Source organism: Sinocyclocheilus grahami, unplaced genomic scaffold (assembly GCF_001515645.1).
Source record: "Sinocyclocheilus grahami isolate Dianchi unplaced genomic scaffold, SAMN03320097.WGS_v1.1 scaffold490.1, whole genome shotgun sequence".
NCBI lineage: Eukaryota > Metazoa > Chordata > Actinopteri > Cypriniformes > Cyprinidae > Sinocyclocheilus > Sinocyclocheilus grahami.
The window spans coordinates 947,462-1,010,061 of record NW_015505669.1 but is presented as its reverse complement, the minus strand read 5'-3'; the positions used below and the strand labels follow the sequence as shown (position 1 = coordinate 1,010,061).

General features: G+C 38.3%; 5 protein-coding genes and 1 long non-coding RNA gene across 9 annotated transcripts; 1 reads left to right on the top strand and 5 right to left on the bottom strand.

Annotated features, from left to right (window-relative positions):
• Positions 1 to 3,672: 3,672 nt before the first annotated feature.
• On the bottom strand, positions 3,673 to 4,624 carry LOC107554030 (uncharacterized). Its single transcript, XR_001605027.1, has 3 exons — positions 4,269 to 4,624; positions 3,914 to 4,100; positions 3,673 to 3,831 (listed from the first exon to the last, which is right to left on the bottom strand). It is a non-coding gene; the product is annotated as an uncharacterized lncRNA (long non-coding RNA).
• Positions 4,625 to 4,980: 356 nt separating this feature from the next.
• LOC107554071 (matrix-remodeling-associated protein 7-like) lies at positions 4,981 to 29,249 on the bottom strand. The gene is made up of 4 exons (XM_016236458.1): positions 28,739 to 29,249; positions 28,493 to 28,622; positions 20,961 to 21,057; positions 4,981 to 5,277 (listed from the first exon to the last, which is right to left on the bottom strand). Exons 1-4 carry the CDS (start codon positions 29,018 to 29,020, stop codon positions 5,163 to 5,165), a joined length of 624 nt encoding a protein of 207 aa, XP_016091944.1. The 5' UTR covers positions 29,021 to 29,249; the 3' UTR covers positions 4,981 to 5,162.
• Positions 29,250 to 35,036: 5,787 nt separating this feature from the next.
• Positions 35,037 to 37,713, top strand: LOC107554070 (vacuolar-sorting protein SNF8). Its single transcript, XM_016236456.1, has 8 exons — positions 35,037 to 35,365; positions 35,450 to 35,500; positions 35,607 to 35,745; positions 36,317 to 36,421; positions 36,797 to 36,869; positions 36,951 to 37,092; positions 37,169 to 37,243; positions 37,321 to 37,713. Exons 1-8 carry the CDS (start codon positions 35,312 to 35,314, stop codon positions 37,456 to 37,458), a joined length of 777 nt encoding a protein of 258 aa, XP_016091942.1. The 5' UTR covers positions 35,037 to 35,311; the 3' UTR covers positions 37,459 to 37,713.
• A 64-nt stretch (positions 37,714 to 37,777) lies between these two features.
• LOC107554069 (calcium-binding and coiled-coil domain-containing protein 2-like) lies at positions 37,778 to 44,965 on the bottom strand. 2 transcript variants are annotated; one of them, XM_016236455.1, is made up of 14 exons: positions 44,811 to 44,965; positions 44,267 to 44,470; positions 44,074 to 44,176; positions 42,532 to 42,692; positions 42,287 to 42,412; positions 41,088 to 41,168; positions 40,827 to 40,942; positions 40,665 to 40,734; positions 39,473 to 39,631; positions 39,178 to 39,363; positions 38,974 to 39,060; positions 38,314 to 38,482; positions 38,178 to 38,203; positions 37,778 to 38,092 (listed from the first exon to the last, which is right to left on the bottom strand). In XM_016236455.1, exons 2-14 carry the CDS (start codon positions 44,441 to 44,443, stop codon positions 37,937 to 37,939), a joined length of 1,617 nt encoding a protein of 538 aa, XP_016091941.1. In that variant the 5' UTR covers positions 44,444 to 44,470; positions 44,811 to 44,965; the 3' UTR covers positions 37,778 to 37,936. The 2 variants fall into 2 exon arrangements, with proteins under 2 accessions (XP_016091941.1, XP_016091940.1); XM_016236454.1 differs by having other exon boundaries at positions 44,823 to 44,965.
• A 4,395-nt stretch (positions 44,966 to 49,360) lies between these two features.
• LOC107554065 (syntaxin-4-like) lies at positions 49,361 to 55,192 on the bottom strand. Of its 2 annotated transcripts, XM_016236450.1 has the most exons (11): positions 55,112 to 55,192; positions 54,660 to 54,767; positions 54,268 to 54,367; positions 54,037 to 54,111; positions 53,872 to 53,942; positions 53,645 to 53,753; positions 53,345 to 53,418; positions 52,347 to 52,484; positions 51,098 to 51,212; positions 50,934 to 51,012; positions 49,361 to 50,174 (listed from the first exon to the last, which is right to left on the bottom strand). In XM_016236450.1, the coding sequence occupies exons 1-11, from the start codon at positions 55,139 to 55,141 to the stop codon at positions 50,159 to 50,161; spliced, it is 915 nt and encodes a 304-aa protein (XP_016091936.1). In that variant the 5' UTR covers positions 55,142 to 55,192; the 3' UTR covers positions 49,361 to 50,158. The 2 variants fall into 2 exon arrangements, with proteins under 2 accessions (XP_016091936.1, XP_016091937.1); XM_016236451.1 differs by lacking the exon at positions 49,361 to 50,174 and having other exon boundaries at positions 51,102 to 51,212.
• LOC107554063 (tubby protein homolog) lies at positions 54,946 to 60,037 on the bottom strand. 2 transcript variants are annotated; one of them, XM_016236446.1, is made up of 13 exons: positions 59,935 to 60,037; positions 59,813 to 59,856; positions 59,455 to 59,611; positions 59,068 to 59,307; positions 58,859 to 58,978; positions 58,576 to 58,713; positions 58,276 to 58,460; positions 57,364 to 57,522; positions 57,153 to 57,265; positions 56,960 to 57,074; positions 56,745 to 56,843; positions 56,167 to 56,338; positions 54,946 to 56,039 (listed from the first exon to the last, which is right to left on the bottom strand). In XM_016236446.1, the coding sequence occupies exons 1-13, from the start codon at positions 60,005 to 60,007 to the stop codon at positions 55,906 to 55,908; spliced, it is 1,749 nt and encodes a 582-aa protein (XP_016091932.1). In that variant the 5' UTR covers positions 60,008 to 60,037; the 3' UTR covers positions 54,946 to 55,905. The 2 variants fall into 2 exon arrangements, with proteins under 2 accessions (XP_016091932.1, XP_016091933.1); XM_016236447.1 differs by lacking the exons at positions 59,813 to 59,856; positions 59,935 to 60,037 and having other exon boundaries at positions 59,068 to 59,344; positions 59,455 to 59,528.
• Between the last annotated feature and the right edge of the window lie 2,563 nt (positions 60,038 to 62,600).

Here is a 62,600-nt window from a genome sequence, read left to right as displayed (position 1 = left end):
GGGCGTTACATTTCCGACGCATGCTTGTGGTGTTCGGCCAATCACAATGCACTGGGTCAGCTGGCCAATCAGAGCAGACTGTGCTTGTCAAAGGAGGGGGCTTTGTTGAAAACGATGTGTTTGAGAGAGGCGGGGCATAGAGGACCTACAATAATGTACAGTATTTGAAAAATAATGTGTTTTTTGAACATTAAAGCATGTCAACTGTGGCGAGGGGGGCCGTGGTTCAGCGAGGTCTGCATCGAGAGAGAGAGGCAGGAGACGAGCGATGCGTAAGTAGGTCAAGCGCAAATAATAAACACCTGTGTCTTGTTTCAGTAATTGGTGTGGATAAAAGGGGCCACCTGGAACATGATGAAAGAGAGAGACTGACTGGGAACGCGAGCGACCCGGGGAGACGGGTGTAGATACACGGAAGCAAGTTGTGTTATGTTTGTTATGAGTTATTGACTGCGAGTCTGACAGCACTGAATGAGCGCCGCATTGTGGGTGGTGCAAGAGAAATTTAAATAAAGCTCGCGTCCCAGCAAGCCGACCCTGCCTTCTTCCTTCCACACTCTTGAACCTTTACTACAATAGCAAAGTCTCCTCTTGGCTTATATCGAAATCCTCCAACATTTTTCTTTACAAATCCTCACTTTGTACTTCTAATTCATGGCCAGTCTTTTGTTTTGCTCTCTCCTCTGCGCTTCCGCATTCTTCACTTCTCACCGGAGCTTAAGCTACACCTACGTCTTCCGCTGGACGCCACTCTCTCGTGAAACCAAATACGACAGTTAGTAGAAGCTAGAGATTACGGTTTATAAAGTTTTAAATCTGGATATATTTCTTTCAAAAATGCATCGCTTTATTAACCCCCTGGAGCAGTGTGGAGTACTTATTTATGATGGATGGATGCACTATTTTTGGGCTTCAAAATCTCGACAACCATTCACTGCCATTATAAAGCGTGGAAGAGCCAGGACATTTATCAACTCCAATTGTATTTATCTGAAAGAAGGAAGGCTTAAGGGTGAATAAATCATGGGGTAATTTTCATTTTTGGGTGAACTATTGAACTATCCCTTTAAGAGGTTAAAGCTTTGACAAGGTTTTTTGAACATTAAAGCATGTCAACTGTGGCGAGGGGGGCCGTGGTTCAGCGAGGTCTGCATCGAGAGAGAGAGGCAGGAGACGAGCGATGCGTAAGTAGGTCAAGCGCAAATAATAAACACCTGTGTCTTGTTTCAGTAATTGGTGTGGATAAAAGGGGCCACCTGGAACATGATGAAAGAGAGAGACTGACTGGGAACGCGAGCCACCCGGGGAGACGGGTGTAGATACACGGAAGCAAGTTGTGTTATGTTTGTTATGAGTTATTGACTGCGAGTCTGACAGCACTGAATGAGCGCCGTATTGTGGGTGGTGCAAGAGAAATTTAAATAAAGCTCGCGTCCCAGCAAGCCGACCCTGCCTTCTTCCTTCCACACTCTTGAACCTTTACTACAATAGCAAAGTCTCCTCTTGGCTTATATCGAAATCCTCCGACATTTTTCTTTACAAATCCTCACTTTGTACTTCTAATTCATGACCAGTCTTTTGTTTTGCTCCAGGACATTTATCAACTCCAATTGTATTTATCTGAAAGAAGGAAGGCTTAAGGGTGAATAAATCATGGGGTAATTTTCATTTTTGGGTGAACTATTGAACTATCCCTTTAAGAGGTTAAAGCTTTGACAAGATATTCTGATTTACACATAATAACTGTGACTGATCTAATATGCTAAACAAACTTTTCAATTTACCTGAATACATAATCAGAAGAGTCAATCTCCTTTCCTAGCCTGGAGCCATTGAGAATGCCACAAGTCCCAACAACAGCACAGGGAATACAGCCATCCTTCGCTCTTGTGGGTACTTGTAGTAACTGGGTAGATGCAAGTTTAGGGATGGTGTCAACAGCTGCTTTTATGGCTATAAAAATTAGAAAATAGTGCATTATTCTAGAACCATGTCTTAATAAACCATCTACATTATCACATTTATGCTTTCTGATTAAACAAACCTGTGTAATTGAATCCCATATAGCCAAAGGGGTTGTTTAAGTGATAAAGCCGGTTCCACTCACTCATGTTGACATGATCACTTTGTAAAAACAGCTGAATGTTTGGAATAAATTTCTCCTTATACACAGGATTAGAGGAATTTCACAAGGACACCATGCATTCCTGAAAAACATATTGGAAATGCCTTAAACTCTGTAAAGCCTGACAAATTAAAAATGGTCTGAAATGTTTCATATGTTTTACGCTTTGTATCATATTATCAGGCTTTACGCTGTGTTTCGTTGTGAAAGCGAAACTACTTTGTTTGGCCTTCTAAAAGAGGACGATATCCACTTCGTCATGCCTAGAGCTGATCCGTGCTGGTCGCTGAGGAAATACTTCAACTTCGCGCTGTGGATCGCCGGATCTGTTTTCACTGTGGACGAAGCGGAGTCCAGCCTGGGCTCGTCACATGTGGTTGCTGCACACCCACCGGCCGCTCCTTCGTCGAATCCGCTGGCCACGCCTTTCTCAGGGCCGCCGGCCTCCGCTCACTCAAGCCCGCCGTGTGTGACACTGTGTGACGCATTTTATGGAAGACTGTTTCCTGAACCTGCAGAGTAGCATACAATGGGTCTGTGCTCAAAGGCTGTTATATAAAGTGGGGAAATCAGAATATTAGAATGATTTCTGGAAAATCATGTGACAGTGAAGACTGGAGTAACGGCTGCTGAAAATGCAGTTTTGCCATCACAGGAATAAAGTACATTTGAGCATATATTCAAATAGAGAACAGCTGTTTTGAATTGTAATATTACACAATATTAGTGATTTTACTGTGTGTATTATTTGTTTTGATCAAATAAATGAAACCTTGGTGAGCGTAAGAGACTTCTTTTAAAAACATAAAAAAATCTTAACCTCTTTTGAATGATAGTGTACAGTTGTGTAGTATATTTATATTAATAATTCTCAATGATGAACACAGCAGCACAGTGTATTTGAAGTGAGTTACCTGCATGCAAAATTGTAAAATATACTGACCTCATCTTGTGGAATATTGTGAAAGCCATACTGTTTTAATGTCAGAATGGATGCATATAAGGAAAAAGCTGTATGTACATAGACTGATGTTCTATTTCCAACATCCTCCTCGTAACCTCGAGTAACAGCTCCATTTACTCTGTTTAAGAATAATACACACAATTTCAGAATACACACAGTCATGACCTCAGAATAACTGTTATTGTAGAATCTGTTATTGGCATGCATTATCATTAACATAACTAATTCATTCAGTTGTCAACTCTACCTTAGCCATTTTTTACAAATCTAATTTTATTTTAAAACATTTACTCTTACCGAAAAACGTAATCATGGGAGTCTATCTCTTTGCCCATCTTTGAGTTATTGAGAATGCCACCAGAGCCCACAACAGCACAGCGGATACAGCCATCCTTTGAACTTTCAGGCACAGGCAGTAATATTGAATACTTAGGCTTTGCCCGTTTCCATTGTTTAGGTACAGTGCGCCAATGACATAAAGCTAATAATGACCTACTGCACCCCTTTCTCAAACATATTCAGGATTCTATACACCCATATTTCACCAGGAATGATCTTTAATTTGCCTTAGGTTATCACCATTGTACTTGTATTCCATGAAGCCGAAGGGATTGTTGAAGTGTGCTAATCGATTCCATTCTGTTATGTTGAGTAGACCTTTGTACAGCCACAGCTGAATGTCAGGAAGTGTCGCCTCCTTGAACTTGGGATCCTCTTTGTTTTGAAGGGACTTTGGACAGGTCTACAGAAAAGGTGATTTTTCAAAGGATCAAAATGACTGCACAACTTCACAATGAGAATGGTATTGGAAAAGTAGCACTTACAGGTCTTCTTGCTTCATTGTTTCGCAAATAAACATCTTCGAAATCCCACACTGGAAGTTTTGTAAAATTGTTCCTATAGAGGACCGGAATAGGTGTTATGTTGACTTCTTGCTCAGTGGGGTAAATGGGTTTTTCTGTTTTGTACAAACTAGTAGTTCCAAGTGGTGATAAAATGATGACAGTTTTGCTAATTAGGAGGCAAGTGTTTAGCAAAAACAGGAATAAACGTCTTGTGGTAATCCAGACCAACAAATATTTCACAAAACAGTATTAAAACCCATATACAAGTTATTAGAATATCATAATTACACCATAATTACACATTTTTAAAATATTTAGCTAGTCGTTTTCTTACCCGTGAAACTGTTCTGAGAGAGTAATCCAAAACACTAGATAGAGCAGCACGCAGCAAGTCAGAATGAGACTAATAGCAGTCCAATTTTTCTGCATATTTCAAGACCAATTTCCACTCATATTATCAGTCTGGCCCTATTCATGTGCGTTGTGCACTGAGTGAAAGAATTTACTGTTTGTAACAGTGTTTTATAATCTACCTATTCAAATTCATTACATCATCAAACCAGGTGTTTATATCTGCATTACAGTCCGCCCATCGCTATGAATAATATTATTTGCCTTTGGCCAGCACATATCTATGAGCAGTGTTTAAACATAACACATTTGATAAATAATAAAAATATAAAATAAAGCAAAAAGTGTTTTTTATTAATAAAAATAAAACTAATATGCATCATTTGTCCATACAAGTAACTTAAAGAAGCACAGTGTCACTACGTAAGATAGACCGCTGACAGCTAGAGTGAGTAATACTAGCTGATTTTGAATTTTATTTCAGTTTAGTTCATACTGTATTTAACATGGTTTGAACTGACATGCACCATAACCATTAATTGAAGCTAAAGCACAAATAAAAAGAAGACAAAAAGACTAGTACTTAATTTTCTACTGAACGTTTCCAGATTTTTTGGTTCCTCATTACTTATAACAAAGAGTGAAAAATTTAGGGGGGTCTGAATACTTTCCGTACCCACTGTATAATAATGACCAATAAATGCATATAATATACATATAAGTCATAAACAAACCCTTTTTTCACACAATCAGATATTTCAGGGAATAGGTTCACTGAGGTCACTGATTTCAACTTGAAAACTCCTTTAAAATGGTATTTGAATCTATCATTTGAATCTAGACAGTGTTTGCCAGTACAGTCTTATCTGCTGATCTGTTAAACAGAGTAGAGTTTAAGCTGTTCTTGTAAATCGCTCTCTGTCACCTCACCAAATGTGTCTTGTTTGTCTTTGAGCAGCTGGAAGATGGCAGCTAACTGCTCTCGCTGAACCCTGAAACAAAACATGTACACTTTATTAAACACAAATCTCAGATGTTCAGTTTGTAAATTAATATCTACGGTTGTGGCAGTAAGCTTAGAGTAAAAAGACAGTCAGTCACTGCTGGAAAGGGTTCAAATATGCCCGAATATGCTTACGATTCTGGAAAACCAAAGAAAGTGCAGGACCTGGAGGATTTTTCTGAACAACAGTGTGCAGTTTCACATAGGACTTATGAACAACTATCGCATAACATCAGAAAACAGTCATTGATCAACCAGGTAGCAATACACAGTATTAAGAATTAAGTGTACTGTGTGTACATTTTTGAATGGGGTCATTTTTAAAAAATTCAGCTATTATTTTGTCTTGTGGAACATGCAATTTTTATGATCCTCTTATTTTGATATTATTATTAACATTTTGCAGATTCATTTTGCAAGGTCTATGTAAACTGCAACTGTATAATGATGTTAGACACTTGAACTGACGTTGCAGAGATTTTAATTTATTAGTAGCCTATTTATATATATTAATGCAAAGTGATGTACAAATGAAGAATAAAACATGAGCAGTTTAATTTAGCTGAGATAGAATAATAAAATTATTTTATATCCTATCCAAATAATAAATGATGTGAATTCACATTCGTACAGGTATGACGTTCTTATCCGGGATTAAAGGAACAATAGGCAAACAGAAAACTCGAATAGCCTGAAACCTTCAGTCTGTAATGATGAGTTTATCTAACATAAAGATAAACTGTAAACTGTAACTGTTAACACACTGAGGTGTGTTAAAGCGTATGCTGTTCAAACAGAAAATGCATTTTGTTTACTTAGTTGAATAATCAACAAATGCCAAATGTTAATGCAAGCAGGAGCACATTTTATACTATGGAAGAAGAATATTAAAGTGAACATGCTTGACAGAACTGTTTGCAGACTATTTAAGAAAATTTATTTCAAAATGTTTGTTATGGGTGGAGGGAGTGAATACAAACTGATTGTTTGTATGGGTCATAAATCATCAAGATATGAAAACACATCCTGTGAGTCTCTGAGAACAAACTAGAAAAGCAAAATACAAAGTAAACAAGGGTAAGACTTGATGAATTACTCAAGGTGAACCTTACACTTTACACATGGTGCATTAAACTGATCAAACGTGACAGTAAAGACATTTATAATCAGTGTTGCGGGTAACGCATTACAAGTAACATGGGTTATGTATTCAGATTACTTTTATAAAGTAACTAGTAATGTAACCCATTACTTTTTAATTTAGAAGAAAATATCGGAGTTAATTTTTTTAATATGTAAAGCCAGTTACTTTGTTTTACCATTTATTGACTGACAGCTCTCCTGTCCCCATGTTGAGAGAAACCGGGAGTAACTAAGTGCAGCGGCATTGTGATTAAATGTCAACATACATTTACTCATCTCATGTGCACAAAAACAGATTCAGTATTCGTCGAAATGAATAAAATCAGTGAAGTGCATACCTGCAACAATTAAATATGTTAACACAAAAATAATTTTTGTATTTAATCCCATTTTATTAACCAATGGCTTTACTGCACACCTTCGATGATCCAATTCGAGAATACTATTAAGCAAAAATGACTTTAGATAAACATAACATTTGTGTTTCTTTGTGATTGAGAAGAAAAGAGTTATAGAATCCTAGAAAGCATACTATTTTTTTTCCATGCAATCCTGAATGGCAGCACAACTGAAAGGAATGTTTCAACATTTTTGAATTTACATTTCCTTCAACCTGAGGGAATGAAAGGGCTTTTACATTTGCCAAAAATATAACTTTTTATATTAAAAACAAGCAAGCAAGCCCAGTCCAGATGACAAAAAGTAACGCAAAAGTAATGTAATGCATTACTTTCCATAAAAAGTAGCGCAATTAGTTATTTTTTTAAGGAGTAGGTCTAACGCAATATTATAATTCATTACTTTTAAAGGCAGGGTAGGTGATTTGGTTTAAAAAAAAAATTTGTTATGCTGGTTGAAAGTCCCTTCACATCCCGATCACTAAGTTAAGTGGTCTAAATTAATTTTTTTTTATTTATATCACCTGTGGAAGGTTTAGGACCACAAAATGTACGTCCAATCAAAATCTTTGGTCCAAAGATTACGATAGGCTGTCCTACCTGCCTGTCAATGTATGTATTTGCATACCTCTGCATGGGGCGGACTTACCCATTAGGCAAAGGTAGGCGACCGCCTTGTGCCCCCAAAAGCCAAGGGCCCCCTAAAATGCTTTTCATATAGGATATGCGCATTAAGCGCGGACATGCGAATGTTTGCTGTTTACGGTGTTTATTATCACGACAACCGTTCGAGTCTGTGGCTTCTGCAGGTGTACGGCTGTACGCACTGTGAGTACCATGAGCGCTCAGACTGATCTGAGATTTGCCCTGCAAATATTTCAGCAGTTATTATAGGCCTGTGTGTCCCGTATTTCTATCGACTGAACCCATGCCGTTAATTATGAATTTATCAGTCTTTTGCATGCCAAAGTCAATTTCTGTATAGAAATATTACGCCAAATAGAAGCAGAAAATCGTGCTATACGCACTTTCATGAGATCGGGTTAGCCTACAACAATGAATTTGTTGGCTAGTTTACAAATAGGAATACAACAAATTCATGACAATGTTTAAATTCAAGCTACCCGTAAAATTTATAGTGAAAAGTGCTGTTTTGTTCTCATCTGTGAGCATGCTCTTGATATATGTATTTTAGGTGTGTAAATGTATAATTGCCTTTTCATTATTTTTTCAGATTTATTTAAATTTGTAGTTAAAACAACTAAAAAATAAATGTATTTTAAAGTTTAGAATTAGACAGCCTTTGCTTGATATATGTATTTTATGTGTGTAAATGTATAATTGCCTTTTCATTATTTTTTTCAGATTTATTTAAATTTGTAGTTAAAACAACTAAAAATAAATGTATTTTAAAGTTTAGAATTAGACAGCCTTTGCACACAGGCTTACGCTGAAAACAGGAAAATGTGTGCAAATGTATAGGGCCCCATTCCTATATGGACTCGGCTCGGTACGGCTCAGTACGGCACGGCACGGTTCGGCTCACCACGGTTTGCGTTTCCACTGCAGTTCAGTACCGCTTTAGAGTGGGTGGGATTATTCACATGTCGTTATAATGGTTGCGCCGCCTCTACTACCACGACTCCTAAAAAAACGTTTTCATTCCGCGTCACCCCATCAAGCTCTCGCTGGATCCGCTCCTCAGCTATCAACGAGAGGAACGTCTGTTCTTCCGCAACAGACAACAAAACTTTTTGGTTGTTAAAAAAAAGGTGTGCTTGTTCAAAACAGTTGCATTCGATTCTTCGCTGGCTGTGCTGATTTAAATCTAGCGGTTCTGTTGTGTTTGTGTCGCAAATTCAGTGATGCAGGTAGTGACGAATCTCTCCAGCCAATCCGTGAGTTTACACGTCACGTTTTGGTAACGGTACGGTTCACTTGAGTATATTCACAATTGATTGTCTCTGTGTGCTGCTCACAATTCGAAGTCACTGAATGTTTGATCCCTTGCTACATGCTAAGTTAATGCTAGTACTGTATGCAGGAAAGTTATTCTTTCTTGGCCAGGAAAATAATCTTTCCTTGAATTGATAAATGATTATATTGTCTGCTTGGTGGACGGACAGATCAAATAATTGTAATATTGATTCTGCTACAGTTAATTCTAAGATCTAATCTACATATTTATTATTAATCATAACCAGTTATAATTAGTAATAAATATTTCCCTTTTGAGCTGATTTACTACATTATAATATTGTGCACTTTATTCTGTAATGATTTCTCATCGGTGTATGGAAGGATATTGCGGACTATTTTCAAAAGGAATTGCAAATTGTATTTTCAATTGCATTTTCCATATGTGGGCACATAAATTGTGACATAATCCAAACGCAATTGCCAATCTTGCATTACCATTTGCGTTTTTGCTTTTGCAAATGCACAGTGACTGTCGAATTTCAAATGGAAAAGCAAAGTCCTTTTGCAACTGTATTTCCCATGTCTTATGAGTATGACATATTTAAATAGCAACATTAATTACCACGTCTGCTTTTTCACTCTCTCTGTGTTGCGCAAGTAACCTGCCAAAACTCACTTGGAATCGCAATTCCTTCAGCATTTGAATTTTCGATGCCTTGCACAGAAACCTGTCAATCAGTGTCAGGGGTGCGACTATTCTATGGGGCGTGCATGTATTGGGAAGTCACTCATAATAGGTCAAAATTCACCATTAACCAAACTTTTCACCTTCCTCAACATCTCTCACTGTTTGCCCTCCAATTGATGCACGTGAGCAAACAGACAGTGCAATTGTACACTTATTGTATTATATTGAATTCCTCTCTTTTAATCTGTAATGGAGCACGCGTTGCCTCAAGATCTCTCACTGCTTACAGCCACTGTATATTAAGTTACACACCTTGGCTGTGGCATGTTCTGTGACAGCTGCGCCTAGATCTGACTGGAGAAATGTCATCTGGGGCAGACAGATAGGAGTAGTAGCATTTTCTGTATGGTCATGTGCATTGACGTACGGGACACCCCTGCAGCCACCGTGGTGCGGGGGGGCCCCATCGCAGGATATACTAAAAGGCATTCGCAAATCACACAGAACACGTTTTTGCTTTGAAATATGAAAGACACGGCAGTGGGATTTGGAAAACATTTTTTAATTATTTTGACTTGAGCGTCGCAAAAAGAAAAGACACTAGACGTGAGAGCAAAGGTAGTGCAGTGGAGTGGAAAAGTGTGTGGAAAAACTCTTAACGTGGCTTAATAATTTTCTAAAACATCAACTAGGAAAATCTATTTTCTCTCACATTTCACTTGTCATAAACTCTATACTTTTAAGACAACCGCACCATAATCGAAGTAGATATTTTTATGCTTAACATGGCTTATACATTAAGACAGTGATATTAAATGTTCAAACGCTGCTGAAGTGCCCAGAACACGAACGCAACACACAAAGTTTTGCGTTAAGCATTTATCTCCCACTGTAAAAAAAAAAGAAGTGGTAACATGCAATTATGTGAAAGCGCTATTTCTACCTGTTTTTACCCTTAAAGGGGTCATGGACTGCCTTTTTTATTATTTTGTACTGTTCTCTGAGACCCACTTATAATTTTATCAAACATTTGACATAAAAAAAACATTTTAAAAGTAATAGTGGTTCCGAAACCTGTCCTGGAGGCCCCCTGCCCTGCCCCTTTTGTATGTCTCCCTTATCTAACACACCTGATCCCACTCATCAGCTCGTTAGTAGAGACTGCAAGAACTAAATTGGGTGTCTGATTAGGGAGACATACAAAATGTGCAGGGCAGGGGGTCCTCCAGGACAGGTTTGGGAACCACTGTAATGGGCTATTTTCTGTCCTGTTTTGACCCCCTCATCGGAACGCTCTGTTTGAATATGCGCGGCGGATTGTAGACTCGAAAGCAACACCCACTGCTATGATTGGCTAACAGTTGTATATGTTTGACAGCCTACACCCTTCATAGATGTGCACTGCTGTGATTTACGTTAAAAACGCTGTCCGAATAATCAATTCTGATTGGCTGGCAGGTATGCATTAAAACCGTTTAATGCACAGGTACTTCCAAGTCAGTTTAATCACTGTTCTAAATTAATGTGCTACCTATAAACATTGGTAACCATAGTAACATACAGTTACAGTTATACAGAGACAGCATATAAACACTTCCGATTTACTTAGCTTAATGGATTATTTCCGCGTGTCATTTAACTTATTTGGTGAACATGGCAATTTTGATAAATGGGCAGAGGCACAAGATGAACTAGACGAACTGGAGATGGAGAACATAACGGTAAGTGAGAAATGTAACAAAAAACAGCGCAAGGAATTAACACCAGCAGATAGAAGACGACAAGGATGAGGTTAACACAAAAAAGTTTGCAATTAACACATTCAAAGACTTTTTGTATCAGAGACAAAAAAGTGCTGATGTTGAGACCTTCTCTGCTTCTCTTCTTAATGAGACCTTGCGAGAGTTTTATGCCTCTGTTCAAACTAGTCTACACCAGACGCGAATACAGCGTCACAATTCTGATGTGTCTAAGAGCAGGTATTAACCATCGCATCACAAAACACAACATCATAAATGCTAAAGAATTCAAATCAAGCAATGCCATCTTTAAATCAATTATAAAGTGCTACAGGAGAAATGTAAAAAAACACCAGCATTCATCAAAATTAGAAATGTACCCGCACTCTCCCCTTTAACACCCCCGCACTCTCCTCTTTAACACCCAACGGTCTTGTACGAAAAGTTTGGTTTGAGATACAGTTGTATTTTGCACGGAGGGGGAGAGAAGGAAACCGAAACTTATCAAAAGAGTGTTTTGTTCTCCGGCAAGATGAGAATGGTCTGGAGTACCTGACCCTGGCGCATAACCCAGAAACAAAAAAAATCACAAGGATCCCAGTGCATCGGATAGAGAAAATGTACGAGGATTTATGTTTGCGTGTCCTGGTGACCCACTTTGTCCTGTGGACAGTTTAAAAAAATGCCTATCAAAGTGTCCATCTAATGCCAGAGTCTTTTATCTGCATCGTAGGCACATCCCTTTATGCAAACTCGAGAACACTTAAGTGTCTTTCACGGTGAATGTGATTTCACAACAACATGTTCCTGGACCAACATCCTTGTTGATCCTGGAACAACATTCCAGTTTTCAAGAAATTTCAGTTTTAGGCTTACAATCAGGGTTAGATGCTTCTACACCCTTGTTATTCACCTATCATTTCCCTCTGATTTTAGGAATAAATTATGGGTAGGGTTAGGGGTAGGTTTAGGGGTAGGGTGTCACGAATCCGGTCCATGAACTTTCCAATTCATTGACTCTCGCACTACACACTGTTGCACATCACCCCGGACTACATTTCCCATCATGCATTGCACTGATTGCACTCAGCACGAATTGCACACACCTGTTTACACTGATTGCACCCAGCTGTTTCATATCACTCCCTCACTATTTAACACTCCCTCTGATCTCTTCCCTCTGCCGAGTATTGTTTCAGCGTTTATCACTCTCCTAGAGATAGCTACCTTACGGCGCCCTTGTCATTGCCTTAGCCCTAGTCATTTGCCTTTGCCTTAGCCTTAGCCCTAGTCATTTGCCTTAGTCATTAGCCTTAGCCTTAGCCCTAGTCTTAGCCTTAGCCCTAGCCCTAGCCCTAGCTGTTTTCCCGGTTTCTGATCTTCGCCTGGTTTCCTGGATTTCTCCCTTAGTCTTGCCCCTTCTGACTCTGTCTGCCCATCGTCGACCCACGCTAGCCCTAGGACTGTTCTTGTGTCTTGCCCACCATATACCTGTCTGCCTCTGTTTGACCCTGCCTGCTTCATGACCACGTCTCTGTCTTCTCCACAATAAAGCCTTGCAGATGGATCCGCACGTCTCACGTCTCGTCAGCTCTGTAACATAGGGATTGGGTTAGGTCTATATTTTTGGACCGCAATGTTGATCCAGGATCAACAAAATATGTTGATCCAGGAACATGTCTTACTTGGCAAAATCACGGCGACTGTGGTTTACCAGGGAGCCGATGGGGTTCAACTACCTCGGCAATATGCTAAAAAATATTTGTGAAGAGGTAGGCTACCTAAGACATTTAATTCCATTTTTAATTCTATGAGTTCAAAATGTTTGTAGTTATAATATTTTCTAAATCTAAATTGCATACTTGAAACTCTTGTCTTTCAGGTGAAAGGTATCACACAAAATTACACAATCCATAGTTTGTGGAGCACTACCGTTGGTCGCCTATCTGATGCCTTTTGTTGATCCTGGATCAAAATTACTGTCCAAAAATATACACTTAGCCCAATACCTACCTCTACAAACCTCTACAAATGTATCTGTGGCCTAATAAAATGTAAGATAGTCTGTTGGCGTAGCCTGTGTCTGTCACGATTATGGACTTTTAGTTTGTTTTCTTTCCTCATGTTTCCCTTGACCTAGTTTTCCCTCGTGTCTGATTAGTTCATTCTGTTCACCTGTGTTAGTATAAGTACTCCCAGTTCTGTTTTTTATGTTGTCCGGTATTGTTTGATGTTACCCTGTGTGTGAGAACTTCTTCATCTTGTGGATTATCTATTAAAAGGATTTATTTCTATTATCTTCATCGTGTCTTCATCATCCTTGAAGTAGTCGGTGTTACAGAATACTGGACCTCATAAACGAAAAGTTTAGCTGCGTTTTTTTACCCCCGTTTATTTTCCGTTTTTGAAAGTTTTTCTTTTATTAGTATGACCCACTGTCCCAAATTCCTCCTGCTCCGAGCTTCCTCTTCAGGTCCACACGGCGGTCTTTGTGGAGATCGCCAACGTGTCTGATTAGTTCATTCTGTTCACCTGTGTTAATATAAGTACTCCCCGTTCTGTTCCTTATGTTGTCCGGTATTGTTTGATGTTACCTTGTGTGTGAGAACTTCTTCATCTTGTGGATTATCTATGACTCATTCTTCTGTAGAAATGTGTCAGTGTTTTTGGTTTTGAACGAGTGAGTAAATAATGACAGAGTTGTCATTTTTGGGTGTACGTATACCTTTAATCTATTATAGTCTATTAGTACTTGGAGAATGGTGAGTCCCAAATAGGTGAATGTGGAAAGATTTTGATGTTTTAAAAAATAATAATAATAAAGAAAATATGTGACACATTTTCACATTTAATGCACATTTTACTTGTGTGACTTTAATTATAATTCTACATGATATCCAATATAATATGAAAAAAATAACACAGGATACTCACACCAGGCTTGCTTATATACATTTTATTAGGCCACAGATACATTTGTAGAGGTTTATTTCAAGCATTGTTGTAAACACACTGCAGTACTAGTCACCAATGACAACTTGGTAGGCTATTAAACTACTCAAACAAAAATATTTTTTGAGTCTCACAAATGAAATGTATAATACGCTAAACACATCAAAGAGTCAAGCCAAGTCAAGTCACCTTTATTTATATAGCGCTTTATACAATACAGATTGTCAAAGCAGCTTTACAGTGTCAAACAGGAAAAACGTGTGCTGATAATGCAAGAGGACAATAGAAAACATTCAGTTTGTCAGTTAAAGTCAGTTCATTGTTGATTCAGTGCTTCAGTAAAAATCTATATTAGCCAGGGTTAGCACAGGTTATTAGCTTGTTTTCTCTGCTGTGTGCCTGTAATCAACTAGGCATTACAGCACAGACACTTTATATTACACAAACTATGCATTGTTTTGACACTGTTGCAGTTAATGCTTTAATGCTTAACACTGAAACTTTGTTACCTTTTCGAAATAATCCATTAAACAAGTTGCTATTTGAGGAGCCTGTACTATTATTTTCAGTTCAATTCATTTGCACGTTGTCTCAAGGACACGCCCACAATATGGGGAACTAATAAATATTCATGTAAACTCCACCTGCTGGCACAGTATTTCATGGGAACTGAATATTACACAACACTGGTCTGTCGTCTGCGGTCTCTATCAATCCCATTCAAAAATCTGATGGCGACAGAAGGGTAGACTGCTCCTTCTTCTCCTGGTAAGCCTTAGAGTTGGCACATTTTGCACTTCATAATATTGGGCCCCTTCTTTGTCGGCGAGGAGGGTGTGAAATGATATTCTTACATCTCGAGTCTCAACAAGCAAAAAACAGATTGTGCTCAAACATCCATCCTCCTCCAAGCCTAAACCTGAAATAACCCTACCCTTTTCCATGTCTAATGGAACCCGTGGGCGGCACTAAGCAGGCAGTGCTGTCAAAGCAGGCGTTGATCTTCTTCTGCAGAGGCATAGTGTCATAAAGAGGCACATTCCACAACCTGTTGTTTTGGCAGATTGGCTTCAATATAAGCGGTTTTTAGACTAACGAGAAAGTTTTGGGTTCTGAAACTTATAGTACAATGACCTCTTATATGTCAAAGGTTCAAGGGAATTTTGATTTCTCAGTTTATGACCCCTTTAAATTTAGTTTTGTTGGTGTAACCTAATATATTTATAATATTAGGCTTAAAGGGTTAGTTCACCCAAAAATAAAAAAAAATCTGTCATTAATTACTCACCCTCATGTCATTTCAAACCCGTAAGACCTTCATTCATCTTTGGAACACAAATTAAGATATTTTTGATGGAATCTGAGAGCTGTCTGACCCTCCATAGACCGCAACGCAACTGAAATGTTCCCAAGTCCAGAAACGTAGCAAGGAGATCTGTAAAATAATCCATGTGACATCAGGGGTTCATCCGAAATTATACGAAGCTACGAGAATACTTTTTGTGCGCAAAAGAAAAATAAAATAACAACTTTATTCAACAATTCGTCTCCTCCGCATCACCCTGGTGCCATTTTGGAGAATATCCGCTGGACGTAAACAACGTATGCTTTTCTGTGTCAGCTGCGTCACACGGATACGCTGTTTCCGTTCAGATCAAATCACAACAACGTAGGAAACAGATTCGGCGTGACTATAGTATTTTGTCGCCGCGCCGCTCGCGTCCAGTGTAGACACGGTGTAAGGCATTAGTCACTTGCATTATAACCGGTAATGCTTCGTGACGCTTTGTTGGTCTCTGTAATGCTGGTTGCAGCTCCTGTGCTAACTGTAATATCATGTTGCGCGGCAGTCTGTAATTACTTATAAGTGTTTGGTCATCAAAATGTAACACATCTTCAGGGTTCTCCAAGATTCTTTCAACCATTAAACATCTCCGTTCTTCATTTTCAATTATATTTAATACCATTGTTGGACAGTGCAATTGTAAGCGTTTTTTCCGTTAGCTTTCAAATAATTTTGAAGTTAGGACAGCTGTGGGGTTGTCCTAAAGTTAAGACAGTTTTTAGGATTTTTTGTCAAGTTAGGAGGTTTCTGTAATACCCCCTTCCTATCTGTAGTTAAGATAAGATAACACACTTAGGAAACGCTTTTCTGTAATAGTTTTTGTCCTAAATGAAATTACCATGGTTACCAAACAGATAAGATAAGATTTTAAAGTTAGGATCTTTCTGTAATGCGCCCCCAGGGGCCTATAACAGATGTTTGTGTATTATTATTGATGAAGGATCCTCCTATTGGTACAATAACAATCAAATCAGAGTAGCGGCACTTTTTCCTCCACGTTCATAGATTAAATATTTATTCCTGCAGGGATTTCAGTCTGACTAAAAACAAAAGCAATATCAAATTCCCACACTGCATAGCCTATATAATGTTATTCAGTAATAGCATCAAATGAATCAATGCAATGATAATTCACCACATTAATTACTGTTAAATCAGTTATGTAAATGGGAAGGCAGACTCAGTAGTATGTTACAGCAGGTGCACAATATATTTTCATAGGTTACATGACATCACTACTGATTGGAGAGGCCCCATCTCGTTCTTTGCAGGGGGCCTCACAGATGTGCGATACGCCACTGGTCACATGCATCAATCGGAGTGTAAACAGTGAGTAAAATATAAGGTAAGGTGGCAAATAGGTAAATAAGTGTAGATCTGTTACATGCATCAATCGTAGTGTAAACAGCGAGAGATCATGAGGCAGGTGAAAAGCATTTGGTTAATGGTGAATATTGACCTATTATGCATACCGTTGTAACTCCTGCTGGTAGCAGGGGACAGCCACTGCATTTGGGGTAAAAATTACAGAATTATTTATTGTGTAAAGTGCCAAAGAGTAGACCCAGGTTGTCTGATCGTTCATGCGTATCTACCGGATAGCTGCCTTTAGTGGTGCCTTTATCAAATACCTCCATTGTTCAAAGCATTCGGCACAATCGTATGTGAGTGACGTCACTTCCTATACACGCCCCATAGTATAGTCCCACCCCTGACACTGATTGACAGGTTTCCTTGTAAGGCATCGGAAATTCAAATGCTAATGGAATTGCGATTCCATTTGAGTTTTGGCAGGTTACATGCGGCAGAGAGTGAAAAAACAGACGTGGAAATTAATATTGCTATTTAAATATGACAAGGTCATAAATCGTAAGACATGGGAAATACAGTTGCAAAAGGACTTTGCTTTTTCATTTGAAATGTGACAGTCACTGTGCGTTCACGAAAGCAAAAATGCAAATGGTAATGCAAGATTTGTAATTGCGTTTGGATTATGTCACAATTTATGCGTCCACATATGGAAAGCTCTATTGAAAATACAATTTGCAATTCCTTTTGAAAATAGTCCGGAATATCCTTCCATTAGTGATGTGCGCTTTCAAAGCACTGCTTCATGAAGCTTCGAAAACTTTGCGAATCATTTGTTTCGAAACAGTGGCTTGGAGCACTCATCAGACAAACTACCAAAGGGTTTGTTGCGTCATAGCTTTCAAAACGTTTTGAAATTTCAATGGTTTGCCAATGGGGGGCGATGATCTCTGTGACCCCGTGAATCTTGGGAGTTCATTGAGATTGTCCCCCGGTGGCGAACCATTGAACCAGCATCTATCTGATCTCGGATCAGTTTTATCAATTTATATGCATTCTTAATGAGACATTTGTGTAATTAAAAGCATGAGTAGTAGTTAATAGTCTCTTATTGGCCTGTATAGACAAGCTCTCCATAAAACAAACAAAACAATTGAACAAACAATTAAAACATATTATTCAGATACTTCATATTGAATGGTATTTTATTATTTTAATTGCATTTAATGTATTATACTTTCAATAAAACATTTGCAATGGGTTTGTAAAATGTTTTTATGCTTGTTTTGGCATGAGTTTTTGTTGCATTTACACAGATTTGACCAGCAGGTGTCACCAGCGTGTGGTGTTTCGAGCGCTTCGAAACGGTGAATCATTTTGTGAAGCAATTGGTTCAATAGAGTGGTGGAACTATGATGTCACTTTGTAGGCAAAAACCCAGAAGCGAGTTAGCATTTTAGCACTTCCGGTTCCATCGTCCCAGAGTCAGTGGGTTTTTTGAATGGGAGTTTGGTTAAATCCCCTAAAATAAGGTCCGTGGTTCACACAAACTCAAGATACTTTCACGTTTTATTCTGTAACATAAAACACACCAGTTACACCCCACTCATGATTTTTTAAAACTGTTACGTTTCTTAAAAAAGACTGTTGCTAACAAGTTGCTAAATGGCACTACAGGCACTGTCAGAGACATTAATGCGATTTAAATTTTTCCTTTCTCTTTGGAGTGTTACAAGCTCTTAGTGCATAAAGAAGATCTGTAAAGTTTCAAAGACTAAAGTCTCAAATCCAAAGAGATATTCTTTATAAAAGTTAAGAGTCAGCCACTCCTACCTAAAACGGCTCATTCTAACACTCTAATCACGGAAGATTTGCATAACGTCGCCCAAATGTTCACGCAAAGAAAGAAGGCAGAACTTTTATTCTCGCTGTAGTATTGTTGTTGCCGTTGCCATGTGGTGAAGACACTGTGTGATTTGTTGTGAGAGCGAAACTACTTTGTTTGGCCTTCCAAAAGAGAACGATATCTGCATCGTCATGCCTAACACATTTCATTACACCAAATATACAAAATAATGTTATTTTTAGCAGCATTTAGGTTTAGCAACCCCTTCATCACGCCGAAAAGTTTATAAATTTACAGTATTTTCCAATTGTAGTATAATTTATAGTACAATTAATTGTAGAATAACCAATTAATAGTTTCCCGCATTTTATATTGTTGTTCTCTCCGATCACAAATGCAGACATGGTTTTATGTTTACGCGGCGCGATGCAACGCAACGCAACACATAAAAAGACAGTATAAATCATTATAATCCATAATTATGTCCCCACTGGATGCAACGAATGCCCGGGTTTTCATGTTTTTGAATCATCGCTCCAGCCTGACAGGGCATCACAGTATGGTAAGGGGCGTAACATTTCCGTCACACGCTTGAGGTATTCAGCCAATCACAACGCACTGGATAGCTGGCCAATCACAGCACACCTCGTTTTTTTAGAACGATGAGCTTTGTAAAAATCGACGCGTTTCAGAAAGGCGGGGCATAGAGGAGAAACAATACTGTACAGTATGTGGAAAATAATGTGTTTTTTTAACCTTAAACCGCATAAACACATTTCATTACACCAAATATACAAAATAATGTTATTTTTAGCAGCATTTAGGTTTAGCAACCCCTTCATCACGCCGAAAAGTTTATAAATTTACAGTATTTTCCAATTGTAGTATAATTTATAGTACAATTAATTGTAGAATAACCAATTAATAGTTTCCCGCATTTTATATTGTTGTTTGACAATGTTTTTTTTTTGCTTTGCTCTGAAATGCAACACAAGTGTTCAGAAGGAAGATGCTTGTTTTATCACTTTCCTACTAATGCTGAGACTCTGGGTTCGCACCATAAGGTAAACTCATATGATTATTCCATGTAAACACCACATTTACCTGCTTAGTCACGGTGAAAGTGAAACTTTAACGATGCATAGTGCTTAAAGCCACGTTAAAATTCAATGTTTACAGCCACATGAAGCTGTTAGAAAGCAGAAAGACTGAGGATTTTCTAGAAGCAAGGATAAAATAACATTTTGTGTAACGTTACCCACCTAACAAAATGATAGCTGAAATGTGGTACTTTATTCACTAAAATAAGTTTAATCTTACCATATCCAAAAACTTGCTCACTCTGCTGTTATTTAATAGAATAAATGCACTAGAATTGTATTGAATAGTTACGAGGAGATACGTTTTTAATTAAAAATATTAATATTAATCAAGGATTTATTTACTTTTAATGCACCTCGTTTCGAAATGTACAGAAATACATGCTTTCATGTCCTTTAGTTATGATTATTTCATTTATTCACTATGCGATTTATTATAAGGTCTCATTTCAGTTTTAGTTTGACTCTAGTTTTGTATTTATTCCAGTTTATATGAAAAGGATCATGTAGTGTGGGTTAAAATTCATCCACAGGAGTAAATCCTTTTCACTGTTTTCATCCTTTTTCTTTTCAATGTTAAAAATAAGTTGTCGGGAGCATGGTGGTGGTGACGTTGAAGGCGAGCAACCGTAATGCTGTAGTTTTTTTATATCCTAAGTTTAGCTTTTAAGTTCTGGCGCATTTATTTAGGCTTCAAAATTCATAAAATATATTTTGTGAAGATTATCTTGATGGACAAAACGTGTATGTTTCATGAACTATGATTGAACACAGAGCTTATTTTTTGCAATAATACAAAAGCCTATGGAAAAATCCTATTGGCTTTTTGTCGAGGGAACCAGTGTGATGCTAACAGCCGATCCGCCTACAAAGTGACTTCAGAGTTCACCCCTCTATTGATTTGAAGCTTCAAAAAGGTTAATTTCTCCCATTACTACCTTCCATACCGGTGAATGAGACATGAGGTAATCTGACAGCGTTGCATTCAACCCTCCACCAACGCCATCTCTCATCGTATCGCTGGTTAGCGTAAGGTCTACCTGTGCTGTTCATGTGTTTTGGAGGAGGTGTGGCTTTGCAGAGTGATTATGCAGGGGAATCATGCTTTCAAAACTAGCTTGCTATTGCTAGCCTTTCCGAAATCGCCTACACTACCTTAAATGTTCTCACTATCCAACAGGACTTTAGCAAGGATTGCTGAAATTACAAGACATTTAGTTAAGAAGAAATCACCTCTGCTCTTCCTCCAGTTCTTCTTTGGTCATCATCTTTTCAAGCTGGCAGGTCTTCAGCATGCCAGCCATGTACCTCAAGGGTTTCTTCTCAGCATCTATTGCAGAGTGGAAGATATACAGTGTCAAACTGCTGCAGTATGTTCACAAATTTCTAATCCTACAAAGCATGAGTGAATTCATGTGCAGTTTCTTCTAGGGTGATAGGGCGATGCACCACAAAAAGTGCAAAAGGGAGGGATTTTTTTCTATCACATTCATTCAGTTTGTTCCCTTTTTGAGCTTTCACGAGACATCACAGAGGTTTCTCCGCTATGGGAACTCCTTCCCTTCCAACCATTCCTGAAGTCCTATTGGCTCACGCTAGTCCAATTGACTGGCCAATTGTCGCGAAGTATGCAAATCGCATGCAAATACTAACGAGCTTGAGAAGCAGTATAAAATGCGGTGCACGCAACAATTACATCTGAATCTTCTCCTTCACTTATTTGTTAGCTTCAACACAACCTGAAGAATGGCTTTATTCTGTAAGACCTGCGTGGGACCAATGGAACTGCCAGAACTTGGCCCACACTGAGGCTGCGCTGGAGGAGTCCGACTGCAGGCATTGCCTTCAGACTCGCCGCAACATGGATAGTGGCTTGTTTAGGGTGAGGCCCACTGCTGCCAGCATGCCGCTGGTGGGCCCCCCCAGCCCCATCCTCCTCCCGGATGTGGAAGCATCGACTTACCGCGCCGCCACCATCCTCGAGGACTGCTTCCACCCTCCTCCGAGCATCGCAGACTTCATGTCGTTCGGCCAGGAGGAAGAGGATGAGGACTCAATGTCCATCTCGGCCTCAGAGAAAGAGGATTGGGCGGGATCGGAGCGTGACTGCCCTGACAGCAAGGGGGCCCCAGACCTCCAGGAGGAGCTCGTGAGGGTCACGACGAAAGCTGTCCAGGAGCTCGAGCTTACCTGAAGCCCTCTGGAGGAGCCTGCCAAGAGTAAGCTCGACTCCTGGTATTTTAGATCCTCTCGCGGCAAGCTGATTCGAGGGCGTCGGCCCCTTTCTTCACCGATATCCACAAACAGCTCGTGAAGACGTGGTCTGCGCCCCAATCGGCGCGCGTCCACTCAAACATGCAGGCCATATTCTCACACGTGGACGGGGCGGAGGTCTGCAGTTACGTGCCCACTCTCCCCGTCAAGGAATCTGTCGCCACGTACCTATGCCCTGCAGCGGCCAAGACCCTGGGCTCGGACATCAGCCTCCCGTCTAAGCCGTGTAGGACCACCGCCTACCTCGCTAACCAGGTCTACGCAACAGACAGTGAGGCCTGCACCAATTATTGCCACGTAGCACTCGCCGGCACATACAACAACCAAGCCGCTATGTCAGTTCCTGAGCGCATGGGAAGTTGTTCCGGGAATCTCGTGCTGGCTACTCAGTGTGATTGAGCGTGGGTATACCCTTCAATTCAGAAGCAAACCACACCGTTTCAATGGCGTGGTGCAGTCTCTAAATGCCCCGTTTCTGAGACAAGAGGTGTGCAGCCTGCTTGAAAAGGAGCGATAGAGCGAGTCCCTCCGAGCGAGCTGGAGAGTGGGTTTTACAGCCGCTATTTCGTAGTACCCAAGAAAGATGGGGGACTCTGCCCGATCCTAGATCTCAGGCCTTTCAACAGACCACTTTGCAAGTGTCCGTTTAGGATGATAACACTGAAACAGATCCTGGCACAAATTCGCCCCGGGGACTGGTTTGTGTCTGTGGATTTAAAGGACACGTACTTTCACATTCAGCATCACAGATGCTTTCTGAGGTTTGCTTTCGAGGGTACGGCATACCAGCACTCTGTTCTTCCGTTTGGGCTGGTTTTAGCCCCACGCACTTTCTCGAAGTGCATGGATGCAGCACTTTCCCCGCTCAAAGCGAGCGGGATGTGCATTCTCGACTATCTAGCCAATTGGATGATTTTAGCTCATTCACAGGACATGCTAGTCAGTCATACAGACACGCTGCTTTGTCACTTGGAGTCCCTAGGGCTATGTGTCTACATGCAGAAGAGCATTCTCGCCCCAAGTCAGTCTATAACATATCTGGGGGTGTGTTTGAACTCAGTGGAGATGTGCGCCCGCCTCTCTCGGGAGCGCTCGGCGGCCATTTTGTCTTCCCTGCACCATTTGAAGGAATTTCAGAGGCTGCTGAGACTCATGGCAGCAGCAGCAGCGGTATGCCATCTGGGTTTAGACACTGCAGTTATGGCTGAAATCTCAAGTCCCTTGGACGGCGTGGACTTCTGGCCGTTTGAGCATCGTGGTCTCCCGCGGCTGCATTGAAGCTCTGAGGCCGTGGCGCAACCCAGATCTCTTCAGACGGGGTGTTCCCCTAGGCTTGGTGATGTCGAGTGTTGTGGTCTTGACGGATGCATCGACTCGCGGCTGGGGAACAGTGTGCGAGGGCATGCCGGCCTCAGGGCTGTGCCGGTGGCACATAAACCGATTGGAGCTGGAAGCAGTGTTCTTAGCTCTAAAGGTTTTTCGACCGCAGCTGGAATAGCAGCATGTACTGATTCGCACCGACAACATGTCTGTGGTCTCGTACATAAATCACCAAGGAGGTGTTCGCTCTAGGGCGCTGTACAAGCAGGCAGCAAATCTCCTGTGGTGGGCCATCACTTTCTCTCCATCAGAGCAGCGCAGATCCCTGGTCTCCTGAACTGCGGGGCGGACATGCTTTTGAGGACAGGGATTCCTCAAGGAAAGTGGAGGTTGCACTCCGAGTCAGTTTGGATGATTTGGACCCGCTACGGAAGAACAGAGGTGGATTTGTTCACGACGAGCGAGAATATGCATTGCCCGCTGTTCTTCTCTCTGTCTCACTCCCCGCTGGAGTAGCAGCCAGACTGTACATGTTTCTCCCGATCAAGAAATTGCCGCTGGTGTTAGGCAAGATAAGAGAGGAGGGGGCTTTGGTGATACTCATGTCCCCGAACTGGCCGAACCAGCCTTGGTTCCCGGACCTGACAGAGCTGCTGGTGGCGCCACCCTGGCCAATCGCCATCAGGAAGGTGCCTGGCCGATCGCCATCTTCTGTCTCAAGCGAGCGGCTCGGTGTGGCCCCGAACCCAGAGTTATGGAGCCTTCATGTGTGGCTGCTTCGGGGATATCAGACGAGATGAATGCCCTGCATTCTCGTGTGCTTGACATGCTTTCGGAGGTGCGGGCGCCCTCCACGAGACGCTTGCATGCCTTAAAATGGATGGCTTACGGTTGTTCTGTGGTTTCTACAGTACAGGCTGGATAGTGGATCTCTACCGTCAACTCTGAAAGTCCATGTGGCCGCTATTGCCTCATTTCATTCCCCACTGGGCGGGAAATCGATCGGTAGGCATGCGCTGGTGGTGAGATTTCTTAAGGGGGCGAAGAGATTGCATCCCCTGCGTCCGCCTTCAGTCCCACCCTGGGACCTAGAAGTGGTGTTAAGAGCTCTTTCACAGCCACCATTCGAGCCTTTAGCATCTGTTGCTATGAAGGAGCTATCTCTCAAAACTGCACTTCTTCTTGCCCTCGCTTTGGCTAAGCGCATAGGGGATTTACATGCGTTTTCTGTGGACAGCGATTGTATTCACTTTGGACCCAGTGACTGCAGAGTCATTCTCCGGCCGAGACCGGGCTACGTGCCTAAATCCCTATCTAGTCCCTTCAGAGTGCAAACTGTTTAGCTCTCTGCCCTGTCATCTGAGTCATTGACCTCGCATGATGCGGATGCTCAGATTTCAGTGTGCCCCGTCAGGGCTTTGAGGACTTACATAGACCGTTCGGCCAGCTTTCGGCAGTCTGACCAGCTTTTCTTGTGCTACAGTGGTCGTACGAAGGGCTGGGCCGTGTCAAAACTTTCCCACTGGATTGTGGACGCTATCACGGCTGCTTATACGAGCCATGGTTTGGAATGCCCTTTTCACATTAGGGCCCACTCAATAAGAGCTATCGCTTCCTCCTGGGCGTGGTCAAGAGGTATGTCTATTCAGGACATATGCCTTGCTGCCAGCTGGTCTTCTCAGAATACCTTTGCCAGGTTTACAAGCTGGACGTTCAGTCCTTAGCTTCCCAAGTGCTGTCGGTGAGTGCTTGATTCATGTTATGCTACCTCTATTCATGTGTGTTATCTGCCTCACACAGTTACTACTTTGCGCAGCCCTCTATGCTATTGTTGTTGTTGTCTGCCCTGTATTCGTTGCAGCTCCTGTTATTAAATGTCTAATTTGATTTGTGTTCCATCATCATGTTATGTGTTATGCTGCTTAATACAGTTATCTCTGATCAGCCCCCCTCTTAATATTGTTGTTGCTTCTGCCCTGTTCTCAGTGCAGCCTATGTTATTACCGGCCAGATATGCAAATTTAGTATACCTGGGTTTTAGATGCTCATTGGCTTATCTCCACCTATCAGCTGAGAGCTCGATCAGCTAAGCGGTGTTCAGTATCAGATTCTGACATAATTGTCGCGTGCACCACATTTTTTACTGCCTCTCGAGCTCGTTAGTATTAGCATGCGATTTGCATACTTCGCGACAATTGGCCAGTCAATTGGACTGGCATGAGCCAATAGGACTTCAGTTAATATTGTTGTTGCTTCTGCCCTGTTCTCAGTGCAGCCTATGTTATTACCGGCCAGATATGCAAATTTAGTATACCTGGGTTTTAGATGCTCATTGGCTTATCTCCACCTATCAGCTGAGAGCCCGCCTACAAGCGTCGCTATTGGTCATGGGAATTATGTGTGTGTTCTGTCTCGCTGAGTGTGTAGCTTGTTCAGGCTGCTCGTAGCCGCTCTCACCTCTCACGGCAGGATTGAATATCATTCCCATAGCGGAGAAACCTCCGCGATGTCTCGTGAAAGCTTGAAAGGGAACATCTCCGGTTACTATCGTAACCTCGGTTCCCTGAGAGTGGGAACGAGACATTGCGGAGATCACTGTGTTCGCTACTCGATCAGCTAAGCGGTGTTCAGTATCAGATTCTGACATAATTGTCGCGTGCACCACATTTTTTACTGCCTCTCGAGCTCGTTAGTATTAGCATGCGATTTGCATACTTCGCGACAATTGGCCAGTCAATTGGACTGGCATGAGCCAATAGGACTTCAGGAAAGGTTTGAAGGGAAGGAGTTCCCATGGCGGAGAAACCTCCACGATGTCTCATTCCCGCTTTCAGGGAACCGAGGTTACGATAGTAACCGGAGACGTTCTGCCTCTGAATATATAGTCCAATCAGCATCAAGTCGTGTTCTGTGGAGTACCACCCCTTTTTGGGCGATTTCACTATGGCCCTGTCCCAAATTGCACCCTAAACCCTCACGTTTATCCTCTGAGTCCACACTTTATTGATGTAATTCCGCTTTGGCTGTCGGGTAGAAGTCTGCTGCGGAGCTCGCCCCAGTGCAGGCTCGGCAGAAGTGCGCATCGAGGGCGCACAGCGGCCGCAAAAGGGGGCACTCGCGAACACCCTTCTGAAAGCTAAAACGACGAATAGGACACCCTACGGTCTCGTTGACTTAATGGACACGCACACGCGGTGGCCATTGTAAGTGTGCAAGACTGCAAGTGCACTTTTTTACAGTCTATAGTCAGGACTACTCTTTATGGGCTGAATAAAGCAAACCAGTATCTCACCAGTAAAGTTTAGATGGATGACGATTGTAACGGAGGTAAAGACATACAGTGACATACAGCAATCGATCACTATTAGTGGTCTGTTGGCAACTCCGTGTGGTCCTGTTTGGTATTGCAGCTTGACTTGTAGTTATTTGTATGCACAGAAAATGCTCTAAACAAATGTAACATTTAGTTTTTCATCGGTTTTTGCTGTTGCATTTTATACATAAATTGTGAATTATGAAAAATAAAATAAAAATTCATTTATCTTGAAAAAGGCTTGCAGAAAATATAATTTTGTGGGAATCATCCTCAATCTTGATCTTGGTAAAACCATTATCTTTATTTAAATGTTTAATGTTTCAAGTCTTAATACTTTTCCTTCTGTGATACTGGGAGAAATCATACTGGGATGTATGCTAAAATTGTTGGATGTGGCGCCCTAACTAGAAAATGTTTCAACAGCCGCCACTGAGTAAATTAACTGTACGTATTAAGGAATACAGCCTCCAAATAACCAAACAGTAATACTCGAGAAGCCGGCAACATTCAGATTTTGTCAAAACCTCCTCAAACTGTGAATTTGTTGATTAATTTATTGTGTTTAACAAAAGTCATATTAAATTACCCTTGTCAACAAAATTTGCCTTGAACATCATTTGCATTAGTATAGTTCTTGGACATTTTTATTATCATCATTTTTAACACTGACTCACTTCTGACACACACGCGGGGGCATCAGACAGGGGTTAATGGTGGAACATAGTTTGTATGGCCTGGAATGTGATTTCAACCAAGTGTTAATTAGTACATTTCAAATATATTCGCCGCCACTGAGTAAATTAACTGTACGTATTAAGGAATACAGCCTCCAAATAACCAAACAGTAATACTCGAGAAGCCGGCAACATTCAGATTTTGTCAAAACCTCCTCAAACTGTGAATTTGTTGATTAATTTATTGTGTTTAACAAAAGTCATATTAAATTACCCTTGTCAACAAAATTTGCCTTGAACATCATTTGCATTAGTATAGTTCTTGGACATTTTTATTATCATCATTTTTTAACACTGACTCACTTCTTACACACACGCGGGGGCATCAGACAGGGGTTAATGGTGGAACATAGTTTGTATGGCCTGGAATGTGATTTCAACCACGTGTTAATTAGTACATTTCAAATATATTCAATTTAAATGTAATATTAGATAACACTACAGTTAAAATTGTAATCATGTACTTTCCATGTGCTCCAGTATGTTAGTCACCACATCAAAATAAGTGTACAGTACTTCTTTAAAGTGTGACAAAAAAATCATTAAAACAATTATTTAAAATGTACTTTAAAGTAAAAGTTTTAATTTGACAATTACAAAGTGCACATTTTAAATGTAGATGTTAAAAAAACGTAGTCATGAAAGTGTAAGTGTCTCTTACACTTAAGTGGCTTTTTATATGTTAGTAAAAAAACAAAAGTGCACATTTAATTCAATTAAGTTCACCTCTTTTTCACAATATCAAATTAAAATCATTATTAAACAATAATAAAATCAATAATTAAAATTCTATTTAACAATAATAAATATAATGTGGGTGGCACAGGGGGAAAAAACATGGATCCTAATGTTATGGAGACTTGGAAAATAATACATTTTCCAATACAACATAGTTCTTGTTATTAAAATAATTATTCGGTTAAAAGTAGAATAAATGTTCTTTGAAGTAACTTCTGTGAATACATTTATATTATTCACAGATCTGTGGTTCAAAAATACTTTAAAACCAGTCTAATATAATTCTTATGAAATAGTAACCCAAAAAGTATTTTCTACAATTTGTAATAATAAACAATATTAAGACTGACACACAGGAAGTTACTACAAAAATATTATTATACCAGGTGATTGAGCATAATCCCTCAGGGCATTCCTTATCCCAGACTCTGAGGAATCCTCCTCCCATCCAATGGAGGAGTGAACTGGAGAATCTGACTTGCAAACTTTTTCCACATGATCTGAGTTTGAATCCTAAGGGGAAGATAGAATTAACATTTAACATTTCCTTTATGTTTTCATTGGTTTGTAATTATCATTTGACTTATAAACAATTACAAAAGCATTCATAAAGCAGAATAAATCGTTACCTTTACATGTTTTATAGTTTCATCTTTGGCTTCGAGGCTCTTTGCATTAGATTGCAGCTGGATGTCCTGTTGACTGGTTTCATTGTGATGTTTCTCGTGATACTGTGAGGAAGCCCCGGGGTCTGGACCAGCTCTCTCCTCCACAGCAGCAGCGCTAGTTTGATGGGAGCACTTTGACAGCGCAGGAGCTTTATTTCTTCCCATAAAAACTGCTGCTATTATAATTGCAAGAAGCGTAAACAGCATCGCCGGCCAAAATAAATCTGAGGTTCCATCCATCATATCTATGAAATAACTTTCTTAGTTCGCAATATCCGATTAACTATGCGTTTATTATTAACTAACGCTGACGTAGGCATTTTCTTATCTGCCGAGGCGCGTATTTTGATAAATGCATATTTGAACAGCATGCAACTGCGAAGAATGTATCTCTTTTTGAAATCACTAACGTTACACTTGACACTATAGATAAGTTCATGCAGAAATACATTGATTTTTTTGGAGCTACTCCCAGCGGAAGTTCTGCTTTCAAAATAAAAGCTTTGGACACAAGCAGTCAAAAAAAAAAAAAAAAAAGCACCGAGCAATTACGAAGAAATTAATTTCTAATTGTGTAAATCTTGCATACACACATAAATTAAACACCTTTAACAATCTGTGTCACGAACACGCTTGCATTTTTAATGCAGATTACGTATATGAATGAATATGAAACAATATTTACAGAATATATTTAAATGTATGTTTAGTCAAAATCTTGACATTATTTTTAGTAAGGCAATCTTCTTTAACATATTAATGAGGTAGAAATATGAATGTTTTATTTATTTTTTTCTAAAATTCTTTAAAAAAACATTCACCTGCCATATCCATCATCACCACTGTTATTATTGCCACAAGGACATAGGAACCTTTGAAATATAATCTGTTGACTTTTCTTAAAATGCCTGAAAATGTACACCTCGAGTCATTAGCTTGGAACATTTCCTTACATCAGCCAATATTTGTCTAATTTGCATAATACAAAAATATGTTTGCCTTTAAAAACTAATGGTTTAATGGGGTAATTTATCTATTTTCAGTTCTTCGAACATGTTATTTGTCTAGTACAAACCACAAAGAGTGCAAATAGATGTGACACCTAAGATTGTAAGAAAAAGCTGCCTTATCAGCTTTTATGTCTATGTATCACCCTCATTATTAATTGTTTTAATGATGTGGAAATAAGTTGTTATTCTGGTGTTAATGTCAATCTCGCACTGTATAAAAGACCAGTGTAGTTTGCTTTAGAGTTGTGCACCAGTTTCAGCCAATAGAGGGGCCAGAAGCAGAACCATCACAGGACCAGAACGAGAAAAGGTTGGTCTAAATACATTCAGCTGTTTTGTTATCAGTGGTGCTGGATGCTTGATATCTATTTTTCTCTAATCTGATTTGAAGCATTAAAGGAGAAATGAAGGTTGCGGTATTTGTGCTGGTTTTGATATGCCTGGGCAGTGCAGGATCCCAGCCTCTAGATAGCAGGTAAGATAATTATTAAGCATCATCAAATCATTTTCAAATAATACATTTACGTTCTGTATGTAAACATAAATGTGGTAGCATTTTACAACAAGGTTCCATTTGTTAACAGGAATAAAGGAACAGTTCACTCAAAAATAAAAATTGGCTGAAAATTTTCTCAGCCTCAAGCTATCCAAGATGTAGATTAGTTTGTTTCTTCATCGCAACAGATTTGGACAAATTTAGCATTCCATCTTGGATCCAATGGATCCTCTGCAGTGAATGTGTGCAGTCAGAATGAGAGTCCAAACAGCTGATAAATGCATTACAATAATCCACAATAATGTAAGTAATCCGAAAGCTGTGTGTATTTGAAATAAACAAATATATCATTAAGACGTTTTAACTTTAAACTGCCCCTTCTGGCCAAATGGTCCTTAACACTTCTTCCATGGGTGAGCAAGTGATGTAACGTTACATTTCTCCATATCTGTTCTGATGAAGTAACAAACTAATCAACATCTTGGATGGTCTGAGGGTGAGTAAATTTACATTTTTGGGTGAACTATTCTTTTAATGTTGGTAAATGAATTAACTTTAAATAGGCCCTTTCATTTGTAAAGTGTTACCAAAAATGTGTATGTATAGACAACAGATGTCACAAAACAATTAAAAGATAAGCTTTTTTATGCTTTATTTGCTTTTCAAATGTAATAGCTCACCAAATGACATCCAGAAGTTTAGCCGTCGCTATGCTGAATCAACCATTGCGAGTGACATCAGCAAAATTGTGGACTCGATGGTTCAGAAAAACTTTGTAAACTTTCTGCTCAATCAGAGAGAGAAGAAAAGCGAGTGAGTTTGGGGAAATGGGCAGCATGTATGGTATAATATTCAGGTTATATAAAGTAACAGAGAGGGTCCGATGCTCATTTTTACAGACCAACTATAAATGATCCAGACACCCGCATCTTCAATGACCGGCTGAAAAAAGAGTTTGTGATGTGGATTCAGAGAAAAGGCGATGCATTTAAGTAAGTTGCCTTCTGCAAGTGAGACTGATTGTGACTTACCATCATGTAAACATCATTTACCATGTTTTTCTTCCTTGACTAACAGGAATCAATAAAAGTAGAATGTGCCTCTAAAGTGCCTTGGAGAACAGATGAACTCAACTCTGATTTGAAGAGCAAGATGTACCGGAAGTGTTTAGATAATCAATGTGCTGAATATCCTGTCATCTATCTCTAACTGAAAATCTTTTAATTATAATTAAATTGTTTTTCAGAATCATAATTTGTGGTTTGTACTTTATTATCATAAGAAACAATGCTGTAGAGCTCAAGGGATAGTTCACCCCAAAATGAAAATTCTGTCATCATTTACTCACCCTCAAGTTGTTCCAAACCTGTATGAATTTCTTTCTTCTGCTGAACACAAAAGAAGATATTTTAAGGAAAGTGGGTAACCAAACAGTTGCTAAGAAAGTCATTCAGGTTTGGAACTTGAAGGTGAGCAAATGATGACAGAATTTTCATTTTGGGGTGAACACGTGCACCATCCAGAACATCATGGGCTTTGTCACGAATCCGGTCCATGAACTTCCATCTGCTAGCCATCGGAGGTCACCCTTTCCAGTTTCATTGACTCGCACTACACACTGTTGCACATCGCCCCGGACTACATATCCCATCATTCATTGCACTGATTGCACTCAGCACGGATTGCACACAGCTGTATTCACTGATTACACACAGCTGTTTCACATCACTCACTCACTATATATCACTCACTCAAACTACCATTCACTGCCGAGTATTACGTCACCTGTTAGTTTTCCTAGTTCCTGTTATCCTTCCCTAGTTCCTGTTATCCTTCCCGTGTTTCCTTGTCATACAGGTTTGGAACAACTTGAGGGTGAGTAAATGATGACAGAATTTTCATTTTGGGGTGAACACGTGCACCATCCAGAACATCATGGGCTTTGTCACGAATCCGGTCCATGAACTTCCATCTGCTAGCCATCGGAGGTCACCCTTTCCAGTTTCATTGACTCGCACTACACACTGTTGCACATCGCCCCGGACTACATATCCCATCATTCATTGCACTGATTGCACTCAGCACGGATTGCACACAGCTGTTTTCACTGATTACACACAGCTGTTTCACATCACTCACTCACTATATATCACTCACTCAAACTACCATTCACTGCCGATTTCCTAGTTCCTGTTATCCTTCCCTAGTTCCTGTTATCCTTCCCTAGTTCCTGTTATCCTTCCCGTGTTTCCTTGTTTTGCCTTGCCTTGTCAGTTTTCTCGGTTCTGATCTTTGCCTGTCTCCCTGGATTTATCCCTCTAGTCTCGCCCTTGTGATTCTGTCTGCCAATTGTCGACCTACGCTAGCCCTAGGACTATTCTTGTGTTTTGCCCGCCATATACCTGTCTGCCATTATCTGATCCATGCCTGTTTTATGACCACATCTGTCTTCTCCTAATAAAGAGCTTGCGTATGGATCCGCACGTCTCACATCTTGTCAGCCCTGTTACAGGCTTGATTTGTAAACCTTGCCATGCACATATCTGGATTTTAAAAAAAGTAGCTGTGTAAATATGCACACACTCTGTGGACCGTGCGTATACACATTATTTCATTGATGTGGTCGAACTAATGTAGTTAACAGAACGATTTCCATTTACACTTGTTTAAACACATCAAATCATTAGTAGGACATCTAGTTGTGAACATATTAAGCTACAGGAGAAAAAGTCATTCATAAAAATTAACGTCACTTTCAAGACAGACAGACAGCTTCAGTGATCTAAATGTTGTTGTTTTTTCAATGTAAGACAGCAGCAGGGCATTTTAACATGTGTTAATAAATTTCATTGGCCTCAGATTTATGGAATTTTTACTGAAGGAACTGATCCGTCTTGTCTCTCTCACCTTTGTATTTTCTCAAGGCTCAAACTTTTTCTTTTCTTGTCTTCCAACACCTGTATATTTTCTTGATGCTCACATTTTTAGAGGGAGGCCATCCTGTAGGTTCTATATGACTTATTGAACCTGTTGTGTTTGTTGATGACTACAAGCACAAGTTCTTCATCTTCTCATCACCCTTTTTTTCTGCCAGTTTATAAATGAGAATAAATCCTTTCTGCTGCTTATTTTGCTGCTACATTCAGGCTCCTGTACATCCATCTTTTTGTATTTTCTGTTTTGCTTGTTTGTTTTGGATTTCGTCTTAACATCCCCCCCCCCTCCTTTTTTTCTTTTTCTTTTTTTTTCTACAGATGTGTGACTTTTGCGCTGTCCGTCTCCATCCAAGCAAGCTTTGCTTTTGCAGGTGGTGGAGTTGCATATTCAATCATCTTCTCCTTTTCTTGTCTCAGATCCACCTCCACAAGCATTTCACTCTCACTCTCATGCTTTTCAGGAGTTTCATCTTCAATCTCTCTTTCCTTCTTTATCGTCTCTTCCTCAGCCTTGGTATTGTGTGCAGTGCTGATGTCCATCCAAGCAAGTTTTGCCTTTGCTGGTGGTGGAGTTGCATCTGGACATTTTATAGTGGAAGGGCCTGTCTTTTTCTCCTCCTTTGTCCTTCTACTCCTTCGACACTCTTGCTCCACCTTCACAGGTGCCCCCTGAATTGTCACTGGTTTGTCCACAGTGGAGAGAGATGGCAGTATTTCATCCTCAGCAGGCAGAGTGAGATGTTGAGGTGCTTTCTACTGTGGGGGAGGAACGTGGCAATTTCTTCACCTCATCAGGTGGAGTTTGGTGATCAGTTTCCTCAAACTGAACCATCATTGGTTCTTCCACAGCAGAGAAAGATGGCCACGTTTCCAACTCATGAGGTAGATGGGTGTTGAGCAGCCACCTGACTCAATAATGGCTTTTCTGTGGTTGAGGAACTTGTAAATATTTTCACTCCAGCAAGTGGAGTTTGATATTCAGGCTCCTCCACGTGAATCATCAGTGGCTCCGCCGCAGTGAAGAAATCTGCAAGGATTTCCAGCTCAACAAAAGAGTCCTCAGAGCCTCTCTTTTCCTCCACCTCTGTATCTTCTCTGTACTGTCTTTCCATCTCTGCTCTTTTAAATGAATCGTTTGCTTCTGTTTATAAAACTTCTCTGACCGATTAGTTTGATTCTCGAGTCACTGAACCAAAATTAAATTTTGAGCTTGTGAGCAGATACTGACAGCTTTTAATGGCAGTAGAGTCACCAACACAGACATGATCAAATCTTTTTTTGACAGTAGACCGTCAGTATTCATCATTTTCATCCAACAATACACACGGTCAAGACAATTGTGCTGGGAAAGAGAATGAAGCAAAGTAAATCTACTATGTTTCTGGCAACACCTGTCTGAAAAAATGTTATTTTGTTAAATCCTGAAGTTGCTAAATTAGATAAAACATTACATTAAGAGCAAGTTTTATGTAGATTTGTGTATTTAAATGGAGTTTTGCTCAAAACAATGAAATGAATAATATGAATTTACAGTAAGCTGTTAATAAAAATATCATTAGGATGCATTACTTTTGGATAATATTTCGCATAACGTGCTACGTTTTAACAGCAACGATTGCTTGTGATAATTGTACTTTGTGCGCTACACTGCAGAAATCAAACTCTGAGAGATACATAATGATCAATGGATAAGGAAGATTAAGATCTTTATAAATTACGTGACCATATAATATTGTTTTGTCAGTTATTCTCCAGTCCGACGGGTGGCGTTATCGGACACATTCACCCAGACATTACTATCGAGACCTTAGGCGTGTACAGAAGAAATAATTCACTTCTGTTGATGTGTTCTTCCTGGACTGTTTGCAACTTTATAGATAAAGAGCATACTTAAAGGGAAACAACCATATTCGTTTGTTTTATTGTTCTAGATCTAATTTAGTCATATTCTGCTTCGATGTGTGACCATGTAACTCGTGAGCTATTCAGCTGACTAGGAAGTCAATTACTAACTTACAGTTGTCAGAACAGGGAAATAATACAGTTTCATTTTGTAGTATTATAGTATTTTAGACGTTTTTATTTAGGCATCATGCACAGAAGAGGAGTCGGAGCTGGAGCGATCGCCAAAAAGAAACTTGCAGAGGTACGAGGATATCACTTCTGCGAGATTTATTAACTAGGCACATCTTTTTCCATCTTCATCCAGCTCATTTGTTTACTGTCACAGGCAAAGTATAAAGAGAGAGGTACTGTCCTTGCTGAGGATCAGATTGCGCAGGTGCGTATACCCTGATGAGCAATGCATTTTGAATGCAAGCAAACCCTCACAGCTGTACAACTGCATTGACCCCATTCTAATCAGGCCGTGTGTGATGTCCTTGTAGATGTCAAAACAACTGGAGACCTTTAAGACCCATTTGGAAGAGTTTGCCAGCAAGCACAAACAAGAAATCCGTAAGAACTCTCAGTTCAGGGTGCAGTTCCAAGAGATGTGTGCCACCATAGGGGTTGATCCACTTGCGTGTACGTTTTTCTCATAAAGATTTCTCTTGACGCAGAAACACGATTTAACATGAGGGTGTACCGTGTGTTCAAATGAAAACTGTGTGGATTCGATATAAATATTATAAATGATTATATAAATTGTCAATATAATTATTATATAAAATATTGTAAATTAAAATGATAAATAATGAGTCGTGATTAAAATATTATGATTATAATGAATTGTGCAGATGTTATAATAGTAATAATTAACTAGTATACATTAAAAAATATATTTTTATAAATTATTACAAACTGTAATTCTAATTACAGAACTGTAATTATAAAGAGAAATATATTTATTTAATATTAGAGTGTACAGTATGCTCATGAAACATGTGGTTACATTGATTAATAATTAGTATACATTATTAGAAGTATAATTGTTGTTAATTATAATTTCAGAGAAAATATTATAGTGTACAGTGTGCTCATAAGAAAACTGGATACATTATAATTATTAATTAATTTGTTAAAATTATTATATCAATTACAAGTACAATAATTACATAATTATGGTATTCTTTTCTCGTTTGCTGTATGTGTGCAGCTGGAAAAGGATTTTGGTCTGAGATGCTTGGTGTTGGAGATTTCTACTATGAGCTTGGTGTACAGATCATTGAAGTCTGTTTAGCTCTAAAACACAGAAATGGCGGTAAGTTTTGGTCTATTTTTTACCTTGAAGATATTACCTATGTGTTGCAAAACAAATTGCACGCTCTATTAAGCCAAATCTTTACTTATTACACGCCTCTGTGGGGATACTTGATTCTGATCGGCCAATCGTGGCTTACAGCGGCCAGATATTTCTAAACGATGAAGACGTGTTCCCAGACAATCTCTCTCTCTGCACATAAAAAAACCACCATAAAAGAGCTGATCAATTTGTTTTGCAATTAATGACTGTCAAACTGTTCAAAATGACTACCTAACAATAAAATATAAATACTAACCAATAAATTACTTATTTAGTATTTATTTCTACTTACTTAAGAATATTATTTTACTTACTTATTATTTATATTTGCAGGTCTCATCACATTGGATGAACTTCACCACCGTGTGTTGAAAGGAAGAGGGAAATTTGCACAAGATGTGAGCCAGTGAGTGTCTGATTAATATACTGTTCTCTAGCTATTCTGAACACCTGAATTCTCTTACCATCCATTAATGTCGTCTCTCAGGGATGACTTGGTGCGGGCCATCAAGAAGCTCAAGGCTATGGGAAATGGCTTCGGGATGATTCCCGTTGGAGGCTCTTATCTAGTCCAGTCGGTCCCAGCCGAGCTCAACATGGATCACACGGTTGTCCTTCAGCTAGCAGAGGTAATCAATACCACATTAAGTCTGAGACCTTTACACTTCCATAACGTCAGTCCTGATTACTGGCCATGTTTCATAGAAAAAGGGCTACGTGACAGTGAGCGAGATCAGAGATGGCCTCAAGTGGGAGAGAGAGCGGGCCTGTCATGTCCTTGTAAGTGTGCAGAAAAAACGAAACACCACTGAACGCTTTTTATATGGTGTAGTAATACCTGTTGCGCTGTTTTTCAGGATCACCTGCTGAAAGAAGGCTTAGCATGGCTGGACTCCCAAGCTGAGGGGGAGCCACAGTACTGGCTGCCTGCTCTGTTCTCGGAGCTGTTATCACGAGACATTACGCCTGAGGAGGCCAACCAAATGACACCTTGAGAATAAGACTTTATTTTGGAAATACATTGTCATGGTGAAACGGATAGAGGGGCGAAGGTCAAAGAATGTCACAATGTTGTGAGTCAAGTTTGTTTGAGAGGAAAACAGTGTAAATGGAGAATAAAAGCATCTACGTAGTCACATTTCTCACAATATGTTTATTATTTCAATACCTGATTAACCACTTGAAAAAGGTTTGGGTAAATAAGACAATGCCAATAGTTGTTATTGTGAAAGTGTAATTTATCCTTCATATGTATTATATCTACAATTAATGAATGTATTTTTTTATTATTTAATTGGATATTTTGCTCCAGTTTCTTCAGTGATATTACTATCATTACATAATAAAAAAAGCAATTTTATTTCAGATAGATAACAGCTAATAATGAAAGAGAACTGATGTATATCTCGAAAATCCTACTTTAAAAAGCGCCACCATACTTTATAGCATATCAGATATAGAAAACCGAATTGACTAATCCTCATGAGCATAGACGTGATCTTCAAACTCCTGCTGTTCCATATCATCACAGATCAGAGTGCAGAGTGGACACACTTTGTGAGACTGCTCGTGTTCTGCCAGTTCATCCTCGCTGATGGCAGGAAAGCCCTCCCAACAGTGCTGGCACACCTTAATTTACACACAAGGAAATGTATACAATTTTAATCATTTTGACCTCTGAAAAACTCATTCTTTCAAATATTGTATTCATTACCTGTATCTCTGTTCCTGCAGGATTTGCTATAATGTAGAAATGAAATACGTTTTCAAGACGATTTAGAGAAATACTTGCATTTTTGTCATTTAAGTAAATGTTAGTTTCCTTTTTCGATCACTGTTATTGTACCGACCTGTCAAGTTATCAATGCTCTCATAGAAATGAGAGTCAGGTGAGTATGTTTGCTCCAGGGAGGCCGGTGGGTTTTGAGGGTTGGATAGTTGATCAGACATTGCGGCAACAGATGCAACCTGGTAGTCGAACACTGTCCTACGAAGCTTATTTACTTCTGCCTTCAGTTCCTGAAGATAAAAAGAAAAAACCTACATGAAATAATAATAGTATAATAATTATTAAATAATAATTGATTGGCCCTGAATTCCACAACATTTTTGGTATTCATTTTCTAAAACACCCCTGTTCAAACGTTTGGTGTCAGGTTTTTTTTTGTCCTCTCTCTCTCAACATTGATTATAATAAGGTTTCTTGAGCACCACATCAGCATATTAGAATGATTTCTGAAGGATCATATGACACTGAAGACTGGAGTAATGACTGCTGAAGATTCAGCATTTCCATCACATGAATAAATTACATTAAAAATATATTCAAATAGAAAACATTTTAAATGATAACAATATTTACACTATTGATTTATCTGTATTTTTGATCAAATAAATGCAGCCTTGATGAGCATAAGATACTTCTTTCAAAAACATCTTACCAACCCCAAACTTTTGAACGGTAGTGTAGCTAACAGTTATGTTTAATGTGTCATATCCAAACAGATCACCTCATTCTTTTCCACAAGCTTCTCTCTGTCTAATCTTGATGTCTCTGCCATTTCATAAATTTTGTCTTGTGCCTGCTGAAGTTGTGCCTGTAATGACAAAATTGTGTGGAATCAGGATCTAAATATTGTTTATTATTCCTAAACGTACTTGCAAAATCAGACTAAAGTTAAAAATAGAATGTAAAATTGAAAATGGAAAAATACCTGGATTTGATTGGTTTTCTTGTCCTCTGCCTGTTTCGAGGTCATCTCCTCCAGCTTCTTGTTCACTTCCTTCAATTCCTGCTCAGCTGTTTCTGCACGTTTGCAGGCTTCTCTGCAATTCTGCACCTCACAGCGAAGCAGCCCTCTGGCCTCTGTCAGCTGAGTGAGCAGGGAATGAATCTGTACCTGAGTCACAAAGAGATTACCTCATGACAATACAGTTATTATTGATTGATGATTTGAAGCCATAATGCTTCAATCATCCAAATAGATAAGCCTCACTGACAAGCCTCACTTTGCTGTTTTCTTCTTTCAGTTGGGCTTCTTGCTCTGAAAAGGATGTTTGTAATGCTTTGTTTTCAGCCCTCCGGTCCTCCAGATCGTTTTTCATCCTGAGCTCCTGGGTTTCAGTGTACAGTTTCTCATAGTCTTTCCTGCTGCTTTGCACATCCACCTAAAACAGAATAAACGAGAAGCTCCCAGACCAGCTCAGAAATGTTTACTTACTCCGCCACAACTTATTTTCAGCTAGTGTTACAAGCTGATTCTGCATAGATAAGATCCCTGAAGTTGCAAAGACTAAAGTCTCAAAACCAAAGAGATATTCTTTATCAAAGTTAAGACTCTGCCACACCCCCCCTAAAACGGCTCGCTCTAACACGCCCCCACATATCTACCTCACTATGTGGAAATATTAGCATAATGCCGCCCAAATGTGCACGCAAAGAAAGAAGGCGTGGTTTCAGTAACCGCAGTTAGTGTTGAAGCAGCATGTCAGGGAGACGCTGTGTGTTTCAAGGCGAAAGCAAAAGCACTTTATTTGGCCTTCCGAAAGTAGATGCATTTAGGAATCTTTAAGATCACTTACAACAGAACAGCAATGCATTTTATGGACGACTGTAATTCTGACTTTCCTATGACAATCTGGCGCTTCTGAATCAGCTACTGTTGTGTACTGCAAACACATACCAGCTTCATCACTGTGTCTGTCACGCGACTCTGTTCCCCTTTCGGGCTTGAACTGATGGTAAAACTAATGACAGTATTTACTGTCTTTACATGTATTTTGAAAGATTAAGCTCACGATTATGGTAAGGGACGTTACATTTCCGACCAGTGCTTGCGGTGTTCGGCCAATCACAATGCACTGGGTCAGCTGGCCAATCAGAGCAGACTGCGCTTGTCGGAAGGAGGGACTTGTAGAAAACGAAGCGTTTGAGAGAGGCGTGGCATAGAGGACCTACAATAATGTACAGTATTTGAAAAATAATGTGTTTTTTGAACATTAAAGCATGTCAACATATTCTGTTACACCAAATACACAAAATAATGATCTTTAAAAAAGCATCATATGACCCCTTTAAATTCTCACTCTATTTTTGAGTCTTGGTATTTGTATCGCCAAGTATTATGAAGCGTCTTTGTTTATAGGCACTATAAAAATTTATATATTTTTCTTAATTAACAGTAAGAACACATTTGCAAACCTGGAGCAATTTGACCTGGTCCTGTACTTTGCTGTTATTTTGCTCTGCTTCTTTCAGCATGGTATGTAGCCTGGAGAAAAATAGATGAAAATTTCCATAAACTTTTTGCACATAAAACATACTGTATGTTGACACAGAGATTTGCATAATGAGGACACTCACCCAAGGAATTCTTGATCCTTGAGATCAAGCTGTTTCTGTAACTCTGCCCTTTCTCTCTTAAGCAAGCGGATCTTTTGAACAGCTCTCTCGTACTTTTCATGCAGAAATGTCAGTGACTGTGAATAATTGTTTGATTAAAGCCATACATATATTGTACAATTCTCAGTTATACAGATTACATTATAGACATACTGTAGCTACAATATTTTGATGTGTCAGTGGTTCCACTGGTTGTTTGCAGGAGCATAGCTCTTTCTTTACCTCTTCGGTGGGATTAAAACTTTGTACATCTGGCAGTGCAGATTCTGGTGTATCCTTTGACTTCAAATCATCTATGGAGCTCTGCAGTTTAGTATAAAGGCACATTTACAATCACTTTATTCACCAGTAGTGTTTTGCAATGTTGGTCAGTACAAGAACAATGCATTAAATTACTGTTAATTTAGTCAAACTAAAAATATTAAAATTAGTTTCTGTGATTGAAATTAAGATTAAATAAAGATTAAATATTAAGTAACATAAATATTTAAAATATATATATATTAGATAAACAACTTAAGTGAAAACTAAACATTTTGCCTTTACAAATAACGGAGATTATTAGGTTTAAGTTAAAGTTCTAAAATTACTCAAACCAAAACAGAAATCCAAATAAATTAAAGCTATTGAAATATAGAAATTACAAAAGACAAAGCATAATAAAATTACTAAGACTAAAACTAAAAATATAAATGGAAAAAAAAAAGCTATTTGAAAATCATTATAAATACTATAATAATATTTCTGTCATGACAACTCTTGGAGGGATTGGCATAGTAATGTACATGACAATGTTAATGTATTTGGTCTTGGCGGAATAGATCTGCTACGCTGCTGCTGCTGCTGCTGCTGCTGCGGCAGAGCAAGTACCGAGACTTGCTACTGCCAATACATCCACAACATGCTGCTGTGAGCATGTAAGAAATATTGCTGCTGCAAATATAACATACATGAAATAACCCCCATATAGCATACATGAATCACCTCGTAGCAGATCTATACAGGTGGAGCTGGGGAAGGTGGAGGGTTTCTGAAGCAAGCTGCAACTGCTACGGCAAGCACTAGTCATATATTTGAATGTTGAGCAGCGAGCTCATTGGCTACCGATACAGGACAGCCGTGCCATGTGATAATGATGTCATTAGGTCAGATTGAGTTAGACCTATCGGACTGTGCCATCTAGAGTTTCATTCCAGAACTCTGTATATAAATAAAACTAAAAATAAGACTAAGTAGAACAAGTATTACAATATTCCCACTACATAATGGGTACAGCGCACAAAGACAGGCCTCTAAAATAACAGATCTGACAGTCAGTTGACCTTCATGACAAAAATCACAAATACTACCGTAAATATTGTAAATAATAAGTGCATACATTTTACATATGTGTGTTATAAAAGAAAAGGAGTCGAACGAACCCTGAGATGACAGATCTCATGCAGTCTTTCATCCAACTCAGTTTTCAGGATCGTATTTGTTTCTTTTAAAGACTTGATCTCTTTTGCAAAGTCTTCTTTCTCCTTCTCCATCTTTTCTGCCTGCTCCTACTCACAAAGGACATGCAATAAATTATTTTTTGGCCAGTTAGTACTAATATTATACTTTTAGTGGCTAGCAGAAAGTAAAAAAATACTACAAACTTTAACTTGCAATGGAGATGTACCTGTGTTGTTATGACTAACAGGTCCTTCTCCAAGCTGCAGCCAAGGCTTGTTTCTGCTGGGTTTTGAAAGCAGAATGGGGTGCTGGCTCCTTTGACATGACCAAAGCTGTCCACATAGCAGAACTGGTAAAAATCCCCATCATCCTTTGGCAGGTAGCTCTCTGAAGAGTTTCAAAATCGTTAGAATTTAGTAAAGGGCAGTGGTTCTCGGCACAATATTTGAAGGCCCCCTATATAATAAAATATTAACAGAAACTGGGAGTGTTGACCACAACACATTTTGATTGTTTCAAGAACTATATGTTCTTCTATAAAAACAACAGATGCTTTATTTTTAAGCATTTTAATTAAGTTAATCATTATAATAATATTATAGGCCCCCTGCACCATATTGGTTATCATGCAATATTTGAGTTTTTTTGTTTTTATCTGTATTGATTGATATTAGATATTTTATTGTTAAAAACACTAAGAATTAAATGTTCTTTAGCAAATCTCAAAATGAATATCCTTTTTTCATAGTAATTTTACTTTTGTGATGCCACTTGTATAGCATTTAAAATGACTTTATACTCAAAAAATATTTAGGCCTAAATTTAAGATTTATGTATTTGAATTGCATATAAAATTACACAGTTTTAACATAAACTAATAAACTTTATGTGATGCATATTTGTCAGTCATAGTTGAAATGTGTAAGAAAAAAAACAGGAGATTTTTGTAGGCTACTCAAAAGATCATATGAACATGGTTCAAATATGGCTAGCTGTGGAACAAGCGATATTCAATCTGTTAAAATATAGGAGAAAGATTTCTTGGTGATAAATGTATAAACCTACTGAGTGTGTATTTAATACACATTCAGTTTTTGGTACTATTACAGAAATGTATTAGTTTGTGCTTTGTATATTTTGAGTGTAATTTTAGTGTAGTTTAATTTTTTATTTATTTAGATGAAATAGTACAGAATTTGTATATTGTTTAATGTTTATCTGGTTTAGTATGGGCCAAAGTTTAAAGTCTGCTCTCACTCAAGACCAAGAGAAATATTTAAATGTTTTGATATGAAAAATATACCCTGCCATTTTCAAGTAATCCTCACACTGTGGCTTCCACACATAATTAACTGCCATGAAATGGTACAGGGAAGCGAACCAAATTCTTCAGACACTTGACACATCACAAGGTCTCTTGATTTAGGACCCCTGAGTAACGTGATGAGAAGATGTGGACCACTCAAGTTAGTGATTCAGCCTTTCTTAAAATAGCACCACGTCACATCCACGGCACTGGTGCACCAGGGTCACAACTACCACAGATATGATACCGAGGGGGACACATCAAGTCCCCTTTTTTACCTTTAGTCTCCTCCAGTATCGAATATTTGTTTACTTAGTTGCATGTCACAATGACAGTGTTTTCTCTTCAGGTTCCTCTGGCACAATACCGCAGCTCAGGTTATGGAGCAAAATTCTGGAAAGATGTGAGAGATACAGGAGAAATCTACAATGTGCAATGATAGGGAAACAAGGCGAATTCTACCTTTGAAAAGCACTTGTTGCACTAATGGTTCAGGTCCGACATGGTCCAGGCAAGGTTCCACCCATAAGTAGGTATAATACTTCTGTGTTGAACTCCAACCAACCTGAGCCATTTCACAGATTGAATTTAACTTCTTTGAAAGCAACCCAATACAGTAAATACAGTGTATAAGTTGCTATTATTTCTTACACACCTTATAGATACCGATCCAGTCCCTCGGGCTGGGCTCCAGAGCACCGGTGAGAGTGTACCGGCACATAACTGCGATGTTGGGCGGATATGATGGAGGAACCTCGTTGAAAACTACCTGCGAGTACGATGAGGTCTCCATCACAACGGGGACCGTCTCTTCCTCCATTCCGTCATTCATCCCGGGGTTTACGGGGGACACAGTCACCTTTCAATGCCCCGAAAGATTATTTTAGTCAAAAGCTGGTGTATATTTAGTTTTTCCTTGGCTGAGTTGTTCTTTCACTTTCATTTATGTGAGGGCGTAACTACGACGAACAAAAGTGATTTAATGCCAGCTGACAACGCACTAGTTTTGTTTGATTTTGTTATCTGGTTAATTAAAAAGAATCAAAATATATTTTAAAGACAAGAGGTGTTTAAGTAAACACGATTCGGCTTGTAATCTTAAAATAACAACTTTTAAAATCTATTTTAAAATCAATATAAAGCAAACTCACGCCTTGACCGTAATTTGGTGGTATTTTCACAATAAACAACTTCCGTACATAAAATGTTACCTGAAGCCCCTTCTGTCGCAGTCCAGACCGTGTTGAACAGGGGGTGCGATACACGGCAGTTGCTATAAATGGGAGCAAACTAATAAACACAATCTGGGAGATGTAGTTCTAAGCGCGGGTCGGGCACTGCTGGGGATTCCCGTGTGTTATGTCATCCAGGGTCAGGTAGGGACGGGGAGTTAATAAATCACTTTTCTTTGACAACTGGTTCGAAAACAATCTTCTTTTAGTTGGACAGCTTTTGAAGTCACAAGACAGACTCTACAACTACTCTGATTTCTTACAGAAATATAATATTCCTGTATCTGCTGATGAATATGCTGTTGTTTTCAATGCCATCCCCTCTGTTGTGTCTTTTCTGTTGCAAGGTAGGCCTACTACACTTCCATGGCCATGTACTTACACTCTGAATTTAACTGACACAATGATCGGAAGTGTTTGCTTTTCTACAGATCAACAAAAAAATAACTATAAAATTAGAGCTCTTTTTCAGAGAGAGATAACAACTATTCCTTACATAATACCTTATTGTAATAGCATTGTGGAAAATATACCTAGGGAGAAAGTATGGACCTTTCCTCATAGATAGCCTATCTGCTTACCAATAAAGTAAAAGAAATAACATTTAAGTTGATTCCCAAATGTTACCCAACTAAAGTATTTCTTAGGATATATAAGTCAGACATTGAAGTGAGTTGCTGTTTTTGTCATTCTTCTGAAGAAGACTTCATTCATTTGTTTTGGTCAGACTTTTTAGTGTTTATTCAATCTTTTGTAAGTGACTTTTCTTTTTGTTTTAATGATGCTTTCTTTGGATTGTTTGACGATTCAAAAGAGAACACTGGAAAAGATTACATAATTAATTTATGTTTCCTGTTAGCTAAATTTCACATACATAAAAGTTTACTGGCTCTAAACCTCTCTTCTCCTTATTTAAAGTGGACTTGGCTAAGTATGTGGAAACTATCCAAAAGTTCTGTTAATTTGAAAGCTATGAAAACAGTATCTTTATATTCGTCCTTTTTGTCTTCTTAAGATGTCATTTTATTACCTTGTTTTTTTGTGGTTGCTGTGTGTATATTCTGTTGTTTTTCTGTTTTTGTTTTTATCTTGTCTTTATTTATGATTTTGATAATTGTACTGCCTTAATGTTTTAATGTTTGTATTGTTTAATAAAAAAAATAAAAAATAAAAAAGGGATGGGGAGTTGATTCCAAGAGAGTCGATTCCTCGATAATAGCTCTAGAGTCGGAGTCGACTCCGAGCTCGCGGAGGTCTTCACTGATTCTCAAATCTCTATATAGTGTCTGGCAATTTAGTGCAGTACATCAGCAAAGAGTGAACGAAATTAAAGTGAAGATGCGTTTGCGGTGCAGTAGCAGCAGCACGGGTATTGTGCTTTCACATAAGACGCGTTTGAGTGCGCTGTGATTAGCGGCTGTTTGAAACGGGCCGTGCACGCGTGCGTCGGATAGCTGGAGTTGTCGCAGAAACGACTTTTCCCCCTTACTTTTATCCTACGTGAAGGTTACTTTAGAAATAAATAACAGTCATAGTAAATTTAGTTTGTAATTATACATGCTTCTGTGGCAGCTTTGTAGTTTAATTGATGCTTTGTTATGCGACGTTATGTTTAATGCAATGCAATTTGGTTTTCCATGGTTAACCTAGGCTATTTGTGTTCAATTATTAACCTTAAATCATTAAAAACTCACATAATAAACAAATCAATAAGTTTACATTCGTATGCATTTACTCATTCACTAACTGCTTGTTTTCTTTAAAAAAAAAACACTAGCTTTTCTAATCTTTTTGTATTCTATTTCTTTTCTTTTTATTTATTATACAATTAACAAAAGCAAAAAAGGCCTCTAACCCTAGCTTGCTCTGTTCTTTTTCTATTCTATCCATTTTATTTTTATTTATTAGCCTATATAATTTAAAAAATGACTAAATGTAAATGTATTTTATTTACCATCCCCTGACCATTATAATGTGACTAATTCATAGCTCAATTAAAGGTAATTTCACCGCTAAATTAGAGTAATTTGGACAGTCATGCTAAAAGGAGTCGAGGAGTCCTATGGTGGGAGTCGGGAGTCGACTCCGAAAAACCTGGAACCTAACACCCCTAGGGTCAGGGGCGTAGCAGCCATTTTAAAAGTGGGGGTGGGAGGTGGGGCGCTGTCAGGTGATGTGACCCTCAACAGCCAAACAAATTATGTACATAATATACAAAGTAAGTACATTCATGTTATAATAAATTCTATAAAGAATTCCAATTGCCCTGTTTTAGAGCACCCTAATGGCAATTTTAGCCTTGATAGCTTACAGGAAGCAAGACAGCTTACAGGGACCTATGAGCAATTCAAACTAACTGGCTGTGAAAATCAGTGGGCGTGGCTCATTATACTACAAGGAAAACGCCTTGTGCTTTTGTGCAATCAGAATGGCGTTTTTTTACGGCATCCTGTGGCAAACCGACCTGCGTTAAAAGCGGCGCTTTTTACAAACACTAAAACGCCATTAAACATGGTGTTTTTTACCGTTTACACACGTTTTTTACAGCGTCTGCTATCAGGTCTGTGTATTTGACGGTGCTACTGCAGATTTAAACGCCATTAAAAAAAAGCCGTTTTGTATGTAAATGCAATTTATCTATAGCGTAATTCTGACTCTTTTGGCTTGCCATACTCTCACCCAGAGGGTGTGCGCGCACTTAAAAACGTGTCCGTTGCTCAAGGTGTGCGCGCTCAAACTGCGTCCTGTGCACTCGCAAATCTCTCCGTGCTCTTATGCTAGAAATTAATTCTTTTCACACCTGGACTAAACGTTATCAAAAGTTATCAACCAATCAGACTTCCACGACTGACCATGACTGGTTGGTCAAACCCATTTATCTAAAAACAACATATTATAGCCTATATGGCTCTTAAGACATTGCATATAAAAGATCAATGTTATGTCATATGTCAGATACCTCAACTTAAAATCAGTGCAATGAATTCTCAATCTGTACAATGATGCCAATAATAGGTAACAATTATAAAGTTTCATATCAAATCAACATCAAAAAAACAACGTACAACACAACGAATGCTGTGATAGAATCGCTGTTTGGACATTTATTGGGAGTTTTTTTTTTCATCCAGTTTGTTTTCCGTTCTGTTTTCATGAAAACCCACTTCATATCAGCTACACATTCAATGGCACTCTCCTCTGTGAAAATACAGTTATATGAGAGTTACAGAGAACTACATTGTCTGCAAATTCATTAAACCCATAGAATATAATGATGTTATGACAAATATGAGAAATTCATTATGGAGGTATCTTTGTTCTCCATATTTTAATTATTTAGGGAATAGTGCATCTGACCCTGATCTAAATAGTTCCGTCTTAAATCAGAATGTTATATTTTGTATTAATTGTTTTAGTGCAAAAGGGATGGCTCTACACACAGTATTATATTCACTAAAGCAGTGCTATTCAATTGGCGGTCCGCGGGCCCAATCCGGCCCGCCAATCATTTCATCTGGTCCGAGGGAAGAGTACCCGCAGGTCGCACATACGCCTTGAATTGTTTTTGCACCAATTAATTTGTTCACAAGGTGGCATCAGTGGCCCAGGCCGTGGTTTCACAGCCAAAAAAAAGAAAAGGAAGAGACGCAACAACAATCTACCGGAGACAGCAACATCAATAGACGGCAGTGTTGACAAGCGCTTGTGTGAGAGGGTTATGAGACATCTAGTTTAAACGAGTTTCAAGACCGTGTTATCGGTCATAACTTCTGGCGAGAAATATCCCCCCACCCGGCCCGACGATCCCAATACAGGCTTCAAAGTAGGTATTTTTTTATTAGAAATACCGATACATATCTACATTAAAAAAAAGGGAATTCAAATATCAGTTATTTAAAAATAATATAAGACGGGAAAAAACACTACAAGGTTGTTAGAAAACACTCTCTGTCTTGAGAATGTTCCAAATATGCCTCACCCCTCACTTCCCTCTCCCTCCTCTATCTGTTCTCTCTCTCTTGTATGGTGTTTTAATGTCTCTTACTCATATGCGAGGTATGCATGCGCAAATGTATACATTAGTTTTCTTGGTTTAAATGCCCCAATAAGGACATGAATGTTAGGACTACAAGGGTAAAGGAGTTCGTGAGGAACCCTGAAGACAGTTCAGCATTCTTCGCCAGGAAGTCTATTCCTAATATGTACATGTTTTTCTGTACATGTGGCCATTTTATACAAAACACATGTTCTTGGCCAAACATCCTAGGTATGTCATCCTATCCTCATTGGTTAAGAGGGTGAAACTCCCCTCGACATATGCCTATATAAGATCTGTTTTTCTATGAATAAATTGAAGTATTGAGAATACATTTGAATGTGTGTTTTCTTACTTCCCGGCCGTCTATCTACACTTTAAGGAACTGAGAATTCTTCAAGGTGGCAAAGAGATATCGAGGGACAAATTGTTATTTATTAACAAAGGTCAAATATATAATGTACTTTATTTAAAAATTACAATTTTACACCAGAATGAAATGTGTGGCAGTACAGGCTGCAAACTGAAACCAGATAAACTGCACTCTTTGTGATCTTGACATTTATAGTGCCACACAGTGGGCAACCAAGTTACTGCTCAAGGCACCACGGTTGAGGGACTAAAAAAGTAACTGTACATAATCATTTCTTAAAAGTGCATGTCTTAACTGGGACAGAGCACAGATGAGTTCAAATATACATAAGTATGCAACATGTCATTGTGAGAACAAGAGAAGTTGTATTTTGAAAGGTAGTTACTATAATGCAAAGCAGAGTACAAAATTAGTTTTTATATATACACAAATGACCTCGAATGCTATTTTAGCAAATTTCAAGTTTGAAATGGCATTACAAAAAGATAAAATCACAACAGATAACACAAAAGACATCTTCTAATCATATTACGGCAAAGACAAACGGCCCATCACTCAAGAGTTCTTGAGCTTGTCTCCAAATGGAAGCATTATATATTAGGAATCGCATTTTTCTTCATCTACCCTATATGACCATGTTTTTGCAAATGAAGTACACCATCTAGAATATACAGTCAAAGTAATCAGTTAATTCAAACCGTTTTTACCATGTAACTTTTTAAAGTGGTGCAGCAGATACATTTTCAGGAAATCTAAATCATGTCCTTTGTAGGACAAAGCAACTAAAACAACAGATTTAAAATGTAAGCACATGTAGCTACCAAAGATGTAGCTTGCCAAAGGGACTTCAGGCAAACAGTTTAAGAAGACAAAACCCAGTGCTTCATGGGCAAAAAAAAAAAAAATCTAATAAAAAGGAAAACTCTGTAAAGAAAAAGGATACCTGATTTAAATATAAAATAATAATAACACATTTGGCAATAAGAGACACTTAAAGGATTAGTTTACTTCCAGAATAAAAATTTCCTGAGAATTTACTCACCCCCATGTCATCCAAGATGTTCATGTCTTTCTTTCTTCAGTCGCAAAGAAATTAAGGTTTTTGAGGAAAACATTCCAGGATTTTTCTCCATATAATGGACTTCAATGAGGACCAACCGACTGAAGGTCCAAATTGCAGTTTCAATGCAGCTTCAAATGGCTCTACACGATCCCAGCCGAGGAATAAGAGTCTTGTCTAGTGAAACGATAATTTTCTTAAAAAAAATAAATAAAATATTTATATACTTTTTAACCAGAAATGCTCGTCTTGCTCCACTTCACGCATTACCGTAGTGACGTAGGTGGAAGTACTGACCCAGTGTTTACAAAGCGAACATGCAAAGAAAGTCAAACGCCCTTTACAAAAAAAGGTAAAACAACGATGTCGGACGATTTTGAAAATGTAGGAGAAAATGGAGTTTTTTGCTTGGATGACATGGGGGTGAGTAAATGATCAGGACATCTTTATACTGGAAGTGAACTAATCCTTTAAAGGGATAGTTCACCCAAAAATTTAAATTTGCTGTTAATTTACTCAGGTGAGTACATTAAAAGCAAATTTTCATTTTTGGGTGAACTATCCCTTTAAATAGCTTGCATACAGTTGGCATTCAAATTCAATATAATTGATGGAACTCACCTCAAATGAAACTGACAGCCACAATAATGGCTATTATTACAAGCAAAATAGCAAGACATAATGCAATCCATAATTTTTTCTGTGAAGAAGAAATGTGATCAGTCGCACTAGTGAATGATATAATGTCATCACATCAATAAATAAATAATCATTAATAAATTTACTCACTTTGCGGACTTTTTTTGAAGTTACTACCGCAGCAGCTGTGTCAGCAACAGCCTTTTCCACATAGTTATGGGAACTCTTAATGTTCCCCTCAATCCTGTCCACCATTTCACCCTGAAAAAAACAAGTTAATTTCACATGAAAAACTGATATAATTAAAATATGGACAAAAATTACATTTATTAAACAACGTTTTTTAAAATGATAGATAGGGTTGGGTATCGAAAACCGGTTCCATTTTAGAACTGGTTCCAAATTTCCAAGAACCGGGTATTCGAGAAGACGCGTGCATTTCGATTCTGCTGAACAATTCCTGCGTTCGCATTTTAATGTGATTAAAAATGGAAACGGAAAGAACTGCACCCTGCAGCGCACACGAAGCGTAAGCGCTAGCACAGAGAACCGAGATCGCGGTACGGGTTCCCGGTTTGTGTCCGTTCTCGAACCGTTCAGTGTATTTCCACTGTAGAAAAGAATGTTCCGGGCCGAAACTGACTTCTTTCATATTTGTCGACCAATAAGCAGAAAACTACATCAGTATATCATCATAAACACAGCCGTTTTTGACTTACATGAACATAAACGGATGAGAAAGAAAACACACATGTACAGTAATTTTAGATATACGTGTGTTCGTTGTTAAAGAGACAGCAGCCTAATAAACGCGCTGGCTGTCATTAATGTTAATCAAAGAACAAAAGAAAATCATACACTGATCTTGACTGAATATATTTAATAACGTTCATTGATTAATCTATATTTTATGAAAAGAAAACAATGCTTTTAATTAGTTTCTGTACCTGAAATGTTGTTCAGTTGTATTTATTTATGATATTGCTCATTGATTTGTTTGTTCCTATCTTACTGACCGTTTACTAGTCTTTAACACTTTAATATTTCAAATTTATATTAATCTAGTTGTTTTTGCTGTGGTATATTTTTTTTTAAAGCATAGGCAAAATTCCTCTTGCAGTGTTCTGTAGGCTGCTGGTTTTTGTTCGTGTTATTCAGCTGCAACAGAACGCTTTGTAAAAAGACAGAATAAATGTTTGACTTAATTTTTTTTTTATATTGGATTTTTTATCTTATTGGAATCGAAACTAGAAATCAATAAGAATCGGAATCGATAAGCAGAATCGGAATCGATAAAATGCAAACGATACCCAACCCTAATGATAGAACATTGTGGTTTTTAATGTCCTAGACATCTGAGGAATGTACTAAATATATCAAGTGTGTTGACCTCACCTGTGCTTCAACCTCCATTGCAAGGTACTGAAACATGTCATGTAGCTCTTTAATGCTTTTCTCTAGCTTGATGATCTCATCATGCCGTGACTCGATCTCGTTCAGAGCCTGTCTGGTAGCTTTAGCATCGTTCAAAATCTGCAAGAACAGTTTGATTTTTACACAGTGGTTCAAGATACTGAACAGGATGTTTCATGTGATCACATCATGTGACAAATAGGACAGCGGTGAAATGCATCATGGTGGTGATGCTGTATTGCAGGCAAAGGGGGTTGGAAGGGTTTTATAAAAAATAAAAAAAAAACTGAATATATATATACAGTGGTGTGAAAAAGGTGTTATATATATATATATATATATATATATATATATATATAAGGCAAAGAGCAAGAATGACAGTAATCAAAACTCTAAAAGGGAAGTGGAAATCTATAAAGGAGGTACTGAAAATATGAGGCATTTGCTTCTAGCATTGCTTTTATATGATGTTGACAACCCAGATTTACTTTATCTGGAATAAAAAAGGCATTAACACTCAAAGATACTTTATGTCCAAAGGTGCCCCCAGCATTCTTAGTTCCAAATGTAGGTCTTACTTTGACTATTATTTGGAGTTTCTACTGCTTCACATGAAACTCAGAAAGTGAAGGACCAGGAAACAGGAAAATGCCCCTATTTATTATAAATGATTATATCACTAAATGCCCGGATAGGTTCATCAACGTCATCAAAAACAAGAAATAACCATTACATTTTAGATGGAACGGTTCCTAAAAGGATCTCACCAAATGAAACGCATCCATTCCAAAGAAAGCAAAAGAGAAGACTTGAAATGTGACATTAAGAAATCAGAAGACTATAATAAACAATATCACTCTGTTGTGGACTGTTTTCTTCAGGTAATTGTAGAAGGAAAAGCAATGAATTAGGCAGAATGCTAGACTTACACTTATGCATTCAAATCAATGCATGCACACTACTCAAAACACCACACTCACATTTTGCGTGAAAACATCTGTCTGTCCACTCTCAAGCATTGATTCCAGCTCCTCATCTGTCACATTGTTACCAGCTGTAAAGGAAACCACATTCACGCTAGTTTTATTTAGTTCTATTCCATTTTATTTTGACTTGTAGGAACAATGCAAGTGATACTGCAGTAGTCTTGGATCATACTAAAGGAAACTCTTAAATGAAGAAAAACATGACTCGTGCACAATTAAAAAGTCTATTGTGAAAGACCTGTATGAGAACCATAGTATTATCAATAGAAAAAACAAGACAGAAAAAGCACATACTGATTTTGAGTTGTCTGTGTATCCTCTCCACATTTCTGTCTCTGTATTGGGCTTGAATTGTATTACAGTGACCCATCACTTCCAGAAATTCACGGGACAAAACACCATGCTTTTAAAGGATATTGAGGAAAAAAGGGAGGAACAGATTATTCTAAGCCAAAACAACACTGTTCATGCATGATATTTACAAAAAATATTTATAATATATGTATTAAAAAGCAACTCACCTGGATTCTCCGCATTCTTACATTTATTGAAATATATTTCTCTTCACCTTCAGCTTTCTTAGGTTCAATGCCTGTGACGTAAACATATCGTTTAATACTACACATCCAGTAGGTCCAGCAGAATAAGTTTGATAACAACCACCTGTTTTTATTTATCAGTCTCACTTTTTAACTTCTTTTGGATCTGGCAGGCCATGACTTTGATGTCTTCTCTGAGGGACTGCAGTTCCTTTTTCATACCTATTGCCAAGGAGACTTTTTTTTTATATTTATTTCTTTAAAACAAATTTGGGATGATAAAACCTAAACTGAACAACAACAAAAATCTCCACAGAGAACCAGGAAAATGTGTTGAAATATAAAAAAAAATACCCAAACCTAAGCTGAGCTACTCACTTTCTTCTGGAAGTGCAACTCCTAACACTGTTTTCTGTTTGTTCTCCAGTTCAGACACCTTCCTTTTAATAGTTTCAAGTCCCTCTTGAATCTCCTGAACCTGCAGAAAAAATAGGGTGTAATTGTGACAATAATAAGTTTGACTCCAGAAACTTTGAAATCCCAAACCATACAGGCAACAATTTAATCAACAAAAACGTAATTCATGGTGAACAGTTGATATTACAAGGTCAAAAGTATCTATTAAACATGGAGTTTGGAGGTAGTGGCTTGGCAGTGTGTAGTTACACAACAACTCCACAGTTCCCTAATAATTTATGTGCATATTACCATTGAAAGCTGCAGTAATGCTTTCGAATAGTTCAAATGTGTTACGATGGCTTAAAATGAACCTTTTTAAAGACAGCTTCATTTTCTTTCTCTTCATTTGCTGAGCTCCCAGATCCAGGCTTTATCATGAGAGCTCTGTTTTCTTCATCTTCATCTGACGCATCAGCAACCTATTTAAAAGAGAAACGTATAGGGGGTTGTGCTAAATATATTTGGGGGGGTTGGCTGCTAGTTTGCATGCAGGCTAAATAAAGTTCCACCCCACCTAAATTACACTGCAATACTAGAGGGTTGGTAGTGCAGAGGGGTGTTAGCTTCCAGTTTGTGGTATTTGACTTTATTTTTTTTCTCAACAATCTGCATAAAGACACATAAATAGTCAGTCACAGTGACCCGTGAGAATATGTGAGTGTTCATAAATCGCAGTTGCAGCAGTGGGCAGTTTCCGTGGGTTAGCCCGTTAGCACGTTAGCCGGTTTCCTGAGTGCACTGCCCTAAGTTACTTTGTACTCACATTGCCCAGCTCTTTGGTCCGGTCCCGCATTCTCGATGTATCTTATATCCAACTCGGATGAAACGTTACTGTCTTACGAGACGTAGCACATCTGTCTGCAAACTCAAATCCTAAAAGAGGGAGTTTCCATTCTAAGACACATTTCACGCCAGCCAGCTTCCACAAATAACTTTCAGAGGAGATTGTTGATGGGCGCTGTGAGGTGCCTGAATGATAATATATAAATACTACGGATCAACTTCAGTTATGCTGAGAGATCAAAATGGGGCGATGTAGTTATTTACGAATTTGTCCCTTTCTTCTTCTGTTTTAGTTTGCGGAAGTATGAAAAACGACCAAGGCTTTTACTGCCCCCCGCTGGAAAGATATACATGTTTACATTAATTCACTATGGCGAAATATAGTATTCCACACGGATCTCAAATGCAAAGAATAATGAAGGTCTGTAAGTTGGTGAATGTAACTTTATGAAGAGTGACTGTATAATATAAACGTATATAAGACCAATAGCTTTTTTCATGTAAACAAAGGAAATGAAAAGAAAATATCTAACAAAATGATTTGCTTAAACAGCCTTGGAAAACAGACAATTATATTTAGCAATTAAAAAGAGAAAAAAATATGTAAGAAATTCATACATTGTATTCATAATTAGTCAAACAGATCAATTATCCATTTGTGGATAACAGCTCAAATCTAAAGTTCATTCATTTATGACTGCAAGAACATTTCAAATCTTAAATGAATGCAAAGTTTCCCTTTTTCAAAAAACAGAAAATACAGATGAATGAAGCTCATTCACAGGCCAGTTTGCCGTCAAAGGAAGACAGTGTGATGGCAAATGCCTGGAGAGCACACATGGGAAAGCTGTAGTCCATGGAAAACACATCTTCTGCTACCCGCCCAAACTGCATCACAATGTAGTCCACTGGAGAGAGATATTCATTGACATTAGAATTAGGAATTGTAATATTTCTCATATATTATATGATATTGCTTCTACAAACACAAAGACAGAGATACAAAATGAGAAAAAGAAGGATAACCTCATTCACCATTATCTGGATGGACAATCTGAAAGTTTTTCACAGATGCCTGAGTAACTCGGCCATGGAAATTGAGCACATACGACTGCGTTTGCTCATTCCAGCTGGGTGATTTATTTACAAGGGTGACAAGATTCTCTTTGTTACCATTCTCATATTGGGTGAGCAGAGACTCTAGCTCCTGGGACATGCAAAAAAAAAATACTTTTCATTATATATATATATAAAACAGCTGATTTAATCACTGAACCAAACACATAATTAGATAGAAACAGAAATAATGTATTTTACATTCTTTATCTGAGTGAAGTGTGACAAATATTTCCAAGACATAAATTACTATACAACAAACAAACAAAAATACAGTTATTTAAGATTGTAATAAAATTTCACAATATTACCATTTTCACTGTATTTTTTGATCAAATAAATGCAGCCTTGGTGAGCATAAGAGTCTTCTTTCAAAAACATAAAAAATCTTTCAGACCCCAAACTTTTGAATGGTAGTGTATTTCCAAAAGAAGAAACGTAATATTGCAATTGATGAAAAAAAAGTGATTAACAAGAATCCACAACATAATACTCACACTTTTTGGCCGAATAACAACTCTCTCATCATTCTCATGCATACCAGGAATAATTACTGTCATTTTTCTAGGTCCTTTGAAACCCAAAACATTTTTCTCCTGTGTGACAGTAAAGAAAAGAGTAAGTTTTCTTCTTTTTTCCCCCAATCAGAACAGAATAAATGTAAAAAACATATACTATCTAAAGAAAAATAAGCACACAGTTAGCATCCTACATAACATATTGCTGCTAGCTCTTTTCGCAGTGTATCCGTTTCTTTAATGAATGGATTCCTTTCTGGATTCTCGCCATTATCATACACAGTGAATTTAGTCCCCAAGACATTTGATCTGAGGAGACAAATTCTATATTTTAGCACGGGCAGAATTACAAACAATATCTGTGATACACACTTTAATGGTACTGACCTTAGTTTGCATATGTAGCTGTCAGTATCTCTGGATAAATCGGTAGGATCGATTGATATCAAATAATTCGAAGTTTTGCACTTCTTTCTTTTTCTTCCAGCCATCAGAAAGACCTGCCCATCCGAAACATTGGAGAAGAGAACAATGATATGTTAAGCAATGAAAAAAGACATTATTTCTCATATTTTACTTTATTCACACTTCGGCTAACCCTTTTCCCATCCTCCTTTTCCATGTGGAGGTAATATGTGGGAAAGATGCCTTTCTCCACTCCCCTCCTGTCTCTGGTGATCCTGCACTGAATAGTCACATCTCTTGGAGCAGGATGCATGGCAAACTGTTCCAGATCCTCCAAAGACATCGGAGAGGACTGCACGAGAAAGATAAAACACAGGGTTATTGTATTAATTAAACCAAAAACCATTAAAAGTGTCATTTTCATTACTTGAAATAAAATAAATATCAACTTAAAATAAAATAAAATAATAAAATAAAATCCGAAAAAGCTAAGATTTTAGTTTAAGTACTAAAATAACTAAATCTAAATAAACTAAGAATAAAAAAAGCTGTATGGACATGGTGAGCAAAAACCTAAGCTTTCTAAAGGCCCGTTCACACCAATCACGATAACTATAAAGATAACGATAAAGATATAGTTCTAAAAATCGTTCTCAATATTAAAGAATAGCACATAGTCCACACCACAGCTATAATGATAAAGGCACAAAGAAACGATATCTTTGGAATCATTTTTGGAACGATTTTTTCTGGTTGATGAAAGATACAAACATTGACAGCCAATCAGAATCCATCCTGCTATTAGGAGCTCGAGAATTTAAAGCGGCAGACGAGCGTGCACGAAGAATAAACAGACGATATCGTTCGCTGGTGTGGACGCAAATATCGTTATCGTTATAGTTATCATTCTTGGTGTGAACGGGGCTTAAAGCTTTCAAATTAAAATGGAAAGGTAAAACATAAAATCTATTTAAAAATATTAACAAAAAGTATAATAGTATATCAATGATACTAAAATGATATACACAAAATTACACACACACACACACACACACACACACACACACGTACAACACTAAATGAATGAATTTAGACTATGCCTTACTTTTCCCATGTCCAAAGAATCACTGTCGGAGGAAGGCTCTTTACAGTTGGAGTTTAAAGAAGCAATATTGTCATTATTTTTTGTTCCTTTTTTAGACTTCTTTGGTGTTTTTTTAGCTTCCCTCTTCTTGTCCGCCTCCTCTTCGTCCTCTTTTTCTTCCTCACTGTCACTGAGATGACATCTCACTACAAAGACAGAAAACTAATAATAACAATCAGGCCACATCAAACAAAACCATCATTAAACAAAAAAGGTTCATATGGAGACATATATCATTTTTATATCAGGAGATTTGTATACTTTGTTTTAGTTGTTGTTTTTTCTTCGGTGTTGGAGGGATGGGGCTCTTTGTCCAGTCTTTTCTTTCATCCTCACTCTCTGATTCAGGTTTTTTCTCTTCATTAATGTTGATTTCCACAACTGAATCAGTCTGAATTGCTGGAAAATACCACGAGTTGGAATGTTAACAATGCCAATGTCAGGTTATTTCCTATTTATGGATGAGGCACTGGGCTGTGCTACAGGAAACGGCCTTTAACTTGTATCATGTTTAACAATGGAGACACATCTCCGGTGCACTTACAAGACTGTTCTTCTGTCCTCACTTTCTCCTTAGATTCCTTTGTCTTATCCTTCTTCTTCACTGGTTTTTGCTCTTTCCCTTCATTTTCCTCCCCTTCTAATGCAGGTTTGGCCTCAAGTACTAGAATGTGTTCAGTTCAACAAAATGTAAAGGCACATCACACTAAGGCAGATACAAAAGTTACAACTGAAAATGGAAAAAACACTTACATTTTGTTTGCCCCTTTTTCACACCTTTCTTCTTAGTTTTTTTTCCATCTGCTTGGCTTTCTGTGTCTAAAGTGCATTTAGCGCTGTGCTGCGGGCTGATCTCTAGATTGATTTTCTTAGTGAGGACCGGAACAGAATCAGCTACCTCTTGCGAAGCCTCTTCTGTCCTGGACGAAATGGTCAGTTCTCCTAAACAAATCTCTTCCACCGTGTTTTCATAAATCTGCTCAGGTTGCATGTCTGATAATAAACAGGTAGGTTGTTATTTTCTGTAAAACTAAAAAAAAAATAAGACAACAAAACATGACATAAGACAAATAAGACAATAAACAACAATTACATGTTAACATTGAGGCTCTGGTTTCTATAGAGTAAGTGTTTACGAACCACTGAGGGCAATGTTGCTCTGACATTGGCTTATCAATAAAGCTGTATCGTCAGACTCAGCTTTCTGTTTGCGTGTCTTGGGACGGATGTCATGATTAGCTGTGATCATCTGGGCATCTGCCCTTCTTCTTTGTTGTTTCTTGATTAAAAGCGAACGCTATGAGAGTTGACATTATAAAGTGATGTTAAACATCAGATATATATATATATATATATGTATGTATAGATGATGCTTTTAAGCATGACAATAATGACAAAGGTTAAATAATATATTTTTTTAAAAACTACATATTATTGATAAAATATGTAACACAAAAGTATACGTAAATGACTAATCAAAAGACACTAATTTCCTAACCTGATTGTCCAGCTTCTGTTGTCGGACCTCTGCGTCCTCCATTTCTTTTGTTGGGAAAGAACAATATCACAATTTTGATAGTATTCAAATAATCCACTATGTTATTATTGTCATAAACTCACCAGCCAGAATTACACGCTCAAATGAAGCCGAAGACTCATTGTCCCTGTCTGTTTCTGCAGCTCCATATGACATCCCCACCTGCACGCAACCGAAGCTTAAGAAGATTACAGAGGATAAAGTTCTTACACTCAACACTCCACTGAGACACCACGTAGTATAGATCCTTCATCATTACTGACATCAGACACTATATTTCACAACTGAAAACAGCACCAGTGTCACAATATTAAGATATTGGTAGTATAATACCAGAACTATTATACATTTCTGAACCTTGCAGTCAAAATAAGCATTTTATGCAAGTCTTTTATCGAAGACTAAACATTGTTTATACAGGCACTGGTCGATTTTGCGATTTTGCTTCCTTAACTTGTCTTCTTCTCAGACTTCGGAAAGAAAACATCCTAAATACACAGTTAATTAACATTTTATTACACTTTATCTATTTGTGTCTGTAGATTTCAATTACAATACATATCTTTAAAAGCTGTTTTTAATTAGTTTTTTCTCATGCACTGAGCCAGAAATCTCCACGTAACTAGCAGTTTTGCCAAACTTTCCAGTTTTATTCTTTATCTATATTCTCAAGGTTTTATATACTGTGGGTGTTTGTTAGGCTACTGTATCATTTGCCAGATTTACAAAACATTTTGCATGGTAAACATGGTCATTTGTTTCGGGCTATTGACAGTCTTTTCTGATCTATGGAGTAATAAAAAGAGATATCCAAAATTCCCTCTGTAAAACTCTAATATGGCAATTAAATGAAACAAGGATTTTGAACCTTTATTCAGTGTTCAGACGGCCAGTTGCAAAATACTTAAAGGGGTCATATGATGCGATTTGGAGTATTACAAGCTCTTGGTGCATAAAGAAGATCTGTAAAGTTGCAAAGACTAAAGTTTCAAATCCAAAGAGATATTCTTTATAAAAGTTAAGAGTCAGCCACGCCTACCTAAAACGGCTCGTTCTAACACGCCCCCACATGTCTACGTCAATATGTGAAAATATTAGCATAATGCCACCCAAATGTGCACGCAAAGAAAGAAGGCGTGGTTTCAGGAACAGCAGTAGTGTTGATGCAGCATGTCAGGGAGATGCTGTGTGATTCAGTGCGAAAGCAAAAGCACTTTATTTGGCCTTCCGGAAGTAGATGCAATTAGGAATGATTGGTTAAGATTTATTTACAACAGAACAGCACAACCCAGATGTTCGAATTTGTGCAACGCATTTTATGCACAACAGTTTTTTGAACCTAGAAGAATACAAGGCTGGCTGTGCACAAAGGCTATTTCTAAAAACAAAAAAAGGGTCAATTCCGACTTTCCTATGACAATCTGGCGCTTCTGAATCAGCGACTATACGTATGTTTTATTACTAGTTTAAGTATTTGCTATTGACTGTTCAAATGCGGAGTTTTGCGCAGCGCAGAGTAATGCGTCGTGTGTGTGTGTGTGTGTGTGTGTGTGAGAGGGTGTGAGGGGAACAGGGTCACATCACAGGAGAGTGAACTGTCTGTCAGAAATCATAGCACGTCAGCTGTCTTAACCGCGGCTTGTGTACTGCATCATCACTGTGTCTGTCACGCGACTCTGTTGCCCTTTCGGGCTTGAACTGATGGTAAAACTAACGACATTATTAACTGTCTTGATATTTACTTTGAAAGCTTGAAGCTCGCGATTATGGTAAGGGGCGTTACATTTCCGACGCGTGCTTGTGGTGTTCGGCCAATCACAATGCACTGGGTCAGCTGGCCAATCAGAGCAGACTGCGCTTGTCTTTTTTTTTATTAATCCTTTATTAGGATTAGCAACAAGTATACAAACATATACAAAATCACACACAAAAAAAAAACTTACGGGGCCAGGGGTAATATAAATTACATTATATAAAGTAAAGGTGCCTCAAAAGGCACTTTTTAACAACCAGGCAAAAGGTCACAGAGCATTCAGTCAACTGTACATTATAGGAAAGAACCAATATTATAAGATGCACACAATGTTATCGATTTTAAGGCTTTAACATTGCTGGAGGTAGATATTGTTTCCAAGTAATACTTCAGATCTTTACAAAATATAAGAAATAGGGGCTTTACAGACAAAAATGTGCACTTATGTATAAAAAATGTTTAGATTCTTATCAACATGATAAAAACCAAATAAAACATCCTTGAACAACAAAGAAAAATTGTCTAACTTACGGGGCCAGGGGTAATATAAATTACATTATATAAAGTAAAGGTGCCTCAAAAGGCACTTTTTAACAACCAGGCAAAAGGTCACAGAGCATTCAGTCAACTGTACATTATAGGCAAGAACCAATATTATAAGATGCACACAATGTTATCGATTTTAAGGCTTTAACATTGCTGGAGGTAGATATTGTTTCCAAGTAATACTTCAGATCTTTACAAAATATAAGAAATAGGGGCTTTACAGACAAAAATGTGCACTTATGTATAAAAAATGTTTAGATTCTTATCAACATGATAAAAACCAAATAAAACATCCTTGAACAACAAAGAAAAATTGTCTAAGAGAGAAGAACGTATAAATAAACAGAATTTTTTCCAAAAAATGGTGGTACATTCCCAAAAGAGATGAGGCAGACTGCGCTTGTCAAAAGAGGGGGCTTTGTTGAAAACGAAGCGTTTGTGAGAGGCAGG

What these genes read in the sequence shown, in the direction of transcription:
- LOC107554071 (XM_016236458.1), bottom strand. Translation starts at nt 29,020, where the DNA reads ATGATGGATGGAACCTCAGATTTATTTTGGCCGGCGATGCTGTTTACG. An exon ending in GGATTATGCTCAATCACCTG is followed by an intron (nt 21,058 to 28,492) that starts GTATAATAATAT and finishes ACTCTGCAATAG; the next exon opens with ATGCTGAGAAGAAACCCTTG. An exon ending in GAACTGGAGGAAGAGCAGAG is followed by an intron (nt 5,278 to 20,960) that starts GTGATTTCTTCT and finishes GTTTTGTTTCAG; the next exon opens with GGTTCAGCGAGAGCAGTTAG.
- LOC107554070 (XM_016236456.1), top strand. Translation starts at nt 35,312, where the DNA reads ATGCACAGAAGAGGAGTCGGAGCTGGAGCGATCGCCAAAAAGAAACTT. An exon ending in AGGGGTTGATCCACTTGCGT is followed by an intron (nt 35,746 to 36,316) that starts GTACGTTTTTCT and finishes GTATGTGTGCAG; the next exon opens with CTGGAAAAGGATTTTGGTCT. An exon ending in AGCGGGCCTGTCATGTCCTT is followed by an intron (nt 37,244 to 37,320) that starts GTAAGTGTGCAG and finishes GCTGTTTTTCAG; the next exon opens with GATCACCTGCTGAAAGAAGG.
- LOC107554069 (XM_016236455.1), bottom strand. Translation starts at nt 44,443, where the DNA reads ATGAATGACGGAATGGAGGAAGAGACGGTCCCCGTTGTGATGGAGACC. An exon ending in AGAAAACCAATCAAATCCAG is followed by an intron (nt 39,061 to 39,177) that starts GTATTTTTCCAT and finishes TTGTCATTACAG; the next exon opens with GCACAACTTCAGCAGGCACA. An exon ending in CTGCAGGAACAGAGATACAG is followed by an intron (nt 38,093 to 38,177) that starts GTAATGAATACA and finishes GTGTAAATTAAG; the next exon opens with GTGTGCCAGCACTGTTGGGA.
- LOC107554065 (XM_016236450.1), bottom strand. Translation starts at nt 55,141, where the DNA reads ATGCGGGACCGGACCAAAGAGCTGGGCAAT. An exon ending in AGTTGCACTTCCAGAAGAAA is followed by an intron (nt 54,112 to 54,267) that starts GTGAGTAGCTCA and finishes CCTTGGCAATAG; the next exon opens with GTATGAAAAAGGAACTGCAG. An exon ending in ACACAGACAACTCAAAATCA is followed by an intron (nt 53,419 to 53,644) that starts GTATGTGCTTTT and finishes TTTCCTTTACAG; the next exon opens with CTGGTAACAATGTGACAGAT.
- LOC107554063 (XM_016236446.1), bottom strand. Translation starts at nt 60,007, where the DNA reads ATGTCATATGGAGCTGCAGAAACAGACAGGGACAATGAGTCTTCGGCT. An exon ending in TGAGCGTGTAATTCTGGCTG is followed by an intron (nt 59,857 to 59,934) that starts GTGAGTTTATGA and finishes TCCCAACAAAAG; the next exon opens with AAATGGAGGACGCAGAGGTC. An exon ending in GAGCAACATTGCCCTCAGTG is followed by an intron (nt 59,308 to 59,454) that starts GTTCGTAAACAC and finishes GTTTATTATCAG; the next exon opens with ACATGCAACCTGAGCAGATT.